General features: G+C 35.7%; 1 protein-coding gene and 1 pseudogene across 1 annotated transcript; one reads left to right on the top strand and one right to left on the bottom strand.

Annotated features, from left to right (window-relative positions):
• Positions 1-24,264: 24,264 nt before the first annotated feature.
• LOC120148818 lies at positions 24,265-26,013 on the bottom strand (annotated as a pseudogene).
• A 9,490-nt stretch (positions 26,014-35,503) lies between these two features.
• LOC120148830 (heat stress transcription factor A-5-like) lies at positions 35,504-37,840 on the top strand. Its single transcript, XM_039161838.1, has 2 exons — positions 35,504-35,814; positions 36,507-37,840. Exons 1-2 carry the CDS (start codon positions 35,587-35,589, stop codon positions 37,743-37,745), a joined length of 1,467 nt encoding a protein of 488 aa, XP_039017769.1. The 5' UTR covers positions 35,504-35,586; the 3' UTR covers positions 37,746-37,840.
• Positions 37,841-72,089: the final 34,249 nt, after the last annotated feature.

The following is a 72,089-nucleotide window of genomic DNA, read 5'->3' as shown; positions in this document are numbered from 1 at the left end:
TTATAGTGAAAAAAACTAACTATTTTTAGAATCCTATTAACAATAGAATCCTAATGCAACTAGACTCCTTGCTCGGTTGCACGTTTATTGGTGTGGTTGTTGCTTTAAAAGATATGGTGGTGGAAGAGTCCTCCTAGGAGAAGAACTCTTGTTAGCTCTATCTTTTAAGAAAATTGGTGTCTACAGCTGTCCCTCTTTGTCCTTTTTCGTGGAATGAAAAATAGGACAAAGATAAAAAGACACAAATTTTCGTTCAATGGAGTTGAAGAATAATTCCCTATCGAATTGAGTTACGGATGGCTCCTCCGTCGCGAAGTCGAGTCAATCTTGAAATGATTTGAATCAGAATGTGGCTTCTCGTTGTAGTTCACTTTGGTCTTCTTCTCGGTTTAAAGACCTTGGCTAAAAAATCGACTGGAAAGTAATCTTTTGACTCCACAATGTGGTTGATATGCCCTCGAGCTGAATGAAACCGAACTCGAAAAGTCTTCGCTGACAGATAGCTTTTCTCGACTTAAGCTATGCTGACGGAAAAAAGGCTTCTTGCTACTAAGGCACGGCTAACCCAGATCTTCTTCTCGGTTTGAAAACCTCGATTGTCCGGACAATAGTATGATTGAGGTGTTATCGAGCTGAATAGAATCAAACTCGATAATTTTATTGACAGATAGCTCTTCTTGCCTTGAGTTATGCTGTAAATGATGTGCCTTGGAGCTGAGCGTAGTCGAACTCGAAGGTCTTTGTTGACATATAACCCTTCTTTGAGTTGGATATCCTTCGTCATGAAGTTGAAATCCAATCTAGAGATAGATGTTGTTTGTGTGCACGATTCCCTTCGTCGTGAAATTGAAACCGCTAGTGGCACCTTCATCGTGAAGTTGAGCCTGGTAATTGGATATCCTTCATCGTGAAGTTGAAATCCAAGTAGGTAGTATTGTTCCAAGTCCAATATCATCCGTCGTGAACTTGAAATTGGCTCTGGAAATTGTTTGTTGACAGTCAGCCGCCCCTTCGCTGTGAAGTTGAGCTTGTGTTGTCTCGAGTTCAATATCCTTCGCTGTGAAGTTGAAATTGACTCTGAATGAAACTGAAAAGTTGTTTGTTGACATCAGTCGTCCCTTCGTTGTGAAGATGAGCTTGTGTTGTCTTGAGTCCAATATCCCTTGCTGTGAAGTTGAAATTGGCTCTGAAACTGGGAAACCTCTTTGTCGTGAAGTTGAGCCTCAAATGGCATGATATCCTCCTTCGTGGAGTTAAAATTGTGGATGTGCGGGTACGATATCCTCCGTCGTGGAGATGAAATCGCGGATGACCCCTTCGTCATGAAGTTGAGCCTTGACTTGGATATCATTCGTCGTGAAGTTGAAATCCAAGTATTGCATGTTGCGGGTGACCACGATTCCCTTCGCCATGAGGTTGAAACCGTGGATGTCCCTTTTATTGTGAAGTTTGGCTTCGAGCTAGATATCCTCATTTGTGAGGTTGAAATCTACTCTCGAACCAATTGTGTCGCTTCGAGTTCAATATCCTTCGCCGCAAAGTTGATATTACTCTAGCTAAGACCTGTCTGGAATTTTGATTTTGGAATCTTGAAGTTTCGATCCCTGATCTTGAATTCTTCAAATGTTCAAATCTGATGTTTGTTTTTTATCCTTAATCTGGGAAATGCTTCTCGACCATCTCAAGTATATGCATGAGCCTTGATCGGCTTCCGAGTACATGTACTTTTCAATGAATCTTTGTACAGTAATATGCAAATATCTTTTGCATAAGTAAATAAATCATTAAGCTTAAGCTCAATCCAAGATGCTCAAAAGGAATTGGTTTGGAGAAAAAAAAGATTGTCTTTTATTCATGAGGAAAAAAAAAGAACAAATAACACATGGCAAATATTCTGGAAGATGAAGACATGATGAGGTGTAAATGAATGTCTTAGATTTCAATAATGTTGGCACTTTTGAGCTGAAAAGTCGTTAGTTGACCTTGAATACAACCTTTGCCAAATGATATTTGAGAGTACGATAACATTCAGGAGAGTGCAACATTTCTCCGACTCGTTGAGTCTGTGGAAAATTCAGATGCCGGGGAGTTTCAACTGTCTGGATTTCTTGAATTATCCAAATCGCCCTTTCAGGTTTTCAACTTGGACCCATCCTTGGTTGCAAGACTCCCTTTGCAGGTTTTCATCTTGAACCCACCTTATTTTTTGTTCTTTCTCTTTTTTGTTTTTTTTTTCTCTTTTTCAATTTTTTCAATTTAGGGCGCCCTTTCGGTTTTCACCCTAAACGTTTTTCATTTTTGTTTTTTTTTTTACTTAGGACTCCCTTTTGGGTTTTCATCCTAAGCAAAGTATTTCTTGACTGCATCCGAATTGATGGGATATGGCATTTCGGGTTCGTCAATTTCAGCCAGGACAACGGCTCCTCCTGAGAAGGCCTTTTTCATGACATAAGGTCCTTCCCAATTTGGTGTCCATTTTCCTCGGAAATCTTTCTAGACTGGCAAAATTCTCTTTAGCATCATATCTCCTTCACGAAATATTCTCGGGCGTACCTTCTTGTCATGTGCTCGAATCATTCGTTTCTGATAGATTTGACCATGGTGAATGGCTTTTAATCTCTTTTCATCTATCAGATTAAGCTGGTCATATCTGGATTGCACTCATTCTACGTCATCCAATTTAACTTCTGTCAAGACCCGTAATGATAGAATTTCTACTTCAATAGGCAGCACTGCTTCCATTCCATAAGCTAATGAAAATGGTGTTGCCCCAGTCGAGGTTTGTACTGAGGATCGATAAGCGAACAAAGCAAAATGCAACTTCTCATGCCAGTCTTTGTAGGTCTCGGTCGTTTTCTCCACTATCTTTTTGATGTTTTTGTTTGCTGCTTCTACTGTGTCGTTCATCTTTGGTCTGTAGGTAGTAGAATTGTGATGCTTTATGTTGAATTGCTCACAAGCAGCTTTCATCATTTTATTGTTCAAGTTTGTAGCGTTATCGGTAATGATCCTTTCAGGTAAACCATACCAACATATGATCTCTTTTTTCAAAAACTTGCAAATAACGGATTGAGTGATACTGACATAGGAAGCAGCCTCTACCCACTTGGTGAAATAATCGATGGCTACAAGGATGAAACGATGACCATTCGAAGCCTTCGGATGGATTTGCCCAATAACATCCATGCCCCACATAGAGAAAGGCCATGGTAACGTCATGACATGAAGTGGATGAGGTGGAACATTTATTTTATCTCCGTAAACCTGACATTTATGACATCTTCTAGCATAGTTGATGCAATCACTTTCCAGTGTGGACCAAAATATCCGCATCTCATTATTTGTCTCGACATCATATGTCCATTTGCATGTGCTCCACAAACTCCGTCATGTACTTCTTCAATTATCATTTTTGCCTCTTCAATATCGACGCACCTTAACAGAACTTGATTATAGCTTTTCTTGTACAAGACCTCCTCATCAAGGACGTATTCAGCTGACATCCTTCTAATGGTTCTTTTATCAGTTTTAGTGGTTTCCTCTGGATAACTTCGATGCTTGATATACTGCAAAATGTCGTAATACCAAGGCTTAGTGTCTTTTACTTCTTCAATCTGGTAGCAATGAGTCGGGTACTCATACGTCTGCATATCAATTGGCATCATTTCAGACTCCCCGCCAACTTTGAATGCGACTGCCAAGGTAGCCAAAGCGTAAGCCATTTGATTCTCTTCTCTTGGTACATAGTGGAAAGTGACTTCATCGAACTCTTCGAGCAGATCCAGTATTAGCTTTCGGTATTCCATCGGTTTTGTATATTTGGTTTCCTATTCTCCACGGAGCTGATAGATTACTAATGTTGAATCTCCGTATATTCGCAAGATCTTTACATTTTGCCCCAGTGCAGCTCGAATTCCCAAGACACAAGCCTCATATTCTATCATGTTATTGGTATAATCGAAGTTCAGTCTGCTGGTAAATGGTAGTGACTCCCTTCTAGAGAGATCAGTATTGCCTCGATACCATGTCCTAATGCATTTGACGCCCCATCGAAATACATTCTCTAGGAACTATCTGTTAAAGTACTTGTTTCTTCTAAGGATAAAGCCATCAAGTCTTCGTCTGGGAAATCAAAGTCTAACGGCTCATAATTCTCATCGGTTCTGCTTGCCAAGAAATCTGATATGGCACTTCCTTTTATGACCTTCTGGCTCACGTATTAGATACCAAATTCAGACAATAACATTTGTCATCGGGCTAACCTTCCAGATAGAGCAGGCACACCCATCATATATTTTAGTGGATCCAGCTTGGAAATCAGCCAAGTGGTATGATACAACATATATTGCCGGAGTCTTTTTGTAGCTCAAACTAAAGCACAACAAACCTTCTCAATAGGAGGATACCTGACCTCGCAATCACTGAACTTTTTGCTTAAATAGTATATGGCTCTTTCCTTTCTTCCAGATTCGTCATGTTGACCCAGGACATACCCCATTGAGTTCTCGAATATGGATAGATACAAGAACAGAGGTTTGCCTGGGATGGGGGACATTAAGATGAGAGTATGAGACAAGTACTCTTTTACCTTCTCAAATGCAATCTGACAGTTTTCATCCCATGCTCCAGGGATGTTCTTTCGGAGAAGGTGAAAGATTGGATCACACTTATCGGTTAACTGAGATATAAACCGAGCTATGTAATTCAATCTGCCTAGAAAACCTCGGACCTCTTTTTGTGTTTGAGGTTGAGGTAGATTCTGGATAGCCTTAACTTTTCGGATCAACCTTAATGCCTTTTCTGCTAACCACAAAGCCTAACAGTTTTCCGGACGTCACCCCGAAAGTACATTTGCTAGGGTTTAGTCGTAGCTATAACTTCCTCAATCTCTGGAAGAGCTTTCTCAAATGCTCAACATGTTCATTTTCGGTATATGCTTTGACAATCATGTCGTCGACATAAACCTCGATTTTTTTATGTATCATGTCATGGAACAGGGTCACCATGGCTCTCTGGTATGTTACCCCAGCGTTCTTTAATCCAAAAGGCATCACTTTGTAATAGAAAGTTCCTCACATTGTGACGAAAGTGGTCTTCTCCATGTCTTCAGGGTGCATCTTGATCTGATTGTACCCCGAGAATCCATCATGAATGAAAAGTAGTTGTTCCCGGCTGTATTATCCACCAGAGTGTCTATGTGTGGCAGAGGAAAGTTGTCCTTGGGACTTGCCTTGTTAAGGTCCCGGTAATCGACACACATGCGTACTTTCTCGTTCTTCTTTGGTACATGCACTATGTTGGCCACCCACTCCGGATATTTGGCCACTTGAAGAAAACCGGCATCAAATTGTTTCTTGACTTCTTCCTTGATCTTAAGGAGCATTTCTGGTCGCATCCTTCTCAGTTTCTGCTGCACTGGTTTACATTCTGGTTTGATAGGCAATTTGTGACTACCATATCTGTGTCTAATCCCGGCATGTCTTGATATGACCAGGTGAACACCTCTCTGCACTCCTGAAGTAAGACTATTAGGTTGTGTCTTGCTTCTGTCGAAAGAGTTGTACCGATTTTAACCTCCTTTCGGTCTTCCTCAATGCCCAGATTCAAAATTTTGATTGTCTCTTTATGGGGCATGTATTTGTTTATCTTCTCTTTCTACTATTCTCAACAATTCGGAAGGCAAGTTATATTTCTCTTCAGTGTCGCATTCATCAAATTCCCCGAGACAAATAGCTGATTCAAAATCCACCTCCGATCAGGATCATTAGTGCCTATATTATTGTTATCTGGGGATCTGAAATAAGGGAAAATATGCATGTGTGAGAGGAAAATATCCTACACAAAATAATCAAGAATTGAATTCGAGAGAAAGGAAATGAAGTACCGAAATGAAGAAGATAGACAATGAATTCAAAAGGAAATAAAGGAAAATTTGTTTGCCATGGGAAGAGAAAAATGCATCTTTTATTGAACTTAAACCAAATGTTTATTCACCCTTACAAAAGATTACCTATTGCCCCGGGTATAGGTAAATAGGGATAGTTCGAATATTACTGTGAAAGACTCTTGTAAACCAGAGATTGTTCTTCGACCGACCAAATACTAGGCACGAACCCAGGTGGCAGAGGGCATATCCCATATTCATCTTCGATGTCAGCATTTCCAGTGGTCATGACATTGATGCTCAGATCTTCCAAATTTGCTTCTAAGTCTGATAAGGTGGTCTCAAATACATAACCACCTGACTTGAATGTATGGCAATGAGGCGGAAATGTCATGGGTTCCCAATGAAGTTCACTTCCAGTCAACCTGGCTAGTCTTCTCTCTCGGTTCTTCTGAACTTCTTTTCTCTTCTCATGGTAACTGGGCTGAAAGCCGGCTTTGAAATAGGAAGGACTGGATCAATTCTCCCTTGCAGAAACTTCCCAAACCCTTTTTCAATCTTGGCACCTCATTCCAATGTTTCATGATCTCCATCCTGGTACACTTGGAAAGCCGGGGTCCAGGAATCGTTCTTCCTTCTGCCACAAAGGTGGCATTCACAAATTCCAAGGAATGGAATGAACATTCCACCGCTTCTTCATCTACTCCGATGTATGGGGCCTCTGTAGTCACACTTGCCATATCTTCCTCAGCATTGATAATTACTAAGGCCCCGTCAATAACAAATTTAACCTTTTGGTACAGTGTGGATGGTACTGCACCAGCTTGATGAATCCATGGCCTTCCCAAAAGATAGTTGTAAGAAAGCATAATATCCATCACCAGAAACTCAATGTTGTAGGTGGCTGGTCCGATCGTTAGTGGTACCTTAATCTTGCCAATTACCTCTCTCTTGGTCCCGTCAAATGCTCAGACCACGTTCTGGCAGGCTCTCATATGAGAGGTATCATTTGGCAGCCTCTTCAATGTCACCACAGGCATCACGTTCAAGGCTGAGACGTTATCGATCAACACACTCGATAAGGCATGCCCCTTACAATAGGTAGTGATTTGTAATGCCTTAGTTCGGCCTCTTTCTCCGGATGGAATCTCATCATCTAAGAATGAGATGAGATTATCAGCTTGAATATTACTTACCAGTCGATCCATCTTGCTGACTGTTATGTCTTGTGGCATAAACGTTTGATTCAGGACTTTCAACAGTGCCTCCCGATGTGCTTCAGAGTTTAATAAAAATGCCAACATTGAAGTACGTGTTGGCAAGCTGTGGAGCTGTTCTACAATACTGTACTCACTATGCTTTAAGAATTTGAGGAATTCTTTATCTTCCTTCTCCTTTATAGGTTCATTGATAGCCAGCACATCTTCCTTGAAAGGCTCTAGTGGTCTTTGCCCCACCTTGCTGTCACATTCTTTGGAAGCGCTTACTTGACATTCGTACTTCCAAGGCACTTGTTGACTATCCTTGTATTGAAAAGGTCGAGGTACCGTGATCACCACCTTTGCTTGAGGAGTTGATGTTATCATCTTTGGTTTAGGAGTAATAACCAAAGGACTACCCCTACCGAGTCTTTTGTCTGATGATTCTCCGGTAGCGTAAACATCTGCCTCCAGGGAATCATAAACTTCTTCGTAAAACTCTAACTCTTCCTGGTCCATCATGAGCTGGACCAATGTCCAGAATTCAGAGCATTCTTGCACTTTATGTCCCTCTTCGTTGTGATAACAACAATAGTTACCACCTTCACCCTTTGCTGCATATGATTGTGGTGTAAGAAGCTCTTCCTTTACCATTTGGCTCCATACCCAAGCCAGAGGAGCTTTGACTTCTAAAATACTGGTTTTAATTCTCCTACCATTTTCGATGGTGATTGTATTAATTCCGGTCTCCGGATGATTAGGCAAGGGATTATGGGTAACGTTTGGTGTTTCAGAGTCGAAAGTGATCCAATTCTTGTTCCGCATTCATTGTACAAGCCTCTTGAATGCGAGACAACCTTCGATTGAATGTCCCTGCACACCGCCATGATATTCACAGTGAGCATTTTCATCATACCATCTCAGGTACGGGGGCTTTATCGGATCTATTGGGTAAGACGACACTACATGAGTGTCAAAGAGTTGTTGATATAGCTCTTTATATGTCATGGGAATGGGATCGATCTGTTCCCTTTCCTTTTCTTTCCTTGGTTCTCTCTGAGCTTGGTTTGAAGTACCAGATGGTACAGCTGCATGTTTTATGAGCTTGAGATTGTAACACCCTTGTTGACGTTGTAAGTGTTGGCATTGTTGATCTCTCGGTCTTTGTTCTTCGTGGGAGGCTTTTTACTGGAGTTTCCTCCCTCGATTTTTCCTTGTTTAATGGCCAACTCGATCATTTCACCGGCCATGACTAGGTCTGAAAAGCCTCCCGACGTAATTGCCACCAGGTGCCCGAAGTAAGGTATCTTCAGGGTTTGTACAAACAACTTTCTAGTCTCCTTTTCATCCAAGGGTGGATGAACCTGCACAGACAAATCCCTCCAACGCTGAGCGTATTGTCGGAAACTCTCGTTGTGCTTCTTTTCCAGGCCTTGTAGCATAACTCGATCTGGTCTCATATCATTAATATATTTGTATTGCTCTAGGAAAGACTTGCCTAGGTCTTTCCATGTCTTGATATGAGTTCGGTTGAGTTGGTTGTACCACCGGATAGTTGAACCGGACAAGCTCTTCTGAAAGTAGTGGATCAAGAGTTGGTCATTCTCTCCATATCATGTCATCTTCCGATAGAACATAGTGATATGGGCTTATGGGCAGCTGTTCCCATCGAACTTCTCAAACTCAGGAACTTTAAACTTTAGCGGAAGCACCAAATCTGGAACTAGGCTCAGCTCTCTTGCGTCCACTCCATAATAATCATGGTCCCCTTGGACCATCTTCATTCGATCTTCTAACATCTTGATCTTCTCTTCCATCTTTCTTGCTTTGTCATCTTCATTGAAATTCGGGATATTGTAATCATCCAGATAATTATCAGGATTAGTTGTGGAAGTTTGCACCTTTACAGCAGATGATGCTTTTCCTTTGATAGCAGAGGAGTTTTCTTGTGGTTTGGGTAAGATACCGGGTGAAATAACCACTTGTGGGGTTGGTGATATAATTACCCCCTCGGAGGGACTTCTCCCTACTGCACTAGCTTTTTGTAGTCCCGATAACTTGGCTACAATTTGGTCGACCAAGGACTCCTGGTTTTTCTTGATGGACTCCAGGGTGTTCTGATTGTTTTGAGTTATCTTATCTTCTAGTTCTTTTTACAGTCTTGCCATGTTCTCCTCGAGTTTTTCCATTCTGGCCTCCATTTGTCTCTTCTTTGCTCGAGTATTATGTGGATGATGCGTATTTAATGCTTGCGGTGGTAAATTTAGTGTTTGCTCTTTCCCTTTCTGGGACATGTTATGTTAGTTAATATGAATGTAAAAACATGGAAAATATAAAAATAAACATGAAATATAAAATACAAAGTATGCAATGCACAATGTATGCAATTTAGAGGCATTGATCCAGAAAAGTGTCTATTATTATTGTAGACACTCATTTTCTTAAAAGATAGAACTAGCAAGAGTTCCTCTCCTAGGAGGACTCTTCCACCACCATATCTTTTAAAGCAACAACCACGCCAACAAACGTGCAACAACCGAGCAAGGAGTCTAGTTGTATTAGAATTCTATTGTTAATAGGATTCTAAAAATAGTTAATTTTTTCACTATAAATACATGTAATCCTCTCCATTTGTAATAGATGATTTGCATACAAAATACAGAGGAAAGCACGGAAAATACAAAGGCAAAGCTATTGTAAACGATTCAAAAAAGAAATAAAAGGTAGCATTTTTTTTACTTTTGATTCGGTCCCTTAGATTTACGTTTTAATTATTTTTATTTTTATTTAACTTTATTTATACACACATTTCCCTTGTTACTTATTTTATTTAATTGTTTTGTTATTTTTCTTTTTTTTCATGTAATATTTTTTTTACATTTTATGTATTTTCTTTTTTACTTTAGTATATATATTTTTTTAGATTACACATATATATATGTTAATTTTCATTATCTGTTTTATTAATTTATATATATATTTACTATTTTTTATGTTTTTATTTATTTTATATATATCATATTATCATTTCGTTTATCTTATATCTATTTTATTTATTTAATTTAATTTTATATTTTTCCCTCTTGCATTTATTTATTTATTTACTATTTATTTATTATTTTCACCATTATTTTCTAGTATTTTATTTATTTCATTTACTTTTATGGACTTTATTTTTTATGTCTTTTATTTTATTTTCGTTTCTTTATTTTTATTTAATTTACTTGTTATCGTTAATTTATTATTATTCTTTTCTTTGTCTTTCTTTTATTCGTTTTATTGTATCTTCTCCATTTCATCAGTTTTCTATTTTGTTAGTTTTTATTACCTTTTTTCTAACACGTTTGTTGACTTTTCTAAGAGTACGTTTTCAAATCAATCAATTGTAAGTAATTTGAATCGGGTCTGTTAAATTTTAATTTAAATTTCAAATTTTCGCAACTAAGACAACCGACAAATTAATTGGTACCGAAATGGCGGTTCAAGGGTGCTAATCCTTCCTTGATCGTAACCGACTCCCGAACCCGACACATTTCTAGTAAAAACACATATCATGTAAGATGGTGTCCGACCCACCTAAATTCATTTTAAAATGGTCGGTGGCGACTCCCAACCCAATTATTTCAAGTTGAATCCCAATTCCGGGGCCCAACCGAAAGACGGTTACGACAGCTTGGCGACTCCGCTGGGGACAGGTAAGTGAGTCAGGCCGAAATTAATTTTCGGTTGTCTTTTTGAGCAAAAATTATAAGTTTAAATTTTAATTTATTTATTCGATTCTTATTATTTATCTTTGATTATTTTTCAAATAAAAAGTTGTACTGACATTTTTTTTCAATGATTTCAGATCTTTAACTTTTTTCATCTAAGGCTCTATACCCGAGCTCCGAACCCGTTCTAAGTGGGGGTGAAAGCGACGCATTCGTGTGAATTTATTCACCGCATATGCCTAGCAAGTAGCCTTCAGGATTCATATACCTTATGTCTTCGTGTGAATTTATTCTCCGTATAAACATAAGGGAATGTGTCCTCTCGAGTTTAACTTAGTTCACACAAGCATGTGATGGGTTTAGGACTAAGGGTCTGGTAAGCCCAAGGGGGCATCGACAAGGAGAACTCGGGTACTATTTTTTAGAACCTAACCCGGGAGACTATGGAGAAATAGAGCCTACCCCGAAACTCTATTTCAAACCCTAGGACTTTTTCCACCCTAACCATGTTGTTTGTTTGTCTTTCTACTTTTCTTTCTTTCTTTCATTATTTATATTTTTATTTTACTAACTTTTTGCCTTTGTGTTTGATTTTTAGCACTTGCATCATAAATGAGGTCATTGATCCACTAAAACGTGTTTGTTAAAACTTAAATAATCTGCATTAATGGACAAAGGGGTTGTAATACAAGAAATAAAAATACAGTGGATAGTCTGCAGGATGACTATGTGTTGTATTCAATCCAGAAGACGTGGTGCCCACAATTGAAGAGTATATCACTCTACGGCATTATAAAGGTCTCAGAATGAACCGGGTCTACATCAAGCACAATGAAAGTCTATCTTTGAAGAATTGACTGGCTGAGGTTACAGGGGAAAGACGAAGGTTACTGATCTTGGGAGTCCCTTCGAAGACAACAATGGCAAAACGATAGCTGAAATTGAAAACCATTGCTGATGAACTCAAGAAACAGACTAATGAACTTCACATAGTTCATCCCAATTAAGGGCTCCAGTGATGTATTCATTGGGAACAGACTCCAAGGATAGATGCCGGAGATGCAGTCATTCGAGACTTCTTGGGCCAGTACCAAAAAACAACTTAACATTTTCACGGTTCATCCAGAGAAGCCGGAGCGGTTCGACAGGTTATTCAACCGGTGAAAGACGAAGGCAGAAGACTAGTCAACATGTCAGAAACTGTCAGGATATTTTTGTCTCTTAAAAGATAAAACACTTTTTGTCCCCAATAAGGATTATTCATAATAACAGACATATTTTTTTTGGATTAATGCCTCGAGGATTTCATGCATCATGCATTTAGACATATTTTGCATTTTGTTATTTTCTTTGCATTCGCATTATCTAACAGAAGTATGTCTCATCATAAAAGAAACACATACTGGATACACCACCTCAAGCATAGGACGCACCTCATCCGCATAACACCCGCCTAAAAAAGAAGATGGAAGCAAGAATCGAGAAAATCGAGGAGAACATGGCAAAATTGCAAAAAAAAAACTTGAAGATAAGATAAACCAGAGTAGTCTGAGTACTCTGAATACAATCATGAAGAACCAAGAATCTTTGGTTGATCAGATCGTTGCCAAGTTAGTTGGCCTACAACAGACCAGTGCACCTGGGGCAGGTTCACCAGAAGGGGTAACTATACCACCTACCCCACAAGTGGTTGTCTCACCTGAAATCATACCGGAACTTCGAAAGGACTCATCTGCTGCAAAAGCGAAGCCCTCATCCTCTGTATTTAACCTTGAGAACAATTCGGGTTATTATCATATACCGGATTCAGACGAAGAGGACAAATCAAAGAAGTTGAAGGAGAAAATCAAACAATTGGATGACCAGATGAAGGTAGTTAAAGGAGATCATGACTACCCTGAAGTCGATGCCGCGGAGCTCAGTCTAGTCTCGGATTTGGTTCTTCCTCCAAAATTCAATCCCCCGGAATTCGAGAAATTTAACGGGAACAGCGACCCATCCGCACACATCACCATGTTCTGTCGAAAGATGACGGGATATGGAAGAAATGACCAACTCCTGATTCACTGCTTCCAAGAGAGTTTGTCGGGCTCAGCCATCCGGTGGTACAACCAGCTCATTCGAACCCATATCAAGACTTGGAAAGACTTAGCCAAGTCATTTCTGGAACAATATAAGCATATTAACGAAATGAGACCAGACCGGGTTATGCTACAAGGCCTGGAGAAGAAGCACAACGAGAGTTTCTGACAATACGCACAGTGTTGGAGGGATTTTTCTGTGTAAGTTCATCCACCCTTGGATGAAAAGGAAACTAAAAAGCTATTTTTATAGACCCTGAAGGCACCTTACTTTGGGCACCTGGTGGCAATTACATCGGGAACTTTTTTTGATCTAGTCATGGCTGGTGAGATGATCGAGCTAGCTATAAAACAAGGAAAATTGAGGGAGAGATCAACAATGTCAGCACCTACAACGCCAACAAAGGTGTTAGGATTTCAAGTATAAAAACTGTTGCAGTTGTACCGTCTGGTACTTCTAAACAAACTCAGAGAGAACCAAGGAAAGAAAAGATTCGCATCAGTCCAATCCCAATGACATATGAGGAGCTACTCCCAATGCTAGTTGAGAAGAATCTTGTGACTCCGGTTCAATCCAAACCTAGAGAGGCCTTATATCCTAAAGGCCATTATATTAACGCTGTATGAAACTATCATATTGGGAGCTCAGGGCACACCACTGAGAATTGTGGGGCATTGAAACGTAAGGTCCAAGATCTGATCGACTCAGGGGCATTCACTTTCAATATGTAATGGGGCATTCTGATCGAGAGTCGGATGGGGCATCCGTCAGGAATTTTGTTACATTATCAAGCATATCATCTTGTTTGAACTTGTTTTTCTTTCGTACTTCTTATGCGTGAACATTTTTAAGTCACTTGACGTTTAAACATTTTAAATAAAATGATTCATTCTTAGGAAATGAGCAAATTTTAATCTTGAATTCCTTGAATATCACCTTAATTAAAAACTGTTTAATAATTGAGGTTGTAAATCTTTGACAAATGACAATATTGAACCCTGTAAAACAAAGACCCCCTTGGTCCTAATTTAAAAGATACATCAGACTACATGTTTTTGTCTTACCAACCTAAGTTTTCTCTTCTCATGATGAGTCCATCCAAGGTTTGGCATCCAGACACGTATTAAGAGTGAACAGAATGGGACAACTAGCACATGAGATTGCAAAACTAATTGGTTTATACTTTTGTTTATGATGTCCAGTGATGAGACGAACCCTTCAGTTAAACTTGGTAAAAGTGATTATAATACTAAGTTGTCCCTCTAAAATAATTGGTTGAACACCTCGACTTTATGGATTCAGCTGGCCAGAAAATGGCAAATTAAATCTAAATAAGGAGCTTCGGTGAAAATGGACTAAGGGAGTTAAGGAACACTTGTTATAGTCAAATACACACGAGCACTCAAGAATTTCATTTTTAGACCAATATTTCTGCACTACCTTTATTAGAGGAGCTTACAAAACTTGAACAAACGAAAGATTTCAGAGAACTGAAACAGAAGTGTTCTGAAAGGTCTAGCCATTGATTATGCTAGTTGTGTCATTTTGGTCGCATCTGATTAAAATATCAAACCAAGAAAGAGGGGCGAGCCCTGACCAAATCGATGAAACAAACCCACCTCTAAATCAACTTTTTGATTTTGATATTTGTCAAAGATTTGCAGCTATCAAAGCTTAAAAGAGAATTTGATTATTGTAATATCCAATAAACTCATATTTTATGATTTGCTTCAATTGTGAAACCTAGAAGGGGACAGTATTTTTCAAAATTCCTTTTGATATTTTTCAAAATTTTGAAAATTCGAAAGAAGAAAAGCATTTTCAAACAAGATAAGTTCTCTGGAAGCATATCTTGGAATTCAACAAATATCGCTCCGAAGCTCAAGATCGAAACTGAGGCAAAGGAAGCCATTTTTGGGCAAAATTTGATAGGGGAATGAAAAATTGTCTTAGGTTGAGGTCTGCAAGAGTACACCCTAATGAAAATGAAGACAAACTGAGTCAGAGATAGAATGAAGACTGCACACGCAACCATTCCCCTCACATATCAACATATACATCAACACATACATACATGACGCATGAAATTTGCATCTTTGCATTCATCATTATGAGCAATATTAACCTTGATTTTTCCTTTCTTAAGGACAAATTCAACATCAAATAAATTTCATTTTGGCATACATCAAACATCCATCATCATGATAGTTACATCTAAATGCATTTTATAGATCTTTCAGGAGAAGATGAGATTAAAAGCCAACTCGACAGATTGAAAGATCGACATTCATCTTCAGATTCAACATTTCCAATATAAATTTTGTCTCGCTTGAGACAGTCTCATTTAATGTAGATGATTATCTCACTTGAGATTGTTTTTCTTAAAACATACTTTGTCTCACTTGAGACCGTTTTCACTCAAAAGAAGGCATTTCATTTCACTCAAGACTGTTTTTCTAAAGAAATCTTGTCTCTCTTGAAACAAATTTCGTCTCCCTTGAGACATTTTCTTTTAGAACTAGGTTTCGTCTCTCTTGAGACAGTTTCTCTTGAAACATAAACATTGAAAAAATTTCCCTTAAAATGAATTTTGTCTCTCTTGAGATAGGTTCCCTTGAAACAAAATTTTGTCTCCCTTGAGACAGTTTCTCTTGAAACATAAACATTGAAACATTTCTCTTGAAATGAATTTTGTCTCTCTTGAGATAGTTTCTCTTGAAACAAAATCTTTGAATCTGTTTCCCTTGAAACAAATTTCGTCTCCCTTGAGACATTTTCTTTTGGAACTAAGTTTTGTCTCTCTTGAGATAGTTTCTCTTGAAACATAAACATTGAAAACATTTCCCTTGAGATGAATTTTGTCTCTCTTGAGATAAGTTCCCTTGAAACAAAATTTTGTCTCCCTTGAGACAGTTTCTCTTGAAATATAAACATTGAAAACATTTTCCTTGAAATGAATTTTGTCACTCATGAGATAGTTTCCCTTGAAACAAATTTTGTCTCCCTTGATACAGTTTCTCTTGAAGCATAAACTTTGAAAACAGTTTCCTATGAAACAAAATCTTTGAATATGTTTTACGTTAAACAAATCTCGTCTCCCTTGAGACAGTTTCTTTTGGAAGTTTTTGTCTCTCTTGAGATAGTTTCTCTTGAAACAAATTTTGTCTCTCTTGAGACAGTTTTCATTGAAACTTCAATCTTTGAAAATTGTCTCTCTTGAAACACAAAAAAAAACCTTTGAAAATGTTTCTCTTGAAACACCAAACCCTCGAGTTCGATTACAGTCACCTTCGAGGGCACATCATTTACAGTATAACTCAAGGCTAGAAGGGTTATCCGTCACCAAAAGACCTTCGAGTTCGACTATGCTCAGCTCTAAGACACATCATTTACAACATAGCTCAAGACAAGAAGGGTTATCTATTAATAAAATTATCGAGTTTGATTCCATTCAGCTCGATGACACCTCAATCACACTATTGTCCGCCTGTAATCGAGTTTTTTCAAGCCGAAAAGAAGGTCTGGGTTAGCCGTGCCTTAGTAGCAAGAAGCCTTTTTCCGTCAGCATAACTTAAGTCGAAAAAGCTATCTGTTAGCGAAGACTTTTCGAGTTTGGTTTCATTCAGGTCAAGGACATATCAACCACATTGTGGAGTCAATATATTACTTTCCAGTCGAATTTTTAGCCAAAGTCTTTAAACCGAGAAGAAGACCAAAGTGAACTACAAATAGAAGCCACATTCTGGTTCAAATCATTTCAAGATAGACTCGACTTCGCGACGGAGGAGCCATCCGTAATTCGACAAGAGTTATTCTTCAACTCCACTGAACGAAAATTTGTGTCTTTTTATCTTTGTCCTATTTTTTGTTCCACGAAAAAGAACAAAGAGGGGTAGCTGTAAACACTCATTTTCTTAAAAGATAGAACTAGCAAGAGTTCCTCTCCTAGGAGGACTCTTCCACCACCATATCTTTTAAAGCAACAACCACACCAACAAACGTGCAACAACCGAGCAATGAGTCTAGTTGCATTAGAATTCTATTGCTAATAGGATTCTAAAAATAGTTAATTTTTTTCACTATAAATGCATGTAATCATCCCCATTTGTAACAGAGGATTTACATACAAAATACAGAGGAAAGCACGGAAAATACAAAGGCAAAGCTATTGCAAACGATTCAAAAAGGAAATAAAATGTAGTATTTTTTTACTTTTGATTCGGTCCCTTACATTTACGTTTTAATTATTATTATTTTTATTTAACTTTATTTATACACACATTTCCCTTGTTACTTATTTTATTTCATTGTTTTGTTATTTTTCTTTTTTCATGTAATATTTTTTTTACATTTTATGTATTTTCTTTTTTACTTTAGTATATATATATTTTAGATTACACATATATATATTTTAATTTTCATTATCTGTTTTATTAATTTATATATATATATATATATATATATATATATATATATATATATATTTACTATTTTTTATGTTTTTATTTATTATATATATATCATATTATCATTTCGTTTATCTTATATCTATTTTATTTATTTAATTTTATTTTATATTTTTCCCCTCTTGCATTTATTTATTTATTTACTATGTATATATTATTTTCACCATTATTTTCTAGTATTTTATTTATTTCATTTGCTTTATGGACTTTATTTTTTTATGTCTTTTATTTTATTTATTTATTTCGTTTCTTTATTTTTATTTAATTTACTTGTTATCGTTAATTTATTATTATTCTTTTCTTTGTCTTTCTTTTATTCGTTTTATTGTATCTTCTCCATTTCATCAGTTTTCTATTTTGTTAGTTTTTATTACCTTTTTTCTAACACGTTTGTTGACTTTTCTAAGAGTACGTTTTCAAATCAATCAATTGTAAGTAATTTGAATCGGGTCTGTTAAATTTTAATTTAAATTTCGAATTTTCGCAACTAAGACATCCGACAAATTAATTGGTACCGAAATGGCGGTTCAAGGGTGCTAATCCTTCCTTGATCGTAACCGACTCCCGAACCCGACACATTTATAGTAAAAACACAGATCAGGTAAGATGGTGTCCGACCCACCTAAATTCGTTTTAAAGTGGTCGGTGGCGACTCCCAACCCAATTATTTCAAGTCGAAGCCCAATTCTGGGGCCCAAACGAAAGATGGTTACGACAACTATAAATAATCCTTATTTAGACAGAAATATTTTATCTTGTAAGAGATATAAAAAACAATCAAAGGTACGTTCGGACTAAATCCTCTAGACCCCGAACAACTTCTAGTAGGTTGACAAATCTTCTGCCTTCATCTGTCATTGGTTGAATGCCTTGTCGAACCATTCCAGCTTCCCTTGCCAGGCCGTGAAGATGACGGACTGCTTTTTTCACTTGATCCAGGAAATCTCGGATGACTACGTCTCTAGCTTTCACCCTTTGTTGTGCTTGCTCCCAACGGAAACGCCACTGCATACCTCCGTCGAAGGGTACTATCTGAAGCTCGGTTGTTTGCTTCTTAAATCCATCCACAATAACTTCTAACTCGGATATTGTTTTTCCATGTTGTTTTTCTAGGTCAGCCATCTGGATTCTCAAGCATTGATTTTGATGATGACTGTCTACTAAGCGCCTCTGAGTAGTTTTCAACTGTTCTTTCCAAGCTCTTTCATCAGACCCCTCGAACTTTCTTTTTAAGCTATGAAATTCGTCTTTCCAGTATTCAGAGGTTACTTTCAACTTGGAATTATCCTTGACTTTATCTTTATACCCTTTTCTCAAATCCTCGAGCTCAAAACGGGCTCTTTTATGTTCTCTTTCCAGCTTGTCTGCTCTATCTTTCTGAGATTCGGTATCTAGCTTCTATTGATAATAACGTCCAGCTTCCAGTTCTTTAACCTTCTGTTTCAGCTCGTTATTCACAGCTTCAAACTCCGCCTTAGCTATCTCAAGTTCAGAAGGGACATGCCTGAGATGTTCCTCCATGGTCCGGGTGTCTTCACATTCTGGCACCGGGATGTTATCATTCTTTCTCAGTCTTCGCCACTCCACATAATCTTGAGTAAGAATGTCTCTGGCAGCCACAACATCCATCCGGTATACTTTCTTCCACGAATCAGCTGCTTCCTTGATACTCTTCTTATAACTGTCACCATTATACACAAACTCTGATCTAGCTAGCCCACATGTTACCGGGACAAACTGATGTTTCTCATACTATCTAAGTGCTAACAACGGAGCATACCCAACTGTACCCCAAAGTCCGAGTAAGGTCATAGTATCAGAATCCCCATACCAGAAAAAAAACGTCACCGAGGAACAACCAGGGGGCTCTCCAGGTAATATCCCGATCCTGAAGATGTGTAAAAACTTTCATCCACTTTTCCTTTGAAGCACCTTCATGCCATTTCCTAGTGATGAATTCTCCCAAAGGTGAATAGGTAGTACTGAATCGGCGATAGGGTACCCCATTAGTCTTCCAAAAGTGGTTGTGAATCCAGACTTGAAGGAGCTGAATATACCCAACGAACCTTCCTCCGCCAGTTCTTCTGCAATGGTTGAGAGATCGAAAGGTTTCGGCTAAGATGGCCGGTGCTGGGTTGACTCGCCTCGGAAGTTGTTCGAATAGCTCTACCACGGCTGTGTCTATGCAGCCCAAAGTCTTCATAAAGATAACCAGACCGTACAGACCTAGTGCAAAAAGGTCTATAGTCTTCCATTCATCAGGATGGTTCTTCATTAGTTGCCTTATGTGAATCCACTCGATTCCTTCCCCGTTACCTTTGTGTCGAAGTCGATCAATCACTTATTTTTCATCAACCCCTGCAATCTTAGCTAGTCCGTTCTTGAAAGGCTGACTCTTGATGTGTTTGATATATGCCCTATCTAGTATGATGTTTTCGCAATACAGTAGGGTAATATACTCTTCAATTGTGGGCACCATGTCCTCCTGGTTAAAGGTGAAACAACTATATCCCGGGTTCTAGAATTGAATTAATGCTCGGAGCAGGGGTTCATCAGTCTTAACATGGAGTAAGAGGGCAATATCACCATATCGTTGGCTGAACTTCTGCTTTCTGTCATTCCCCCAACTTTCCCAAATATTTCGCAGTTCTTGGACATCGTTTTGTTTCAGGCTGACAGATGCGTAACTAACAAGCTCTGACACATAATTTCCCTGAAGACTGTATCCCTTCTCTTTCTGAGTCTTCTCGGACCATAGTCGTGCCTCAGCGTTTTTAATCTCTTGTATTACAACACCTTTGTCCATTAATTCGGATTTATTTTGTGTTTAACAAACGCTTTTTAAGGATCAATAGCCTCTTGTTATGATGCAAATGCTAGAAAACAAACACAAAGGCAAAAGGATTAGTAAAATAAAAATAAATAAAAAATAAAAAATGACGAAAGAAAAAACACAAAAAATAAAATGGTTAGGGTAAAAATATCCTAGGTTTTGGAATGTGGTTTCAGGGTAGGCTTTAATTCTTCATGGTTTCCCGGTTTAGGTTCTAAAAACGGTACCCGAGTTCTCCTTGCTGGTGCCCCCTTGGGCTTGCCAGACCCTTAGTCCTAAACCCATCACAGGCTTGTGTGGACTAAGTTAAACTCGAGAGGACACATTCCCTTATGCCCGCACGGTGAATAAATTCACACGAAGACATAAGGTATATGAATCCCGAAGGCTACTTGCTAGGCCCGCACGGTGAATAAATTCACACGAAGGCGTCGCTTTTACCCCCACTTAAGACAGGGTTTGGAGCTCGAGTATAGAGCCTTAAATGAAAAAGATTTGAAGGCTGAAATCACGAGAAAACGATTAATACAACTATTTACCCGAAAATATAATCAAAAGTAAGTAAAAAAGGATCGAAATGTTACCTTAAAATTTAAACTTACCCTTTTCGTTAAAAAGACAACTGGAAATTACCTTAGCCTGACTCACTTACCTGTTCCCAGTGGAGTCGCCAAGCTGTCGTAATCGTTTTTTGGTTGGGCCCCAAATTAGGCTTCGACTTGAAATATGTGGATTGGAGTCGCCACCGACCATTTTAAAACGAATTTAGATGGGTCGGACATCATCTTACATAATCTGCATTTTTACTAGAAATGTGTCGGGTTCGGGAGTCGGTTACGGTCAAGGAAGGATTAGCACCCTTGAACCGCCCTTTCGATACCAATTAATTTGTCGGTTGTCTTAGTTGCGAAAATTCAAAATTTAAATTAAAATTTAACAGATCCGATTCAAATTACTTATAATTGATTGATTTGAATACCCTTAAAAGATAAAAATGTTAGATTCGTAGCGGAGTATAATATCGAATTAGGATAGCAAGTGTGCAAACGTGAGAATAATAAATAAAACAAGAAAAAATGGAAAATAACAAAACACGTAAAAAATAATAATAAAAACAATAAAAATAAACAAAATGAATAAAATGTTGAAAAACAAAGACACAAATAAAGGGAAAAATTAATGGAGTAAAAAATTAAAAATAAAAAGATAAAAGAAATTAAAAAGGAATAAAAATAATGTGTACATATAAAGTAGTATTTACTAAAACAAATAAAAATAATAAATATATAATACTAAGTAAAACAAATAAAAAATAAAGATATACATGATATTAAGAAAAAAAATAATAGAAAAAATAAAATAAAGTAAAAATATAATATATATAAATAAATAAAAACAGAAATAGAATATTAAGAAAATATATATAAAAATGTATAAGAAAATATATACATAGTAAATGGAGAAAAATTAATACGTCTATATATATATATATATAATGATATAAGATATATATAATAAAAATAATATAATATATAAAAAAGGAATATAGTAAATAAATAAAAAATATAATTAAAAATATATATATAGGGGACGAAATTAATATAAAAGTAAAATTAAAGGGTAAATTTCAAGGTAAATTAAATATTAAGATTGACTTAGGGGGAATATTAAATACTTTAAAAAAATGAACATGCCTCGGGAGTAGATCTAGGTTCGAAAAATCGAAACTCCACCCCTTTTTGGTCATCGGCGCAACCCACGTTTTGGGTTATTCAAACAAAATATCAAGAAAAATAACATGCACATGCGAGAAATGAACGAATCAATGTAAAAAAATATGTTACCTTTTATTTTCTTTTCGAATCGTTTACAATAGCTTTGCCTTTGTATTTTTTCGTGCTTTCCTTTGTATCTTGTATGTAAATCGTGTGTTGCAAATGAGGAGGATTACATGTATTTATAGTGAAAAAAACTAACTATTTTTAGAATCCTATTAACAATAGAATCCTAATGCAATTAGACTCCTTGCTCGGTTGTTGCACGTTTGTTGGTGTGGTTGTTGCTTTAAAAAATATGGTGATGGAAGAGTCCTCCTAAGAGAGGAACTCTTACTAGCTCTATCTTTTAAGAAAATTGATGTCTACAGGATCCATCTGATTCACATGCAAACTCAAAAAAGTGATTAGAGAACTTACTAATTCTTTAATTTTCGGTTCCATGGCTCTCACTGACGATGCCATCAATGAAGAAGTCATCGATACCGAGTTGTCATTTTTTGTTTCCATGACACAACCTTTCCTCAACGATTGGAGGTTTTTCGATTACTCCTATCGATGTGCGAACGAGCAAGGCAAGGGAAGGTTTTCAGCTTGCCATCGGTGGCTTGAATACCATCGGAAAACATGGTAGAACAGTTGAGTCCAGGAACCAAAAAGGGTAGGGGATTGGGGGTTGGGTAGAGATTTAGGTATTTTAGTTTTTTTTTTTTTATTTTAAATTATATTTAGAATTAAATAGTAATAAAATAGTCCACATCATCCGAAAATGACCAAAATAGGAGTATTTCAAACGTTTAATGGTTAAATTGAAAAGTTATAAAGTTTAGTGAGCAAAATAGAATTGAGAAGATAATTCAATGATGAATGTTGTAGTTTACCCATGAAATTAATAAGTAAAAGAAAAAAGACTTAATAGTATTTGAAGCCCTCAAATTTTATAGAAAAATCGATGTGGCCCTTGAACCTACTTTGTATCTAATATGACCTTTAAATTGAGGGAAAAATAATCAGTATTGCCCTTTAACCAATGAAATTGAACTTAATTGTTTTGATGTTGATGTGATAATCTTACTGACACGATAATTCAATGTGAATAATTGATTTACCTTATACGCTCCTATCCCCTAATTATTGAGGTTAGATCTAAATGTCACATTCATTGCATTCACATGCAACAAACCATGACATTACAAGTCCCTTTCAAGTGTCGGCAGCAACCTCCAAACTTCACCTTAACATCTATCTTCTCAATCCCATTTTCCCCTTTTTGGTCAAAAGTTGAGCGCTGAAAAAGGCTTAATTTACCATATAAAACAATCATTATGAACATTAAAACCATTCTATTCGCTTGACCCAATAACAATTCCAACCTTAAATTAAGGAGAAATTGGGAGATTTGATTTCAGCATTTGAGATCCTTTAAACTACCCTACCCAATTAAAAGGCATAATATTAAAAATAACCTCCGATATTTATCAAAATGGTCATTTTCACCTTTATTTTTTTCTTGAAACATTTTAATTTCAGTTTCACTTTGGGGCAAAAATCTCTCTATGTCAAAAAATAGGAGCATATTGTAACGTAAAATGAAACGTTAAGGGTTAAAATAACCTAAAAAAATAAAGGACAAAATGATTATTCTGTCAAATATTAAGAGTATTTTTATCTTAAAATGAAATATTGAAAGCTAAAATGATCTAAAAATAGAATAAAGGGTAAAATAACCATTTTGATAAACATCGAAGGCTAATTTCGACGTTATGCCCAATTAAAACTCAAAAGAGAGTACAAACCTCATTAGCTCCTAGTCCCTAGCTGGACTCACAAATTTTTTCTAAAATGTGTCCCGTGCGTTCATGCAACACTAAATATAAAAATGAAGCATCTATAGTTTTCTTTCCTTCAATTTTGTTAATACAGAAAATTATTGAGAGACCTCAATAGTTAAAAGAAGTATTATTCTCCTTTAAGATTTTAGGTTCAAACATCTACATCTGCAGGATGTGTGTACGTTGTCAAGAGATTAAAAAAATTTTAAACATATACTACCCTGTAATCATCGCTATTAAAAGAAGAAATTATGTTAATACAGAAAACTAAAACACCAAAAGCAAAAAATCAAGACCAAATTTCAACATCAAGGAGAAGCTCAATGTTTCCCCATCATTACTAATTCATATTATTATCTAACAGGTACATTCATTGAGATAGAGCCGCAGCAGAGATGAAATGGTATACCCATACCCATGTATATTATATATTTATATCATCTTGCTTCAGCTGAAAGAAAAAACAACATTACCAATGATTTGATCCCGGCATTTGCAACTTTTTTCCTATTCTCGAACTATGATCTTTGTTGTCGAAAAAAACCAACATCGTCAATGATTTTCAACTGTAATAAATTCAAATGCCATCACCATAAGGAGGAAATGTATACTTATAGTCATCCCCATCTGCAAATCCGATACTAGAATCCTTCCCTTCTCTAATCATACCCCTAACACTCTTTATTCTTTCGAGAATTCCCTTAACTGCTAAATCGAATGAATCCTCAAGAGTCTCCGATCGAGATCTTGAACCTGCATAAACCACTCTTGGAATCAGCTTTATAACTTCCTCTCTCAAGGCCGATATTCTGTCTTCTGGAATCCGAAGCAATGTTTCATTGAGGTTGATTTTCCATTCACCTAAATCCTTTACTGGTATATACACTGAATATTGAGTATGATTCTTTGGTAAATGCCATATCTATTGAGCATATGCAGTACCTGGATGGAAAAACACGGGAATGCACCCCGCTAAAATCTAGTCGAAAATTGATCTCCTCGTGTATGAATCCCCAGGGGGCTGCAAGCAAAAGACCGAGCTCTTAAATACCCTCATTACATTAACCGGGTTATCACAATTTGTTGCACCATAATTACAATCCAGCAACTTGCACTGATTCTTTGAAGCTAAGCATTGATCGATAATCTTGCCTCGGATTGAATTCTGATATTCAGGCCTAGGGGCACCAGCAAAAGAGAAGAGATACCTTCGTTTTTGCCTTCTCATTCGGTCCTGCCACTGGAAGATCTCGCTGTCCTTTGAAGGATGGAAACATGTTGGATACGGAATTGCATAATCATTGTTCCAGGAGCTTGATTCTATTGACAACATCGACATGTTCTTGGATTCAGGCAAGAATCTAAGCTTGCTGCCCCAGTCGGATTCGTTATCACTTTGTCTCCGGAAATCCCAAGCAATCCTTCCAGCAACCAAGAAATGATCCCTACCCCACATTCTTTTCCATTCAGGCTTCTCCGATAACCACTTAACAAGAGCAAGAGATGCAGAATCTCTCTCAGTAATGTTGAAACCCCATAGATACAAGCTCATATCAAGACCGACGTAAAATGGCACGAAAACCGCTGATGCAATAGAAGAATCATTGGTTAAACATTCATACCTTTTCATCCTGTTGTGAAAAATGACTTCCAACAAGAACTGATTCGTTAAAAACCAGCTATTGTTCATCAAAACATCTTCAGGGTTTTCAATTTCAGGACCGAAACTCAAATTGTCCAAATACGGACACATGTTTTTATCAGTTCCCCTAGTAAGCAGCCGACACTTCTTAACCAAATCTTCATTAACTCTACTAGGAAGATCATGAACAAATACATATCTACCCAAACAAGAATCAACCTCAGTTACCACTTTCAGTTCCTACTCTCTGTCGGTCATTCTTACAGATTCATTAGTTTTGGGCAATTGAGAGATGCTATCATTGGAAGTTTCAGTAAAATCATGGGGTAAATAACTTTGGGTATCGACTAGACTTTCATGAGAATCGTCCAAAACAGAGACAACCCCAGATTTTTTAGCAGTGAAACCAGAGTAATCAAAGCAAAGCAACTCGAGACAGAAAATAAAAAAGACGAGTAAGACAAACCAGGGCTGATTGGTGCAGCATTTTGCAGTGATGGGGTTTTCCATCTTCTCCTAGATGGCTTTTATTTCCTCTGAAAGTGGTTGAAAACTACAGGAGGGGAATGGATTGGAGAGTGTTTTAGAAGTGCAGTAAAAGAGAAAGAAAAGGTTACGGACTTTGATTTGTGGTGAAACAGGTATCCAGTGCCATTATATGTTTGCATTGGTAGTTGGAGAAAGGGAGCTTTGATGTGTCTGGATTCGTGCCCAGAAGCGTAGACTGAGGGAAGCGACCGGCCGTTCCGTTACTTTGTCGGCTGGGGTCGCTACTACTTTGTTTTCTCTCGCCGTATCTAAAAAGGTGTTGCAGCACTGAACCAAAGGACGTCGGGATGAAAGAATTGTTATTCGAGTTAAAGATGTCATGACTACATGTAAAATGATTGAAAATTTATCTTTTAATATATATTATGTTATATTTATCTTTTAGATGAATAAAAAAACATTATAAAATTTATAAAATTTATAATAAATTTATTATATTTGAAATTTCAATTAGAAAAATTAAGAATTTATTCAAATATTAATAATTATTTGTGTAATTTACCTTAAAATTAGTTTCACGATCATAGTTAAAATATATATATATATATACATACTACCAAAATTAGTCCCTAATATTAATTAGAAAGATGATTCGACATTTATTTTAAACTTTTAGCATTTTGACCCACCATCTCATTTTAAGGTAAAAAGACCACTAAATAACCATTTTGACCCTTATTCTTTTATTTTGGACTATTTTGGCCACTCAACATTTCATTTTAGGATAAAAATCCTTATTTTTAAGCGTTAATCGTTTGTTAACTAATTATTTTTATATATGGAGAGGTCAGGGACGGAGCCAGGATATATGGGTAGAGGTCGAAATATTAAACTTTAAAGAAAAATAAAACGACTTATTAAGTATTTAAACTCAAAATTCAGAAGATGATGTCTAATTTTATAATATTTAAACTTATAATGACCTAAATTGTTATTAGACCAAAAAGTTGAGAACAGAAGATTATATTTCTTCATTCGGCCCTACTTGATTAGATATTTAATAAACTATTGTAATTTTTTAAAATTTGAATACTTATTTTTACATGAACCAAAATACTCTTAGAGCAAAATCTATCGAAAATATAAAAAAATTTACAAGAGGCGGGCACCTTTTAGCCCCAACAAAGCTCTGTATCTGGTTGAGGCCTTTTTGTCTCAAAATAAAACGTTCAGAGCCAAAATGACTATTTTGATCAACATTGGAGATTAATTTTGATATTATGCCAAGAAAATAAAGGTAAAGTATTCTTTTACTAACCATATTATTATTGTATTTTTATTTTGATCAAAGAATATATTTTTGTCAAAATTATTATTATTATTATTTTTTTAATTTTAGTATGTGGTCATAAGTTTTCATTAAAATTTAATAGATATGATGATGTGTTTTGATATAATAATATTTGTAGTCTTTAAAATTGTATTATATCGATGGATCTTAATTCAAAATAATTCAATTTAGTTTTAAAATTATGTTTGATGATCTAAAATACAAGTTCTCTAATTTTTCTTTAAAAGAAAGATGAGCTTTGTTAAAAAATCCCTTGTAACTCGATTGAACCAAAATTCAACTGAGACAACGAAAATCCATGAAAAACTAGTTTTCTTCTGAAATATGGAATTTATAGTGAAGCATTGATCCATGCAAATGTTTCTTATGAATAGCCATTGTTCAACAGTAAAAATCTTTGAAATCGACAGAAAAATTAAGAAACATGAAGTCTCCATCATCCTATTTTTCGATAGCCCTTCCTGTTTTTAAATCTCTTTCGTCATTTTTCTAATTCTTTCATGTCAAATAGGTCTGTAAATGAATCGAATGAGAGTATGTTCATGTTCATTCATTTAATTTTAGTCGAATATTGGATGGATTGCAACGTAAGCATGCACAAACATGCAACATGCACCAGCTTAGCAAATTTTGTTAGGTTGCAGTTATGAGTGTAACAACCTTCTGTTATAGTTGTTACTTACTTACCTTTACTTGTATATAAAGGAAGGTGGTGTTGCTTGCAAAATCGATGAATGAATAATATTCAGTTTTCACATTGTCATATTAAGTTTTAATGAGGTTCTCTATTATGGTTTCATTTGCTCAGTTGGTTCTGGGATAAGTTTCGTTTTCTTTCTTCTGTTGTGTGTTGCTTCTTGGCAGGATTCCTGAAGCAATCTTGCAAGAGCTGGTGTCATGGCATTTGGCGGTTCTGGAAACATTATTGGACTTTTAGATTCATTGAGGTCTGGCAAGATGTTTACTAATTAACGCATAAGCATCATGCTCGATGAGATGAATTTCATTTGATAGAAGCAACATATCCTTTTAACCGTTCGGAGTCACCGACTTGAAAGATTACTCACTGGTGATCTTAGTTCTCCACCTGAGAAAATTCTTGATACTGATGGCAATCTTGGAATCAATAACGAGTATGACGTGTTTGTGGCATAAGACAGTGCTCTGGCTTCTTGGCTACTGTCCACCATCGGTGATCACCTTCTTTCACAGTTTGTTGGTGTTGAAACTACTGTTGAGGTATGGGCCACAATTCTCAAATTCTTTTCCAATCATTCTACTACTAGTATAATGAGCTTACACTACAAGTTACGATCGATCCAGAAAGGAGATGAGAGCATGTGTTCCTATCTCACTTCGGTTAAAGAAGTCTGCGAATGCATTAACAGCTTGTGGCAGTGTTATATCTGACATTGATCAGATTGCCATAATCTTGAATGGACTTCTATTTGAGTTCCAACACTTTGTTGCTGTTATTACAGCAAGCAAATATGCCTTTATATTGGATGGAGTACAGTCTGTACTATGATGCAGAAGCCCAGCTTAAAAGTTTCCAAGTTTAATCTCAACCACTTCTCGGTGCCAATGTTGTACATGTTCAGAATAACAACCAAAGAAAGTATTATGATCGATCTACTGATCAACAATACACTGGAAATGAAAAGAACTCCACAGCAGTACTCTCGTGGCAGAACTGGTACTCGAGGACGTGGAAGAGCAAATGTGCAATGACATTTGTGTGGAAAAATTGGTCACTCTGTGGATCGGTGTTGCCATCAATTTAACCAATCATTTTCTGGAGTGTTGGCAGATAAACATGAGTCTTTCAATACTCAAGTAACAGGCTTTGAAAATGAATGTTATACCTGTACAAATAATGGTTGTGCTCCATACGGAGTTCTTCTTCCTCACCTTTCAGCTCGGATAAATGGGTTATTGACTTAGGAGCGACTCACCATGTCACTCCAGGTGGTTCCAAGCTTAACAGTGGATCTGATTATTCAGGACCAGGTAAATTAATTGTGGGTAATGGAAAAAGTCTTGATATATATAAGTCTGGTTCATATCTCCTTCAAACCAGGTCTCGAGCTATTTTCATTAATAATCCGCTGCATGTTCCTGATGTTACCAAAAATCTTTTATCTATCTCTAAGTTTGCTAGAGAGAACGAGGTATTTTTTTTAGTTTCATACTAGTCATTGCTTGGTGAAAGATAAGAAGACTAGAGAGGTGTTGTTTCAAGGATGTGAGACTGTTGGGCTGTATCAGTTTGTTGCTGATCAAACACACTGTAATAAGGATTCAAGTTCTATAGTAGTAAATGTAGCCACTGGCATAAACATGTATGACTTGTGGCATCAAAGGCTTGGGCATCCTGCTCATGTTCCATTGATGCAAATATATAACCAAATTGGAGTTAATATTGCCTCCTCGTGTAATAAAGAAAGTGCAAATGTTTGTGTAGCTTGTCGAATGGGGAAAAGCCACAAAATACCATTTCATGAGTCCACCACAGTATATGATAAACCCTTTTAGTTCGTGTTCTCTGATTTATGGGGACCTTCACATATAATCTCAAATGGATTCAGGTATTATGTCTCATTTTTGGATACCTGTACAATGCACTGTTGGGTGTATTTGCTTAAGAATAAAGACCAAACATTGCAGGCGTTTCAATTATTCCATGCACTTGTTAAAACTCACTTTGAGGCTGAAATCAAGGAACTTTAAACTGACTGGGGTAGCGAATGCAAACCATTATCAGGGTTTCTGGCTAATATGGGAGTTCATCATCGGTTGACATGCCCTCATACCTTAGAAAAAAACGATGTTGTTGAGCGTAAGCACCGACACATTATTGAGTCAACATTAGTTTTAATGGCACAACCATCAGTACCATTGAGATTCTGGTCCTATGTTGTAAGTACAACTATGTATCTTATAAATCGAGTACCCACTAAGGTCCTGCATAGCAAATCGCCTTTTGAAGCTCTTTACAACAAGCAACCTAATTACAGTCTTATGTGAGTTTTTGGGTGCATATGTTTTCCACGTCTTTGAGTTTTCCAGCAATATAAGTTGGACTTTAGGTCTCAACCATGCACTTTTCTTGGTTATAGTGCCCATCATAAGGGTTATCAATGCTTGGCGCCAAGTGGAAAAATATATATCTCAAGGCATGTGGTCTTTGATGAAAGTTGTTTTCCTTTTGCAGGAGGCAGTGAAAAACGAATGACATAGGTCATATGTTTTCTCGAAAGTTGGCAGTCATCAATGGTGCTCATAGAGTATGTGCTCGGGCTGATGATTTCATGAATACATGTCAAAGTTCACATATTAATGTTCAACCACCTGTAGAAAGTCTAGTTCAAGATTCTGACTCTAGGTTGATGAACCAGATTGCTAAAGAGGAAGATGATGGTTTTGCTCACCATGACATAACTGAGAATGATGTTGAAGGAGCTGGTTCTGATCAACATGTAACAACTGAATATGATATTGTGGTTGAGCAGCAAGAAATGACACAGGTCAATCAGCCAAACTTAGATGCTGCTTCAAGCTCCAAGGTTGTATCTAGTCATAACGTGATAACTCGAAGCAAGAGAGGAATTTTCAAAACAAATGTGTATTTTAGCACACAAAATTATGAGGAAGAATAACCACATTCAATTTATGTTGCACTTAAATCTATTAGGTGGATGACAGCTGTTCAAGAAGAATATGATGCTTTGGTAAGAAACAATATATGGACACTAGTTAAACTTCCTGAGGGCAGATCTCCAGTTGGATGCAAATGGTTGTTTAGGATAAAAAGAAATGCTGATGGTTCATTACAAAGGTTCAAAGCCAGATTAGTGGCTAAGGGTTTTTCCCAAATTCCTGGGCAAGATTTTCAAGACACCTTTAGTCCAGTAGCAAAGTACTCTACAATTAATGTGATTCTTGTTATAGCTATACAAAAGGGGTGGTGCTTGAGACAGGTGGACATAAACAATGCATTCTTAAATGGTGATTTGTAGGAAGATGTTTATATACAACAGCCTCAAGGATTTGAAGAAGTTGATTCAGATGAAACTCTTTTAGTGTGCAAGCTAAATCGAGCCTTGTATGACCTAAGGCAAGCTCCTCACAACTGGTATGTCAAATTGAAGGAACACTTGCTCCACATTGGTTTTGAAGCATCACTTGTAGATTGTTCATTATTTGTAATAAGAAGGGAAGAATATGTAGTATATATTCTAGTATATGTGGATGACATAATTGTTACTGGTAGTATAGTTTGCAAAGTGGAAGAAGTGGTTATCCTGCTTGGTGAGAAATTTTCCCTTAAAGACTTGGGGCAACTCAGTTTCTTTCTTGGAATTGACGTCAAATATGTGGGTGATAGCATATTTCTAAGTCAAATGAAGTACATTATGGAGTTGTTGGATAAAGTATAGATTAGCAATCCCTTACCTATGCCCACACCAATGGTCTTGTCCCTCAAGTTGACCAGAGAAGCTGGCAGTGCTCTCACTGATCCAAGAGAATATATGAGTCTTGTAGGATCATTACTGTATGCATGTCACACAAGACCAGACATTGCATATAGTGTCAATAAATTGGCACAGTTCATGCATACTCCATATGAGAAACATTTATTTGTTGTGAAACGTGTTCTCAGATACTTGAATGGAACTCTGGATTATGAACTTTTTCTGTCTCGAAATGACATGCCTTTTCAGCTTGTTGCGTTTACAGATACTGACTAGGCGAGTAGTATAGATGATCGACGGTCAATCTCAGACAATTGTATGTATCTTGCTGGTAACCTAGTCATGTGGAGTTCCAAGAAACAGAAACTATCTCCAGGTCCACAACAAAAGCCGAGTATATAAGCTTGGCTGATGCATCTTCTGATGCTACATGGGTAGGTGCATTACTTGATAGTATGTGAGTTAAGCTACAAGATGCACCTGTCATTTGGAGTGATAATTCCAGTGCCATATCTATGAGTGCCAATCCGATTTACCATTCTAAAACTAAACATGTGGAGTTGGATATGCATTTCGTTAGAGAAAAGGTGGCAGCAAACAAATTGAAGGTTAACTATGTACGTTCTTCGCATCAGGTAGTTGATGGCTTCAATAAGATGTTGTCAAAAGATTATTTTCATATGTTTAGACAAATATTAGGCGTTGTATCATTGAAAGAAGTTGAAAGTGGAAGAAACATGTAGCATATTGGATAGATTGCAACGTAAGCATGCACGAGCATGCAACATGCACCAGCTTAGCAAATTCTGTTAGGTTGCAGTTATGAGTGTAACAACCTTCTGTTATAGTTGTTACTTACTTACCTTTACTTGTATATAAAGGAATGTGGTGTTGCTTGTAAAATCGATGAATGAATAATATTCAGTTTTCACATTGTCATATTGATTTTTAATGAGGTTCTCTATTACCGAATAAACTAACGAAACTAATGAACGAAATTTATTGTTAGTGTTCGTTCGTTAGGAAATATAACTTGTTTGTGTTCGTTCGTTAAAATGATACATCTTTCCTACATGTGCTTATTCTTATTGGGGCCTAAGGTTGTTACAACTTTGGAACATAACTCTACTCATAGATTTAAAATACTTGCTCATTAAAGGTTGAGAATATACTTTCCACCCTTTTGGATAGTGTAACTAGCATAAGTAAAATCAACGAGGCAGATCCGTCCATTGATAAGTATAAATTACAACACGTCACAAGATTTTAAAATTAGGGTCCATACACTTTAAAAAAATTGTTAACCTAGAAAAAAACTATTTTCTCATGATAAGATTTAATAAAAAAAAAACTTATAATTTTCTGTCTTGTTATTTCAAGAATTCAAATGTAATCAGTTCTTCTTAAAAATTCGCTAAATTTATGGTGTTTAAAGGATAAAAAAAATTCTTATTTATATTCATCATAGTTTCAATCTTCTTAAATTATGATATTTAATAATTTTATTTTATTATAAAATATTTTAAAGACTTCATTTTTTTAATAAAAAATAAAAAAAACACAACCGACATATTTTTTGAAACAGGCCTGCAGTGAATATGACCCTGAAAATTTCTTGAAATACAGGTGTGAGTCTCATCACCTCTTACAACACATTCCATGCGAAAGATGTAACTAGTCCAAACGAAGAACAAGCAACAAGTTACATACCCAGTTGATCAATAACCACGTGTGTTGGGTCAACATGGACGGTCAATTTATTTATTTTATTAATCTGGTGTAATATATATTTAAAGATAACTCTCAATCATTTAATATTAAACGCTCACACCCCTAGCATTCTTAGTGCTCAAACCTGAGCCTTCAATAAATAACAACCATTTCTTTAATACCGAGATCATTTCGTTCGAGTTAGAGGATCAATTTAAGCTCACAAATACGGAGGGACAATTTTTGCCTATCCTTGGATTCCATTAGACTTTCAGGGACTTGTTTGTACCCCTCTCTGGTTTCATTATGTTCAACGATAGTTCACCGATACTCTCTAGGCTATTGCCTGTCAAGCTATTGTTTGATTTAGGGTTTAAAAAAATTAAAGATTTATTTGTGTTTTGATGGAGTTAAATGATCGGTTAAAATATTGGTCAAAGTGGTTAAATAGTGACACGTGCCAAATTAATTTTCCATGACAAGGATAACGACGCTTAACAACACAATGACCGTTTTGTTACTTTCAATAATGTCGGTGATAATTTCGTTACTTTGAAACTTCAATGACAAAAGAGAAATTTACTCATACTTCAATGGCCATTTGTATAAGAGTAAACTACATGTTCAGTGCTTAAACTATTACTTTTGTTTCATTTTAATATCCAAATTTTATTTGTTTTCAAAATCATACCAACAATTAGTTTAGATTTCAATTTGATATCTGCTGTTAAAAATTAACAGAACTACTAACAAAGTTTTTTTTTTATATTTTTTTCAGTTATGACATTATACTATCTTATGGTGATACGTCAATATCACTGTTAAGTTTTTAACGGCGGATGCCAAATTGAAACCTAAACTAAACGTTAGATATTATTTTGAAAAAAAATTTAAGTACCAAAATAGAACAAGATAATAATTTAGGTTCTAAATATGTAACTTATCATTTATATAATTTACCCAAAAAAACAACTATGGATGAATTTTCAAAATCTGAGCTATTTCGTAGTTGAATATAGGGGAGAGCGTTCTATCGAGTCAAGTCGAGTTATTCGAGTTGACAAGTCCCATTTTATAACTCGAATTTAACTTGAAATTTTTTCGAGTCGAGTCGCGTCAAATTTTCGAGTTTATGTTTAAATTTAATTATAAGTATTTATAATATTATGATATTATTTGATTCTAATTTAAATGGTTTTTTATAACCATATACAATACATATATATTTTTCATATGTAATATATATATATATATATATATATATATATATATATATATATATATATATCATATAGAGTCAAGAGACTTGACTCAAACTTAAAAATTAATCCACCTATTATAAAAAATTCGACTTAATCAAGTTACTATTCAAGTTATTCGAGTTGTATTGTACAACTCAATTTGAACTCAATTTTTTTAATCAATCGAGATTATGAAATTATAACTTGAAATCAGTTTGAGTCAAGTTTTTTTTTGAATCAAATTAAATCGAAAAATAGTTAATTTTTCGAATTTTTAAAACAGTTGAGGAGAACGACTGTTACATAGGGATGGCAATGGGTCAGGTCGGGTCGGGTTTTTGGGCCACCCGACCCGACCCGAGAAGAAAGGGTTCTCCACCCGTGACCCGACCCGACCCGACAAAATTAATGTTTCACCCGACCCGACCCGACCCGAAATAATAATAAAAAAAAATTTAATTCAATGAAAACAGTGACTTAATTGAAAAAAATTATATATGGAGGGATATTATTGTAATTATCCCTAAATATATTAGATAAAATTATATATATTTTTCGGGTCGGGTCGGATTTTTTTACCCTAAACCCGACCCGACCCGACCCGAACAGTGCATTTAAAAAAAACTCGACCCGATCCGAACCTAAATTTTTTTTAAAAAAATCTGACCCGATTAGATCGAATCGGGTCAGAACCCGTCGGATTCGGGTTGAGTTGTCATCCCTACTGTTACATAATGTTTTGATCAATTTTCAAAAAAATGCCTAAAAAAACTTTGATACTTTTCCACGTTACTTTTTTGAATTCACTCGACGCTTTCTCCCGATTCACCTGCTCCTCTCTCTTTCCATAAGCGATAAACTCCTTCTACCAACCCAGAAAAGTAAGCGCCTCTCAAAATGGACCAGACCGCACCCTCGGCATCCGGCGGCGGCGGAGGGCCAGCACCTTTCCTTCTAAAGACATACGACATGGTGGACGACTCATCCACCGACGAGATCGTGTCATGGAGCTCCAAGAAAACCAGCTTTGTAGTTTGGAACCCTCCTGAATTTGCCCGCCTTTTGCTTCCCACTTATTTCAAGCACAACAACTTCTCCAGTTTCATCAGGCAGCTTAATACTTATGTGGGGTTTCCTTTTCTTTTCTCATTTTTTTTCCATTTCTTTCTTTGTTTATTTATTATCTTTGGGTTTTCGTTGTTTACAAGTATGGGGACTTATTGGTTTTATATTTGCATTTCTTTTGCGATTGACAATTTTGTTAATCGATAAATATATGGGACTGAATTTTGTTCAAATTTATTTCTTAAGCATGTGATTTCGCCCTTTCTGTTATTCTTTCCTGAAAATTGGTTAAACACGTTGGATTTCAAATGGATTACGAATATCAGCATGGCCAATTAGATTGTTTATTGCTTCTTGATCTATATAATCGAATCAATCTTGCAAAAACATGGGCAAAGGAATTTAAATGGCGGGCCGTTGCACGAGTGTTGTACCTGCATCTTGTACCTGCATCGACTGCAATAGCATCAGTTATGTTCGCAATCGCGAGAAACCCAAACTAAAACGCGGCCGCAACCGCAATTTAAAAATGGCCATCCAAAGTCTCTGCTACTCACGCATGTTTCTTTTGGATTTTCTATTTCCTTAGCTTTGCATTTCAAGTAAAGCAGCATAACTCTGTTGGATCTGTAATAGGTGGTTGAAAGAATAATGTAATGACCTATTTGAGGTCTAGGTTACTTGGTGTAATGCATAAGCACTGCAGTGTTTGGACATAGTCTGAGTATATTTGCATTAAATTTTGATGACAGGGGTTTCACAAGATTGATCCCGAAAGGTGGGAATTTGCTAACGAATATTTTGTGAAAGAACAGAAGCATCTTCTTAAGAATATCCACCGTAGAAAGCCTCTTCACAGTCACGGTAATACTCAGGGTTCTTTGGTAGATCCAGAAATAGTTGGATATGAAGAAGAAATAGAAAAGCATTCACGTGAGAAAGCTGCACTGGAGGCTACCGTTCTGAGGTTTAGACAAGAACGGGTGGCTGCAAAGTGTGAATTGGAAGAATTGACACTGCAAGCTGATCAAATGGAGCAGAGACAAGATACTTTGTTTAACTTTTTACAAAAGGCTGTTCGTGACCCTACTTTCGTTGACTATCTTCTTCATAAGATCGAATCTATGGATGCTATGGCTTATAATAAGAAGAGACGATTGCCTCAAATTGATCATCAAGCTAAGCCAGTTGGAGAAAATACTCTTTTGGGTAACAATTGTAGTTCTGGACATGAGTTTGGGAATGTTTTCCACCAAGATTTCTCGAACAAGCTAAGACTAGAATTAGCACCAGCTGTATCTGATATCAATTTGGTTTCTCGTAGAAGGCAAAGTTCTAATGAAGATGACGCAAATCTACGGGGAAGGGTATCAGAAGGAGAACCAGAAAATGCTCAGACCAGACAAGAGGGTCTTCTATTTGCAACCGAAATATTAGACCTTTCAGATACGGACACATCTTTTACATTCAAAAGGGATTCATCTTTCACTCAAAGAGTACCAATGAATGAAAGCCGCATGATGCATTCCCTGCACCAGAGATTAAATTCCAATGAAGAAATCAATAGTCATATTTCCTGCCAGTTAAATCTCACTCTGGCATCTTCTTCACTGCAAGTCAACAGAAGTCCTAGCTTAACTATGATGCTGCAACAAGATGTGGAAAATGGAAAAGTCCCAGAGTCGAGGTTTAATGTCAACACTAAAGATTTAGAAACTAGAGCTTTTGAGAACAGCCAAAGCATGATTGATGGGGAAGCAAAATTATCTTCATCAAAAGAATGCCCTGATGAAAATCAAGAGCCTGCAGCTCCTCCAGTTAGAGTGAATGATGTATTTTGGGAACAGTTCCTCACTGAAAGACCCGGTTGCACTGACAATGAAGAGGCTATTTCCAATTATCGAGCAAACCCATACGAAGAGCAAGAAGATAAAAGGTTTGGCCATGTACTAGATACAGATGCTAAGAACATGGCACGGCTTAGCCTTTGAGTAGCAAAGTTGCCAACTTCACCTCAATCCCATAACAATTCTGTACAGGTCTGTCATACTCCTTCTATAGCTTTGTGATGTTTATAATTAATATACATGTCTGATATAATTTTATATGTAGCAACCTAAAGTTGGTTTGATATGCATTTGTTCAGTTTGAAGTTAATTTTATATGTAGAGGTTTCAGTTACTAAAAAACAGACTCTTGACTTGAGAAACCGAAGTAATCTGCTTGTTTTATTTTCAGCCTACTCAAAGTGTTGTATTCCACTTCCATGGTTTTCTCAAAATTTCAGTTATTAAAACTTTAATTTTTGACAAATTGACATGGAATCTTAAGACGTTCATTTGACAATTCATTATTGTCCATTCTTACCAATTATTTTATGGATTATAGATTATTCATTAATTGATGCAGCGAATGTTATGCATGCTATAATATCTTAAATCTTTTGAGAAAATAGGTTCATCCTTAGTTTTAGAAAGCGCGCTTAAGACGAAAGGAGCTAGAGACATAGGCACAGTGACACTCGAAACGACCACTTAGACTTGTGCTTTTGGAACTTTTTGGGGAGACACGAAAATTGTTCATTTGTTTATGGAATTGTGCAAGAGTATAAAAGATGTTGCAAACAGTGATCGTCGATCTATGTAAATTTCTTTGATTTGCGATTATCTTCATCATGCTCACAAGAGAAATGTGACTATATATATAGTCATTCATGAACATGCACTTCTTTCTTGCATTTTTGACTCTTGTATTTTTTCAATATCCTTCGATATAAGATCAATATAATGTGTCGCACGTGAAGTTCAATAAAGATGTGACGTCTAACAATATTACTACAAGTTAACAAATTAAATTTAAAACATTTTAATAACCAAGTAATTTGAATAATAAAAGAAAAGAACTCGTATTTCTTATCGACTTTGTTAGATACATTGGCCAAATAATGGAGGTGAGATTTTTTTATTTAAAAAATAGGGGAGTTTAAAAATCATTTTGGGATCTAGGTTATTTGCTATAGTATATAAGAAACTTGCCACGAGGGGGTGACGAGTTCCATAAAATATAATAAATAATTGAAATTCGTCACTAAGACACTACGAATTCCATACAATTTTCTAAAAGTTCATATGATAAGTTTGATTTTTGTAATATATTTTATGGAATTTGTCATTCCTCCTATGACAAGTTTATCGTGTAATGTAGCAAATAACCTAAATCTTAAAATAATTCTCAAGTACCCCCATTTTTCAAACAAAAAAATATGCCAATAATATTCCCAAAATTTTAAATGATACATTGTTTCACCATTTGGACCACATTTTTCTCTCATACTTTATCATATCATCAAACACTTGAAACAACAAGTTGACATTTTTGACAATTTCTAAAATATCCATAGATTTAATGAACATGAAACTCTTGAAGAGTTGACAATAAAATTTATAATATTCCTTTGAACGACCAAATCTCATCATTCATTCGATAAAATTGAACAATCCTTTTGTGTCCAATCTTTTTTTCTTCTTCTTTTGATCATTCATTACCTTTTGTGGATGTCCTCTACTTCCTTTTAAATCGAGACCATATTCTTCACACATTTCCTTGAAACTAAGGTAAGTTGTCACATTGAGTGCAATTTGACATCATAGGAAATCTTAATAACTGACCTGTAAGTTCTCTTAATTGCTTATCACAAGTTGAATGCACACCATTTTTTCAGATTAATTTTAAGAGGAGTGAAAAACAAGTCTATTAGACCCTTGACTCTAGGTTTTTTGGGTAAAGATTTCATCTCTTGTGACTTGAGTTGCCCAATATGAGTTCAATATCTTAAGATTTCATCTCTTGTGTCTTGAGTTGCCCCATATGAGATCAATATCTTAAGATTTCATCTCTTGTGACTTGAGTTGCCCAATATGAGTTCAATATCTTAAGATTTCATCTCTTGTGTCTTGAGTTGCCCCATATGAGATCAATATCTTAAGATTTCATCTCTTGTGACTTGAGTTGCCCAATATGAGTTCAATATCTTAAGATTTCATCTCGTGTGTCTTGAGTTGCCCCATATGAGATCAATATCTTAAGATTTCATCTCTTGTGACTTGAGTTGCCCCATATGAGTTCAATATCTTAATTTTTTTTATCATTTTGTTAAAAATGTGCTTAGAGAGTGAATATAGGTTTTGATCCGTTTTAGTACCTAAATTTTCATTTATTCCAAAATCATACATAATGTTTACTTTTGTTTCATTTAATACTAAAATGAAACAAAAACTAAATGTTATGTTGATTTTGAAAAAAAATAAAAGTTCAATTCTAAAATAGACCAAAACCGATAGTTTATGTCTAAATGCGTAGTTTACCCAAATTATTTAACTTAAACCGATAAGGAAAAATGAATCTGAATTGAAAATGACTTTCACTCGGAAACCAAAAACTGATTTGATCAAGAAAATGTCAACTATAGAGTAGTAGAAATGCTTTGAATTCAAACATTATGAAACAATTTTAATTTATAGTAAATTATACGTTTAATATCTAAACTATTACTTTTGTTCTGTTTTGGTATTTAAACTTTATTCTTTTTCAAAATCATACCTAACATTAGTTTTAGGTTTTATTTTGATATCTTGCCGTTAAAAGATTAACGGAACTGTTGTATGTGATATTTTTAATAGGCAAATTATGTCATTCATCGTTCAACCATCTTCTCACTTTTATTTTGGTCACTGCAGTTTATTTTTTTAATTTAATCACTTAATATCAAATTACTCTTATTTTAATCACTCTAACTTATTTTATTAATATATGAGGGGTTTGTGATATAATTTTTGGGTTTGAGTGTAATTTTAAATTTATTTTTTATTTTAATTATGTAGTAATAAAATAATAATAAAAATTTCATGTAAAAAAACATTAGTAAATAAATTAGACTGATTAAAATATGAATAATTTGAAAGTTGAGTAATTAAATTGATTTTGTTAGCTTTAGTGATCAAAAAATGAGTGAGAAGATAGTTGAGTGATGAATCATACAATTTAGCTATAAAAATGTCACATACAATAGTTATAATAAGTTTTTAATGGAAGGATACCAAAATAAAACCTAAACTAAATGTTAGATATGATTTAAAAAAATAAAGTTTAAATACCAAAACGAAACAAAAATAATAATTTAAATAAAAAATACATAGTTTACCTTTAAATTTAACTCAATTGACTTAACAACAATTCTAGCTACCCAGCTCAGAAGTGATACTAAAATGATCTAGATTTGGTGAACAAAATCAAAATGATAAGTATGCTTGTAATATAAATATATTTAGTTTTTTTTAAAGAAATTTTATTGTATATATAAAGAATTATATTTATATTCAAACACATGATCTCGTGTTAAATATAAGTACTTTAAAGAATGATAAAAGGAATATGAATCATAATCAAGGAGGAGTCACAAGATTTTTTAAGTAAAGAGTTTGAATCTTCTGACATTTGCGAATGAAACAAACTAAGTTGGAATGATCGTTTTCGTCTCTGTAATATTCGATCTGGATTAGTCGATCAATAGATCAAGTACCTATAATTATATATAAAAAAAGAATAGGAATCATATGGTTAGTGTGAATTCACCTGCCTTAAAAGTTACAGATGAGGATTTACATATGAGAGAGGTACAAGATGAGAGAGTATTATTACATCAACCACAAAAAAAGAACATTTTTTTTGTGTCTGCTTCCCACCTGATTTGTTTGGTCAAAAATTCACAGCTGGAAATGCTAAATGGGTTTGCAATCATAACAATCCCACTGCCTACTATATGTTAACGGGTTTTCTCCCTTTACTAGAGAGAAGGTGTGGTTGAATCTATTGAGCGAATCCAGTTAATGGGAATGTTATTCTTTTTTGACGTCTTAGTTTCGAACGTTTGTACTAATGATTATAAAAGATTACGAACATATACTACTTTGTAATAATTTCATACTATTTAAGAAAAGAAACTATGGTTGAATATATTAAGTTGACTTGAGTTAATGAGAGTGTTATTTTCCCTTGAGGTATTGAGTTTGAACAGCTGTGTCTGTAGGGTGTTGTTGGGAAATAAAACGAGTACGAGTAATATCCCTATAACCAGATTAGTGAGAATGCGAAATAAAAGCGGAAAAATAATATCCGAAATTGATAACAGGGTTCAACCAATTTTACCTACGTCTCCGGACTATTGCATATCTTTTACTAAGAGAGAAAATTTACAGGTGTTTACAAAACACTCACTACTCACAAGAAAGCTCTCTAGTATTTGGGAGAAAGAAATGATTTTGGGATGATTTTGAAGCTAAATGGGCTAGGGTATTTATAGTTGAAGCTTAGGGACTAATCTTGTAAATACCCTAAAAATGCGATGACTAAAGTTGCAATTACCCAAAAAAATTCAACAAAACATTTATGGCACCGAATTCAGCCGCATACATATTAACTTTTACAATCTCCCACTTGAAGACTGATTTTAATCTGTCTTCACACCTCGATCAATGCAGTAACATTTCTGGTCTTGTTACTCTAGCATGCCAACTGAAGCTGAACACAACTTCAGTTTGTCCGTAGTCACCATCTTTGTTAACATCTGTTGGATTTTGAGCTCCACTATTCTTTTCAAGTTTCAAAATCCCATCTTCCAGAAGAGATCGGATAAAATGATATCGCAATTGTATATGCTTCGTCTTGGAATGAAAAGACGGATTATTCGCTAGATGGATAGCACTTTGACTATCGCAATACAAGATATTGTTTTCTTGTTTCTTGCCTAACTCTTCCAAGAAACTTTGGAGCCAAACCATCTCCTTGCTGGCTTCCGTAACAGCGACATATTCTGCTTCAGTTATGGAGAGAGCAACTATCTTCTATAGTTGAGAAACCCAACTTACTGTAGTACATCCTAGAGTATAGACATACCCTGTAGTGCTCCTTCTGATGTCAACATTTCCGGCTAAGTCAACATCTACATAGCCTGTCAGTATCGTATATCCACCTTTGAAACAAAGTGCTTTGTTTGTGGTACCCCACAGATATCTGAGGATCCATTTGACTACTTCCCAGTGTACCTTGCCTGGATTATTCATGTACCTGCTAACAGCTCCCACTGCATGAGCAATATCTGGTCTAGTAAAAATCATGGCATACATCAGACTTCCAATTGCTAAGGCATACGACACCTTCACCATGTGTGCACATTCTTCCTCCATCTTTGGTGACTGTTCTTTGGAGAGTATAAAATGAACACCTAAAGGTGTACTTACTGGTTTAGCATTTTCCATGTTGAACCTGGAGAGTACTTTGTTGATGTACTCAGCCTGTGATAACATCAAAGTCCCTGACTTTGTGTCTTTCTCAATCCTCATCCCAAGAATCTACTTTGCAGTGCCCATATCCGTCATAGCAAACTGCTTCGACAATTCTTGCTTCAATTGTATAATCTCTTACATGTCTGAGCCTGCAACGAGCATGTCATCAACGTACAATAATAAAATAATGAAGTTGTTATCAAACCTCTTGATGTAGCAACAATGATCTGCTTGGCATCTGGTAAAACCACTGCTACTCATGAAGCTATCGAATTTCTTGTACCACTGTCTAGGAGCTTGTTTTAAACCATACAAGCTATTCTTCAGCCTGCATACCAGGTTTTTCTTGTCTGCCTCTATGAAGCCTTCTGGCTACCTCATATAGATTTCTTTCTCCAAATCACCATGAAGGAAAGCTGTCTTCACATCTAACTGCTCAAGATGTAAATTCTTTGCAGCTATAATTTTCAACACCAGTCTGATTGTAGACAGTTTTACGATTGGAGAGAAAATTTTATTGTAGTTAATACATTCTTTTTGCTGGAAACCTTTGACAACCAATCTTGCTTTGTAGCGTTTTCTTCCATCGTGCTCTTCTTTGATCCTGTAAATCCACTTGTTATGGAGCGCTTTCTTGCCTGATGGTAATTCAATTAATTCCCATGTTTGATTTGACATAAGCGAGTCCATCTCGTCTTTCATGGAAGACTCTCACTTGACTGAATCCTCCACCTGCATTGCTTCATCATAGCACTCTGGTTCACCATTGTCAGTCAGTAACAAGTAGTGCAAAGAAGGCGAATAACGCTGGGTTGGTTTAGGAATTCTGGATGAGCGTCTTAGTTATGGTGTGCCTGGTTCTTCTTGAACTGCTTCAGGATCGATCTGAATATCATTTCCAGAAATCTCCTCAAACTCAGTAAATTCCTTTATTTCAGCTTCAGTATTGGAGCTACTTGATTCTATGGTTGATTTGTCTTTGTACATCACATTCTCATTGAAAATGACATCTCTGCTTCTGATGATCTTTCGATTTTCGTAGTCCCAAAACTGGTAACCAAACTCATCACCACCATAACCAACAAAGACACATTTGTTGGACTTGACATCAAGTTTACTTCTTTCAGCAGAGTTTATGTGTACATAAGAAATACAACCAAACACTCTTAAGTGTGAAAGGTTTATTTCTTTCTTGCTCCAAGCTTCCTCTGGTATTCCACCATCCAAGGGAACTGAGGGCCCACAGTTGATCAGGTAAGCTGCAGTATTGATAGCTTCAACCCATAAAAATTTGGGCAATTCGACATGTATCCTCATACTTATTGCACGTTCATTCAGAGTTCTGTTCATGTGCTCTGCTACGTCATTCTGTTGCGGTGCCATGAGAACTGTTGTCTCCATCTTGATCCTATTATTTGCGCAGAAATCTCTGAATGTACTATTTCTATACTCTCCTCCATTGTTAGACTTCAACTGCTTGACTTTCAAACTAGTCTCATTTTCCACCATGGCCTTCCATTTTCTAAAGGTATCAAAGACTTCTGATTTCTTCTTCAGAAAATAAACCCACACCTTCCTTGTAGAATCATCGATAAAGGTGACATAATATAGTGAGCCTGCAAGAGATGGAACTGGAGATGGTCCCCATACATCAGTATGGACCAACTCTAACTTTTCAGCCTTGGGTGTCTTGCCAATCTTTGCTAAACTGACTTTCTTTTGTTTGCCAAAGATGAAATCCTCGTATAGTCCAACATCTACATTCTTTAGATCTGGCAACTTCCCTTTTGACAAAAGTGTCTTCATCCCTTTCTCGCTCATATGTCCAAGCCTTTGGTGCCATATGTTTGATTTTCCATCAACATATGCTACTACAATGATATTCTCTAAATTTGAGGTTACATAGAGAGTACCACTCTGCTTACCACGAGCAATGACGAGTACTCCTTTGGTAATCTTCCATTCATAGCCTGAAAAGGTTGTACTATAACCTTCTCAATCAAGTTGTCCTAAGGAAATCAAATTTCTTTTGAGGCCAGGAATATGTCTCACTCATGTCAGTGTCCATGTGGTCTGGTTTGGCAATTTTAATCGGACGTCTCCTTTTTCGACGATCTTCAAGGTTTCATTATCAGCTAGATGGACCCTCTCAAAATCACCACTGACATAGTTCTCCATGATTTCTTGGCATGGGGTGGAGTGGAAAGATGCCCCTGAATCTAAGATCCATGATTCAATCAGACTGTTGACGCTTAGAATCATGGCATCACCTGTCTTCTTTGTCATGTTGGCAGATTCCTGTGCGCCGGTAACTTTCTTCAGTTCTCGACAATCTCTTTTAAAGTGACTCTTCTTACCACAATTATAACAGGTAAAATATTTCTTTCCCGTTCTTGATTTTCCCCTTCTGGATTTCAATCTGCCACGATTTAAATTTGTTTCTAAAGTTCTCCCTTTAGACTCCGTATGCAAGGCTGAGGAGCTTGATGCTTCACCCGATTCTCTCCGTCGAATTTTTCACTCAATACCAGATCCCGAACATCGTCGATTTTTTTTTAATTTGCTGTTTCCCGACGAGCTCTGCTGTAACAGTAGCATTCCAACTGTCAGGTAGAGATGATAAGATAATTAAAGCTCGAACTTCATCATCGAATTCAATTTCCATGGAACTCAACTGGGTTGTGATTGTGTTGAGTTCATTTAGGTGTTGAGCCACTGATGCCTCTTCCGCTATCCGTAAATTGAATAATCGTGTCATCAAGTGAACTTTATTTGAGGCTAATGGCTTCTCATACATACTGGAGAGAGTCATCATAAGACCTGCCGTGGTATTTTCCTTTTCTATGTTGAAAGCAACATTTCAGAACAACGTCAGTTGGATAACTCCGAGGGCTTGTTTATCGAGAAGAGCCCAGTCTTCATTCTTCATGTCCTCTGGTTACTTTCTTGAGAGAGGTTGATATAGATTTTTCTGGTACAAAAAATATTTAATCTGCATCTTCCAAAAGTCAAAGTACGCACCATCAAACTTTTTAATTTTCACTTTCCCTTCGTCTGCAACCATCTCTCCCACTCGAATCTGGCTTCGTTTGGATCTTTTCTGACAATTTATGTGAATCGCCGTGTATTAGAACACCTCCGCAGAAAAAATCTATCGCCGCCAAAAGTTTTACTATTCACGAAATTCACAATTCACGTGAATAGTAATGAATAGTAATAAATAGTAATAAATAGTAACCTCACAAAAAATTGACAAAATTCATAACCAAAAGCTCTGATTACCAGTTGTTGGGAAATAAAACGAGTACGAGTAATTTCTCTATAACCAGATTAGTGAGAATGCGAAATAAAAGCAGAAAAATAATACCCAAAATTGATATCAGAGTTAAACCAATTTTGCCTACGTCTCCGGACTGCTGCAAATCTTTTACTAAGAGAGAAAATTTATAGGTGTTTACAAAATACTTACTACTCACAAGAAAGCTCTCTAGTATTTGGAAGAAATAAATGATTTTGGGATGATTTTGAAGCTAAATGGGCTAGGGTATTTATAGTTGAAGCTTAGGGACTAATCTTGTAAATACCCTAAAAATGCAATGACTAAAGTTGCAATTACCCAAAAAAATTCAACAAAACATTTATGGCACCGAATTCGGTGCCCCCCTTAATAGACGTACACACATATTGACTTTACAGGTGTGTGTTATCAATGATTATAAAAGATTATGAATATATACTACATTATAATCATATCATACTATTCAAAAAAAAGAGAAGTTATGGTTGAATCTATTGAGTGGACTGAGTTAATGAGAGTGTTACTTTCCCTTGAGGTATTGGGTTCAAACAGCTGCATTGCAGGATGTGTGTCGTCAATGATTATAAAAGATTATGAACAAATACTACCTTATAATCATCTTATACTATTAAAAAGAAAATGAAAAGAAAAGAGAAGAGAAGCTATAGTTGAATCTATTGAGTGGACTGAGTTAACGAGAGTGTTATTCTTTTGAAGTCATAGATTCGAACAGTTGTGTCTGCATGATGTGTAATGTTTGTGATTATAAAAGATTATGAACGAATACAACCTTGTAATCATCTTATATTATTAGAGAGAGAGAGATAAACTATGGTTTTGATTTCTAAACTCAAAAAGCATGTTAGTTATGTGCAAAACAGATGTATCACATCATCCTTTTCTCATATGTGTATATCAAGAGAAAAAGCTCACAATAAATTTAAGGGTGAATTACACATTTAATATTTAAATTATTAGTTTTGATCCGTTTTAGTATTTAAATTTTTGATTTTTTTTAAAAATATACCTAAAGTTTAGTTTTTGTTTCATTTTAGTAATTCACTATTAAGTTTTGAAAAAAATGAAAGTCTAGGTACCAAAATACGTTTAGTACCTAAATCATACTTAAGTTTTAAAAAGAATTGAAAATTTAGGTACTAAAACAGATCAAAACTGATAGTTTAGGTTGTAAACGCGTTAAGTTTTTAACAACGAGGTATTAAAATGAAATAAAAAGTAAACTTTAGGTATAATTTTGAAAAAATTAAAAGTTTAGATACTAAAACGGACAAAAACTGATAGTTTAAGAACTAAATTCATAATTTACCCTAAATTTGATTCTTAATACTTTCAATTATTTTAAATAGAAAATACTTATATAAAATTAAATAAGTTATGTTATCTATATTTTATAAAAAAATATTATTAAAAATATTAAAAAAAATTAATCAATAATAGGTAACACTAATATAATTTTGAAAAAAAATAATTAGATAACTAAAATAAATATTAAATAATAGATAGATGATCAGATCAAATAAATAATTTGCTCTTGATTTATTTTATTCAATGTTCAATAATTATATTTGATTCAATTAAATTTTGAATCAAACTTAAATAAAGATAACTCTGTCCAATTTGTTTTCATTCATTTATGAGATTAAAATAAAAAGTATCAAGTATTCGAGATTTTTATGATAAAATCCAATAAATATGAATAGCCAAATAGGTATCAAAAGTATATAGACGAATTTATAATTTTTATTATGTTCAAAATCATAACTTTATTATAATGAGGCTTCCTTGTTCATGTAGAGCTGTGGAAAATTTCCCCCCTATAAGACTCTCATTATACTATTTTTTGATTTAGTATTATTATTACAGTGTCAAGAAGAGGATACTAAGGACATCATGTGACTTTAATCGATTTTTTCGATGAAAGACTTCATGCGTCTTCAACTTTGGAGTCTTTTGCTTTTCCAAAATTGAAGACGCATAATAATCTTGGAGTCTTCAACTGGAGACTCCATACATTCCTGGAGTATTCTAAAGGTACTTGTCGCGACCGTCTTTCGGGTGGGTCTGGAATTGAGCTTCGACTTGGAAAATGTGTGCTAGAGTCGTCACCGATCATTTTAAAAATTTATTTAGGCTTATCAGACACCATCTTACCTGATCTATGTTTTACCAGAAATATGTCGGGTTCAGGAGTTAGTTACAGTCATGGAACGATTAACACCCTTGTACTGTCTTTTCGGTACCAATTAATTTATCGGTTGTCTTAATTGCGAAAAAAAGAAATTTAAATTTAAATTTAAAAAACTATATTCAAATTACTTACATTTGATAAGTTCAAATGGTCCCTTAAAAAAATTAAAGATGTTAGATAAAAAAATAAATACTAAATAAATTAAAGAAGAAAAAATTAAGAGAAAAAAATGTTAACAAATGAGTAAAATATGGAACACTTGAAATGGCAGGCTCCATGCCTTCATCATTCATATAAACTTCAAGAGTAATTTGAACTTTACAGGGAACCACCAAATTAAACAATCTTGATATCAAATCATGTCTGCTCTTTAACTCCATCGTTGTCAGCAATCCCTGGCAGTACCTTCGCCCACTCGCGTAGAATTTGAACACGGTTTGCCCTTCTTTCAAAAACAGAGGTGAATCATCCCCTTCTCCAACACCCGAAAGACTAAATTTTTTCTCAAAAATCGAACCTTTCGTGGCGAACTTCGCTGCCCACGCCAAAGCAAGATTCTCGTTTTCACATTTACTGGTGAAGTAATCGATTGCAAAAACAATCAAGAAAGACCCACAGATAATCTCTAACGTAAACGACTTCTTTGAAACAATCGCGCCTTGGGATTTCGAGGTCGCTTTCGGATCTGGGTCATTAGGAGTGGCGTTTTCAGTATCCCTCACAGGTTCGGGTGGCGGTTGTTCAGCAGGTAAACCCTCGAATTCGTCCTCATCCCAGTACTCAAAAGATATAGTGGATGGCTTTTGAAGATCCGATTGGGGCAGACTATCCAAAACAGGAACAGCGTCGGAAATCTAAAAAGGCTGAGTAAGCGTGATTAGGAAGTCTATCCAGAACAAATCGCCACAGGAAACTAACCGGACTCGTGGCCACAAAACACAAGAGGAACCGGAGCACGGCCACCGATACACCGATTGAAGCCGCCATAGTTTCCATATCAAGCTCCATTTTTTTGGTTCCCTATAAATTCTCAAGTTAAGCAATGAATCTAACATGGCAGCTTACGCCATCGCCAAACATCTCTGTCTCGCTGCCATGGTGAAATAATGTCGACGAGGAGTGGAGAAGGTGATCCACGGTAGTGGGCTTGAGCAAAGAAATTAAGGGAAAAGAAATTCCCCCCCAAGTGCATGAATCCATCCCCTTTTTATTGGCACCGTGATGAAGCAAGTGTATCACCTAGATTAGTTGAGTGTGGAGTTGTGGTTATGGACGTTGTGGGAGTAGTGGATGGAAGGGGAAAGCAATAGAGGTTCCCTCATTTTTTTATAGTGGGTAGTTTGTTAGAAATAAGGGGCCTGCAAAAATAATTATAATATATAAATTAATAAATAATAATAATAACAATAATAATAGTAATAATATAATATACTGTTTTCATAGACGCAGATAAAAATGGGTGTCTACATTTGTCCCTCTTTGCATATTTTTGTGTTAACAAGAATAGGGCAAATATGAAAAAGACAACAAGTTTTTGTCCGGTTCTAATTTATTTGAGACTTGATAGTGTTTTGTGTGACATTAAGTCGATCCATTAAGCACGATATCCTTCTTCGTGAAGTTGAAATTGTGGGTGACTCATTCGTTGTGAAGTTGAAATTGTGGGTGGCTCATTCGTTGTGAAGTTGAGTTTGAATTGGATATCCTTCGTTGTGAAGTTGAAATCCAATCTAGAGATGGATGCTGCTTGTGGGCACGATATCCTTCGTCGTGAAGTTGAAATCGTGGATGGCTCATTCGTTGTGAAGTTGAGCTTTGAATTGGATATCCTTCATCGTGAAGTTGAAATCCAAGGGTTGTATTGTTGTTTGTGGGCACGATATTCTTCGTCGTGAAGTTAAAATCGTGGATGGCTCATTCGTTGTGAATTTGAGTTTTGAATTGGATATCCTTCGTTGTGAAGTTGAAATCCAAGGGTTGCATTGCTGCTTGTGGGCACGATATCCTTCGTCGTGAAGTTGAAATTGTGGATGGCTCCTTCATTGTGAAGTTGAGCTTTGAAGTGGATATTTTTCGTTGTGAAGTTGAAATCCAAGGGTTGCATTACTGCTTGTGGGCACGATATCCTTCGTCGTGAAGATGAAATCGTGTAACACCCCTAACCCGTACCCGACCCGAGTACGAGTCTGAGATGTGACATTACCTTTTCAAAATAATTTTCCTTATAAAATAACAAAACATTTGAACTTCTTTTAGGAAAATAAGATAACATATTATTAAAATATATTCAGTATAAAATTTTTAGGTAAAAAAAATGTATTTGCGAACAATAAATATGTATAAACAATGCACTTAAAATTCGTAAACAAATTCAACCATTCATTACTATACACTTATATAATTACATTCAAAACATTATAAAAGTCGATCAGAGCGTTCGTAACTAACAACTTATTACATGCCAACATACTTTATACAACAAAAATACATACTTTGTGGTTCACTTCTGATTTGATCCCCTAATGATGGTATGCTGCGTTGCTGCTCTTAAGATCGATCTTCTTACTTTTCTGTACCTACGTGTAAATCACTTACACGCTAAGTCATAGACTTAGTGAGGCATATGAATATGATGATGATGTATTCCTTATAAATATGAACATGTAATCTATCCATTCAATGATATAACATTTAGTAATAATAATGCAATTACATTTGATAATTTTCTATAAGCCCATGTACATTACTGAGAACTCAAGGTATTCGAGTAAATTGAGGTTGTGCACTATTGCTGTCACCACAGCTCGTATAAGTCCCACTGAGTGGCATATGAAATTTGTCCCGAAGGACCTGTGAATTTGTCCCGAAGGACCTATGAGTGGTCCCGAAGGACCTATGAAACCCTCGACTCTTGGCATGCCAACTATACCTATAGTTCTCATATCGTATACTATGGGCATCATTCTTATTTCATATGTTCCTGTGCTCATGTCACTTATCATATCACATATCATTTATCAAATCATATGAGCATATATACCTTATGCATGTATCATAATAATTATCATGAATGCATGTTCATAACTATTGTTCTATAAAAATCAACATAGGATTAGACTTATCACAAGTCTTATTCCATTGTACCACCCTTAAAATAGGCACTCACCTTGGCCTCGCTTTCGTTGTTTCAATCCTAACTCTTCGATTGTTCCTGAACTCGTTTAGGCTCGATATCTACATAGTAATTCAATGATACTTATCAGTATACTAATTAATATATTCTAACCTATCATTCCTTAGACTCAGAGAAAATCCAATTTCATCATTTAATGAAGGTATGCATCGATGCACTACTGATGCATCGGTGCATAAAATACATTCGATGTTGTATTATTACTGGGATGCATCGATGCATGACTTATGCATCGAGGCACTAATTGCATTCGATGTTTCTATTTTAAAAGAGTGCATCGATGCATTACAAATGCATCGATACACCTTCAAATAATTTCTGGGTTTTAAACTTGATGCATCGATGCACTATGAATGTGCATCGATGCACTCTGCCCAGAATCCTCTTTTATGCCCGAAAATCCACTCTTTTCAGCTTAATACCTCATATATCATCCCCTTTCTTATTTCCTAACTTGCATACTCTTACTTAAACTAATTATTATCCATTAAATACTTCTAAAACTTAGAAATCTAATTCTCCATGTAGAATTTAAGAATCTAACCCAAATTCCAACATGTTCTAATTTGAATTCTAACACCTCATACTTCTTAGTTAGCTTGATGACAAGTCAAAAATCTTATTCAACCTTCAAAAACTCATCCATATCAAAATTTCATCTAAAAACTCATTTTCCAAATCTATCTCTAAAACACTTATCTTGTTGTCTTAATGTCATATAAGCTTTCCTTTAGCTTATATAACATCCAAACTTCAATTTCCAAGTTAAAAATCAAAGAAACTACCAAGGTTCAGATTCTTACCTTAAACTTGGGTCTTCACGTTTGGAAGAAGAGAAGAGTAAAGATAAGAAAGAAGGAAGAAGAGATGAGAGGATTATGGAAACATTTGTTTCCTACTAATGCCCCACGTGGGTTATAATACAACACCTTAAAATTTTTAATTATTATTTTCCTTGCAAATGACCATTTTGTCCTTAAATTCATTTCATATTTACTAACAATTATTTTTAAACTATATAATTATTCTACTTTAATCACCAAATTTTGAATGTTTACAATTTAGTCACTAACCTGTCATTTAGGATGTTACAAATCTCTCCCCCTTAAGAAAATTCGTCCTCGAATTTTCATTGCACGAACAAATGGGGGTATTGATGTCGCATATCTTCTTCACGTTCCCATGTTGCTTCTTCTACTTTGTGATTTCTCTATAACACTTTGACCAAAGGAATAATTTTATTCCTTAGTTGCTTCACCTCGTAAGCTAATATATGAACAGGTTCTTCCTCATAAGTCAAGTCAGGTCGAACCTCAATCTCTTCTGGTGTCACAATATGAGAGGGATCAGATCTATATCTTCGAAGCATTGAAACGTGAAAGACATCATGTATCTTTTCCATCTCAGGTGGTAAAGCTAGCTGATATGCTACAGGTCCTACTCTCTTTACAATCTCATATGGTCCAATAAACTGAGGACTCAATTTTCCTTTTCGACCAAACCTCAACACCTTCTTCCATGGAGACACTTTTAAAAACACTTTATCTCCAACTTTAAACTCAATTTCTTTCCTTTTTAGATCTGCATATGATTTCTGTCTGTCTGCTGCAGCTTTGAGATTACTCTGAATTATTTGGACCTTTTCTTCTACTTCCTGAATCAACTCAGGACCAAGCACTTCTTTATCTTTGAGCTCGTACCAGTTCAAAGGAGTACGACATTTCCTTCCATAAAGAGCTTCATAGGGAGCCATTTTAATACTCGACTGATAGCTATTGTTGTAGGCAAACTCGGCAAGTGGCAAATATTTTTCCCACGATTCTTTAAATTCAATTACACAAGCTCTCAACATATCTTCTAAGATTTGGATCATTCGCTCAGATTGTCCATCAGTCTGAGGATGAAATGCTGTGCTAAAATTCAATCGAGTTCCCAATGCTCCATGCAAAGACTTCCAAAATCTCGAAGTAAATCTAGGATCTCGATCAGAAATTATAGAAACATGTATACCATGCAACCGTATAATCTCTCTGATATACAACTCGGCATATTTGTCCATAGAGAAATCAGTTCGTACCGGAATAAAATGGGCTGACTTAGTCAATCTGTCTACAATCACCCATATTGAATCTCTTTTATTTGGAGTTAAAGGTAACCCCGCTACAAAATCCATCGTTATGTTTTCCCATTTCCACTGAGGAATAGTCATTGGTTGCAATAATCCTGAAGGAACCTGATGCTCAGCTTTGACTTGTTAACAAGTCAAACATTTGGACACAAATTCTGTAATGTCTTTCTTCATTCCTGGCCACCAATATCGACTCTTGAGGTCCATATACATTTTGTTTCCTCCTGGGTGCATCGTTAATGGACTACAGTGAGCTTCCGTTAATACATCATTCTTTAACTCATCATCATCTGGAATCACTAGCCTCCCATGATAATATAGGTTCCCATCAGCTTTCATCTTATAATCTGTACACTCTCAATTCCTTGTTTGTTGTAGCTTCTTTGAACACTTTTCATCCCTAGCTTGCAATTCTTTAATTCGATCTAGCCATGATGGCTTGAGAGTCAATTCAGAACAAATAGCACCATCTTCACTCAATGATAGTCTAGCATCCATAGCTCGTAAGGCTGCAAACGTCTTTCGGCTTAAGGCATCTGCTACCACATTTGCTTTTCCCGGATGGAAATCAATCACAACATCATAGTCCTTGAGAAATTCTACCCATCTTCTCTGTCTCAAATTCAACTCTTTCTGAGTCATCAAGTACTTTAAACTCTTGTGATCTGTATATAAATAGCATCTTTCACCATACAAGTAGTGACGCCAAATCTTAAGAGCAAATACTACTGCAGCCATCTCCAAATCATGCGTTGGATAGTTTTTCTCATGTGACTTCAATTGTCTTGACGCATATGCCACCACTTTGCCCTCTTGCATCAACACACATCCCAAGCCATTATGGGACGCATCACTATAAACCACAAAATTCTTGTCAGGCTCAGGTTGAACCAACACGGGAGCTTCTGTCAAAATCTTCTTTAAATTTTCAAAACTTTCCTGACATTCTAGAGTCCAAGCAAATTTTACCTCTTTCCTCAATAACTTGGTTAGGGGTAATGCTATTATCGAAAAGTTTTTAACGAATATTCGGTAATAACCAGCTAACCCCAGAAAACTCCGGACTTCTGTCACATTCTTTGGAATCTCCCATTCTAAAATAGCTTTAATCTTTTGGGGATCCACTCGAATTCCTTCTGCAGAAATCACATGCCCAAGGAAAGTCACTTCCTTCAACCATAATTCACATTTGGAGAGTTTGGCATAAAGCCTCTTTTCTCTCAAAATCTGTAACACCCTCTTCAAGTGTGAACTATGTTCTTCTTTGGACTTTGAATACACGAGAATATCGTCAATAAATACCACCAAAAATTGATCCAAATAGGGTTAGAATATTCTGTTCATGAGATCCATGAAAGCAGCTGGTGCATTAGTAACTCCAAACGGCATCACAATAAACTCATAGTGACCATATCTCATTCTAAATGCCATCTTTGGGATATCTTTGTCTTGAATCTTTAATTGATGATAACCAGAACGTAAATCAATTTTTCGAGAACACTGAAGCTCCTTTTAATTGATCAAACAGATCCTCAATTCGGGGAAGTGGATATTTGTTCTTGATGGTCACCTTATTAAGCTGTCTATAATCAATGCAAAGACGCATTGATCCATCCTTCTTTTTGACGAACAACACCGGAGCTCCCCACGGTGAGACACTTGGTCTTATAAATCCTTTATCTAACAACTCCTTTAATTGTATCTTTAACTCTTGCAATTCTTTTGGAGCCATTTTGTATGGAGCCATAGTAATAGGCGTAGTTCCAGGCATTATTTCAATCTGGAATTCTACCTCTCTGCTTGGAGGCAACCCTGGTAATTCAGCAGGAAATACATCGGGAAACTCTGTGACTATGGAAATTTCTTCAATTCTTTTCTCCTTGGTTCTAATATCCAACACATTAGCAATGAACCCTTGACATCCCTGTAGTAGTAACTTCTTTGTCGTTATCGCGGAGATTACATTTGCCAATTGATTCCACCCTTCACTAAACACCACGACTTCTACCCCTTCCGGACTTTTCACCGTAACTCTTTTCAATCTACAATCCACGTTCCCATAATAACGAAATAACCAATCCATTCCCAGTATCACTTCAAATTCATCGAAGGGTAATTCCATCAAAATTAGCAGGGAATTCATTTTCCTGAATCCGTAGAGGACATCCTCGACATACCAAATTCACACGAGCACTATGCCCTAATGGATTTGTCACTATTACTTCATTATTGGAGGCTTCTAGCGGAATGTTCAGTTCTCTAACTAACTTGCTACTAATGTATGAGTATGTAGACCCCGGATCAATCAATACCATAACATGTTTATCCAATAGTAAAAAGTTACCTGTAATTATCTCTGGATCATCCCGGTCTTCATTGGTTTTGAGATTATACACCCGAGCAGTAGAGCGAACTTCCTGCTGAGTTGAGGATTCATGTTGAGTTCTACCTCTTCCTCTACCCCGTCCCCTCTGGGACATTGAAGCTGACCTCTCCTGTGGAACAGACTCTTCTACCCTCAAAGGACAGTCTCTCATAAAATGTCCTGTTTCCCCGCATCGAAAACAAGCTCCTGTTTTAACTCTGCATATTCCACTATGGTTTCTTCCACAGATCTGACACTGCCCAACTTGACTCTGTTGTGCTCGCCCATCACCAGTCCCCACAGATTGAGTTCGTCTAGCTCTTTCCTGATTCGATCCTCTAGCAGAGGATGCCACCGATTCAGATCTTGTTTGATGTCGAAAACCAAAATCTCTGTCTCTCTTTGGTAGTGTAGAGCTGGATAAAGCTCCAGTTCTTTTGGATCGTGGAGCTCTCTGCTCCCCAAACCGTTCATTCTGTGCTCTCTCTAGAGCTTTAGCACGATTTACTACTTCTTGGAATAAGGACAGATTCAATACAATCAACATTTCTTTTAGCCTTGGACGTAAGCCCTCAACAAACCACTCACAGGAATCTTTCTCTGTAGGCACCAACTCTGCTGCAAAGCGATTTAACTTATTAAATTCACACTCATACTCATATACAGTGCGATTCATTTGTTTCAAATTTAAAAATTCTTGCTTCATTTGTTTGATGAATTGGTCTCCTATATACTTATGGCGAAACTCTTCCAGGAATAGAGACCATGTCACTTGATCACTGGTCATCCTCAAAGTGACATTTGTCCACCAAATTCTCGCTTGCCCATGCAGCAAAGAGACCATCCCGTCCAATTTCTCCACATCAGAACAATGAAGTCCTTCTAACATAATTTTCACATCATTAAGCCAAAGGTCCGCAGCAACAGGACCTTCATCGGCTTCACCTTTAAACTCTAGAGCTCCTAAACCCTTCAACTCCTTTGCAACATTCATTTTTGGAGTTGAAGTAACAAGAGGTTGGAAACGCATCAATACTGCATCTAACGTTCTAAAGAACATATCTTGATCAGCTACAGGCACTCTAGAAGGTGTATGTTCTTCACCTTGCCTGGCCAGGGCAGGTGAATTACTACTTTCAGCGGGTTGATCATCTCCCGCTTGACTTCGAGAACTATCATGTCCGGACATCTATTAAAAATAAACATATCATTCTATTAGCAAAACAACATACTCATTACCATACCAAATCAGAAGTTTTCGCTATTTTGTTGGCATGTATACTTTATAAAACACTATAGACTCCGGTTTATATCGAGAATCGACTAAACCGTAGCTCTGATACCATTAAATGTAACACCCCTAACCCGTACCCGACCCGAGTCCGAGTCCGAGATGTGACATTACCTTTTCAAAATAATTTTCCTTATAAAATAACAAAACATTTGAACTTCTTTTAGGAAAATAAGATAACATATTATTAAAATATATTCAGTATAAAATTTTTAGGTAAAAAAAATGTATTTGCGAACAATAAATATGTATAAACAATGCACTTAAAATTCGTAAACAAATTCAACCATTCATTACTATACACTTATATAATTACATTCAAAACATTATAAAAGTCGATCAGAACGTTCGTAACTAACAAATTATTACATGCCAACATACTTTATACAACAAAAATACATACTTTGTGGTTCACTTCTGATTTGATCCCCTAATGATGGTATGCTGCGTTGCTGCTCTTAAGATCGATCTTCTTACTTTTCTGTACCTACGTGTAAATCACTTACACGCTAAGTCATAGACTTAGTGAGGCATATGAATATGATGATGATGTATTCCTTATAAATATGAACATGTAATCTATCCATTCAATGATATAACATTTAGCAATAATAATGCAATTACATTTGATAATTTTCTATAAGCCCATGTACATTACTGAGAACTCAAGGTATTCGAGTAAATTGAGGTTGTGCACTATTGCTGTCACCACAGCTCGTATAAGTCCCACTGAGTGGCATATGAAATTTGTCCCGAAGGACCTGTGAATTTGTCCCGAAGGACCTATGAGTGGTCCCGAAGGACCTATGAAACCCTCGACTCTTGGCATGCCAACTATATCTATAGTTCTCATATCGTATACTATGGGCATCATTCTTATATTCCATATGTTCCTGTGCTCATGTCACTTATCATATCACATATATCATTTATCAAATCATATGAGCATATATACCTTATGCATGTATCATAATAATTATCATGTATGCATGTTCATAACTATTGTTCTATAAAAATCAACATAGGATTAGACTTATCACAAGTCTTATTCCATTGTACCACCCTTAAAATAGGCACTCACCTTGGCCTCGCTTTCGTTATTTCAATCCTAACTCTTCGATTGTTCCTGAACTCGTTTAGGCTCGATATCTACATAGTAATTCAATGATACTTATCAGTATACTAATTAATATATTCTAACCTATCATTCCTTAGACTCAGAGAAAATCCAATTTTATCCTTTAATGAAAGTATGCATCGATGCACTACTGATGCATCGGTGCATAAAATGCATTCGATGTTGTATTATTACTGGGATGCATCGATGCATGACTTATGCATCGATGCACTAATTGCATTCGATGTTTCTATTTTAAAAGAGTGCATCGATGCATTACAAATGCATCGATACACCTTCAAATAATTTCTGGGTTTTAAACTTGATGCATCGATGCACTATGAATGTGCATCGATGCACTCTGCCCAGAATCCTCTTTTATGCCCGAAAATCCACTCTTTTCAGCTTAATACCTCATATATCATCCCCTTTCTTATTTCCTAACTTGCATACTCTTACTTAAACTAATTATTATCCATTAAATACTTCTAAAACTTAGAAATCTAATTCTCCATGTAGAATTTAAGAATCTAACCCAAATTCCAACATGTTCTAATTTGAATTCTAACACCTCATACTTCTTAGTTAGCTTGATGACAAGTCAAAAATCTTATTCAACCTTCAAAAACTCATCCATATCAAAATTTCATCTAAAAAATCATTTTCCAAATCTATCTCTAAAACACTTATCTTGTTGTCTTAATGTCATATAAGCTTTCCTTTAGCTTATATAACATCTAAACTTCAATTTCCAAGTTAAAAATCAAAGAAACTACCAAGGTTCAGATTCTTACCTTAAACTTGGGTCTTCACGTTTGGAAGAAGAGAAGAGTAAAGATAAGAAAGAAGGAAGAAGAGATGAGAGAATTCTGGAAACATTTGTTTCCTACTAATGCCCCACGTGGTTTATAATACAACCCCTTAAAATTTTTAATTATTATTTTTCCTTGCAAATGACCATTTTGTCCTTAAATTCATTTCATATTTACTAACAATTATTTTTAAACTATATAATTATTCTACTTTAATCACCAAATTCTGAATGTTTACAATTTAGTCACTAACCTGTCATTTAGGATGTTACAAATCGTGGATGGCTCATTCGTTGTGAAGTTGAGCTTTGAATTAGATATCCTTTGTCGTGAAGTTGAAATCCAAGGGTTGCATTGCTGTTTGTGGGCACGATATCCTTCATCATGAAGTTGAAATCGTGGATGACTCATTCGTTGTGAAGTTGAGCTTTGAATTGGATATCTTTTTGTCGTGAAGTTGAAATCCAATATCGTGTAAGTTTCATTGTTTTGAGTCTATTATCCTTCAATGTGAAGTTGAAATTGACTCTGATTGAAACTGGAAAGTTGTTTGTTGAGTCCAATATCCTTTGTTGTGAAGTTGAAATGGACTCTAAATGAAACTAGAAAGTTGTTTGTTGAGTCCAGTATCCTTCGTTGTAAAGTTGAAATTGACTCTGAATGAAACTGGAAAGTTATTTGTTGAGTCCAATATCCTTCGCTGTGAAGTTGAAATTGACTCTGAATGAAACTGGAAAGTTGTTTGTTGAGTCCAACATCCTTCGCTGTGAAGTTGAAATTGACCCTAAAAGCTACAAACTTATGCATACAAAAAATGATGAATGTGATGCTCGTAAGTATGTCTAACATGCATGCAATATGAATTAGCTCTTGTTTTATCTCCTGGTGGAGTCTCGTGCTTTGTCTGCTGATCTGGTCCTCGGAATCGATCGTGCCCCATTTTCTTCTCGGGTTTCAGCTTCAAGGACCTTTCATATTTGAGATTGTCCTGTTTGAAAATATTTTTATCTTTTCTCTTATTTTAGGAGGGAAAAGGATATTAGTATATAAAAATTTTGTAAAATATTGCTCCTTAATTCAGGCTCACAATTGAATCAAATCATAAACATGAGTTTAAACAATACCAAAGGAATCAATATCTCTTTCAATACTTTCAGAGTTATAGCTCTTTGAAAAATATTCAAGTTGATGAGTTGGTTTTAAGTTGGCTTCCTATTTTCTAAGGTTTCAACCATCAAGAAATGTCATTTGGTTATTGCAACATGCCTTTTTCTTGGCTTGGCATTTTAATTGGATGCAGACAAAATCATGCAACTAGAATAATCAATTACTAGACCTTGTATTTCGATCCTCTGAAATCTTTCATTTGTTCAAGCTTTTTAAACTCTTCTAACAAAGGCAGTGCAAAAATATCGGTCTAAAAATGAAATTCTTGAGTGCTCGTATGAAATTGACTATAACAGCTGTTCCTTAACTCCATTAGTTCATCATTATCGAAAATTTATTGTTTAGATAAATTTGATTTAATTTGCCATTGTTTGGCTAGCCAAATCCATAAAGCCGGGGCGTTTAACCAATTGCTTTCGAGGGACAACTTAATATTATAATCAATTTTATCAGGTTAACTGAAGGGTTCATCTCATCACAAAGTCTTTGGCCTGATAATAGCAGTGAAGCAAACACCGAGTTGCCAAGTGTCCGAGCAATGTCATGGTTTGAACGCAATCTATTCATAAAGCCAAGGCTTTCGAGTTTCCTCTATAACCAATTGCCTTAGTGGAATAGCTCAACTTAACGGATTTAATTTCTTAAGATTGCCAAGAAGAATCTATTATAGTCTAGGAGTTTGTTGAAAGTAAAAAATTTCATCTTAAGAGCTCAATTTCCAAGCAACTGACCTAAACTAGGTTCATCTACTCGACTATTCCATATGTAAAGATTATAAACATCATTGAACGTCTTAAACAAAAAGTGTAGTAATGTCATATGCAAAAGATGCCCATGTTGTCCACACCTATGCACATCTAAATACCAAACCTCTTTTTCCTTCCCTTATTAGAAGAGAAAGATATATCAGTTATTTGCGAGATAAGGGTACGGTGTTTAAGCGTATCTTCTTGGGTAAGGTCAAAGCACTTTTAAATCATGTTACTTTGTCAAAGGTCTGTAACTCCGATCATTTACAAACTCAATTCAGTTGAAACTCAAAGAATTTCAAGTTGTAGATTTGATGCAATGCTCAGCATAAAATCATTGAAATATCTTTATAAAATGAAATATGAGAAAGTCCAAAAGCAAGTTACAAAAAGAAATATGAGAAAGTAAAAAAAAAAACAAAGTTCAAACAGGATGCTGTAAAATGGAATGAAGCCTCATTAGGATGCCCCGTTAGTTAGATTAGGGCTTTAATCTGTACTTGCTCCCCATTTCTCAATTGTTTCACTTGTCATGGCTTCTTTTGAAATACCCTCAGACGCACGAATTTCTGTTTCGGGAGTGTCCTTACTTTCATTCTTTTTTTATGAGACATCTCTTGTTAGTTAATTTAATGAAAAAAAAAAGTAAGGCGAAATATGCAAGAATGCATGATGCTTGAAGTTTCAAGGCACTAATCCAGAAACGCGTCTATTATTATAATAAACTTTATTGAGACAAAAGTGTTTTATCTTTTAAGAGACAATAAACATATTTAAAGGTACATCCGGACTAAATTCTCTATACCTCGAAACAAGTTGAGTAGTATTCTGTCTTCATTTGTCACCGGTCGAATGGCATGCCGAACCGCTCCGGCTTCTCTGGCTAAACCGTGAAAGTGACGAGTTGTTTTTTTACTTGTTCCCAGAAGTATCGAATGACTGCATCTCTGGCTTTCATCATTTGCTGAACCTATTCTCTAACGGAAACGCCATTGAAATCCTCCATCAAAGGGATTATCTGAAGTTCATTTGATTATTTCTTGAATTTGTCGACAATGACTTCCAATTCAGCGATCGTTTTGTCATCTTGTTATTGTTGTCTTTGAAGGGACTCTTGAGGTCAGTAACTTTTTCTCGTCTTGCCCCTGCCACCCATTTTTGAAAACTTGACTTTTGATGTACTTGATTGTGGGCACCACGTCTTCTTGATCGAATGTGGCACATAGTTACCTTGCAGATTGTCCTCCTTTTATTTCTGAGTCTTTTCTGACCATAGTCGGACCCCTGCATTTTTCACCTCTTGTATTACAACCCCTTTGTCCATTAATGCAAATTATTTACGTTTAGCGAACAAATTTTTTGTTAGATCAACACCTCTTTTGAATGATGTAAATGATGAAAATAAAATAGAAGAGAACAAAAATGAAAAGAGTTAGTGAGGTAAAGATAATAATCAAAACAATTATGAAAATAAAAGTCTTACCCCACATGATATCTACCCCACATGCTTATTATTCCTACCTGGACATGATCTTTATCCCGCAAGTTGATTTTGAACAATTCCTAACCGCATAAATTTCTAGTTCATATGCTTTGAACAGAAAATAAAGCAATACATTATCTCAAAGAAACCTAGGGTTTGAAATGAGGTTTTGGGTGGGCTCTAATTTCCTTTAGTCTCTCGGTTTAGGTTCTAAAAAGGTGCCCGAGTTCTCCTTGCTGGCTGGTGCCCTCTTGGGCTTGCCAGACCCTTAGTCCTAAGCCAATTACAAGCTTGTATGGACTAAGTTAAACTCGAGAGGATACATTCCCTTATGTCTGTGCAATGAATAAATTCACACAAAGACATAAGGTATATGAATCCCGAAGGCTACTTACTAGGCCTTTGCGAAGAATAAATTCTCACGAAGGTGTCGCTTTCACCCCCACTTAAAAGGGTTTGGAGCTCGGGTATAAAGCCAAAGATGAATTTTTTTCAAAAATCTGAAATCATTGAAAAAAACGTTAGTACAACTATTTATTAAAAAAATATTCAAAGATAAATAATTGCAATCGAATAAATAAATTAAAATTTAAAATTGTAATTTTCGTTGAAAAAGACAACCAGAAATTAATTTCGGTCTGACTCACTTACTTGTCCCCAGCAGAGTCGTCAAGTTGTTGCGGTCGTCTTTCGGGTGGGCCCGGAATTGGGCTTCGACTTGGAAAATGTGTGCTAGAGTCGCCACCAATCATTTTAAAAAATTAGTTAGGCAGATCAGACACCATCTTACCTGATCTACGTTTTACCAAAAATATGTCGAGTTCGGGAGGCGGTTACAGTCAATGAAGGATTAGCACCCTTTTACTACCCTTTCGGTACCAATTAATTTGTCGGTTATCTTAATTGGGAAAAAATGAAATTAAAATTAAAATTTAAAAAACTCGAATAAAATTACTTACATTTGATTAGTTCAAATGGTCCCTAAAAAAGAAAGTAAAAATGTTAGATTAAAAAACTAAATACTAAATAAATTAAAGAGGAAACAATTAAGAGAAAAAAATGTTAAAAAATGAGTAAAATATGGAACACTTGAAACGGCAGGCTCCATGGCTTCATCATTCATATAAACTTCAAAAGTAAGTTCATCTTTACAGAGAACCACCAAATTAAACAATCTCGATATCAAATCATGTATGCTCTTTAACTCTATCGTTGCCAGTAATCCCTGGTAGTACCTTCGCCCACTCGCGTAGAATTTGAACACGGTTTCCCCTTCTTTCAACAACAGAGGTGAATCATCCCCTTCTCCAACACCCAAAAGACTAAAATTTTTCTCAAAGATCGAACTTTCGTGGCGAACTTCTCTACCCACGCCAAAGCAAGATTCTCGTTTTCACATTTACCGGTGAAGTAATCGATTGCAAAAACAATCAAGAAAGACTCACAGACAATCTCCAACGTAAACGACTTCTTTGAAACAATCGCGCCTTGGGATTTCGAGGTCGCTTTCGGATCTGGGTCATTAGGAGTGGCGTTTTTAGAATCCCTCACAGGTTCGGGTTGCGGTTGTTCAGCAGGTAAACCCTCGAATTCGTCCTCATCCTAGTACTCAAAAGATACAGTGGATGGCTTTTGAAGATCCGATTGGGGAGGAGTATCCAAAGCAGGAACAGGGTCAAAACTCTGAAAAGGCTGAGTAAACATGCTTAGGAAGTCTATCCGGAACAAATCTCCACAGGAAACTAACCAGACTCGTGGTCACGAAACACAAGAGGAACCAGAGCAAGGCCACCGATACACTGATTGAAGCCGCCATAGTTTCCATCTCAAGCTCCATTTTTTGGTTCCCTGTAAATTCTCAAGTTGAGCAATGAATCTAACATGGCAGCTTACGCCATCACCATACATCTCTATCTCGCTGCCATGGTGAAATAATGTCGAAGTGGAGTGGAGAAGGTGATTCGCGGCAGTGGGCTTGAGCAAAGAAATTAAGGGAAAAGAAATCCCCCTGAGTGCATGCATCCATCCTCCTTTTTATTGGCACCACGATGAAGCAAGTGTATCACCTAGATTAGTTGAGTGTGGAGTTGTGGTTATGGACGTTGTGGGAGTAGTAGATGGAAGAGGAAAACAATAGAGGTTCCCTCATTTTTGGGTAGTGGGTAGTTTGTTGGAAATAGGGGCCTGCAAAAATAATTATAATATATAAATTAATAAATAATAATAATAACAATAATAACAATAATAACAATATTAATAGTAATAATATAATATAATGTTTTTGTAGACCTGGACAAAAATGAGTGTCTACAGTTGTCCCTCTTTGCACATTTTTATGTTTACAAGAATATGACAAAGATGAAAAAGACAACAAGTTTTTGTCTGGTTCTCTTTGATTTGAGACTTGATAGTGTTTTTTGTGACATTAAGTTGATCCATTGAGCCCGATATCCTTCTTTGTGAAGTTGAAATCGTGGGTGACTTCTTCGTTGTGAAGTTGAGTTTTGAATTGGATATCCTTCGTTGTGAAGTTGAAATCCAATCTAGAGATGTATGTTGCTTGTGGGCACAATATCCATCGTCATGAAGTTGAAATCGTGGGTTGCTCATTCGTTGTGAATTTGAGCTTTGAATTGGATATCCTTCATTGTGAAGTTGAAATCCAAGGGTTGCATTGCTGCTTGTGGGCATGATATCCTTCGTCGTGAAGTTAAAATCATGGATGGCTCATTCGTTGTGAAGTTGAGCTTTGAATTGGATATATTTCACCGTGAAAGTTGAAATCCAAGGGTTGCATTGTTGTTTGTGGGCACGATATCCTTCGTCTTGAAGTTGAAACGTGGATGGCTCATTCGTTGTGAAGTTGAGCTTTGAATTGGATATCTTTCGTCGTGAAGTTGAAATCCAATCTCGTGTAAGTTGCATTGTTTCGAGTCCAATATCCTTCGTTGTGAAGTTGAAATTGACTCTGATTGAAACTGGAAGTTGTTTGTTGAGTCCAATATCCTTCGTTCTGAAGTTGAAATTGACTCTGAATGAAACTGGAAAGTTGTTTGTTGAGTCTAGTATCATTCGTTGTGAAGTCGAAATTGACTCTGAATGAAACTAGAAAGTTATTTGTTGAGTCCAATATCCTTCGTGTGAAGTTGAAATTGACTCTAAATGAAACTGAAAAGTTGTTTGTTGAGTCAAATATCCTTCGCTGTGAAGTTGAAATTGACTCTAAAAGCTGCAAAATTATGTATGCAAAAAATGATGAATGTGATGCTCTTAAGTATGTCTAAGATGCATGCAATATGAATTAGCTCTTGTTTTATCTCCTGGGTGGAGTCTCGTGCTTTGTCTGTCGATCTGGTCCTCAGAATCGATCGTGTCCCATTTTCTTCTCGGGTTTCAGCTTCAGGATATTTCATATTTAAGACTGTCCTATTTGAAAATGTTTTTATCATTTATCTTATTTTAGGAGGGAAAATGATATGAGTATATAAAATTTTTGTAAAATATTGCTCTTTAATTCAGGCTCGCAATCGAATCAAATCATAAACATGAGTTCAAACAATACCAAAGGAATCAATATCTCTTTCAATACTTTCAGAGTTATAGCTCTTTGAAAAATATTCAAGTTGATGAGTTGGTTTTAGGTTGGCTTCCTATTTTCTAAGGTTTCAATCATCAAGAAATGTTATTTGGTTATTGCAACATGCCTTTTTCTTGGATTGGCATTTTAATTTGATGCGGACAAAATGATGCAACTAGAATAATCAATTACTAGACCTTGTATTTCGATCCTCTGAAATCTTTCATTTGTTCAAGCTTTGTAAACTCCTCTAACAAAGGCAGTGCAAAAATATCGGTCTAAAAATGAAATTCTTGAGTGCTCGTATGAAATTGACTATAACAGGTGTTCCTTAACTCCATTAGTCCATCATTATCGAAAATTTCTTGTTTAGATAAATTTGATTTAATTTGCCATTGTCTGGCTAGCCAAATCCATAAAGCTGGGGCGTTTAACCAATTGCTTTCGAGGGACAACTTAATATTATAATCAATTTTATCAGGTTAACTGAAGGGTTCATCTCATCACAAAGTCTTTGGCATTACAATAACAATGAAGCAAACACCGAGTTGCCAAGTGTCCGAGCAATGTCATGGTTTGAACGCAATCTATTCATAAAGCTAGGGCTTTCAAGTTTCCTTTATAACCAATTGCCTTTGTGCAATAGCTCAACTTTACGGATTTAATTTCTTAAGATTGTCAAGAAGAACCTATTATAGTCTAGGTGTTTGTTGAAAGTCAAAAATTTCATCTTTAGAGCTCAATTTCCTAGCAACTGACCTAAACTAGATTCATCTACTAGACTATTCCATCTGTAAAGATTATGAACATCATTGAACGTCTTAAACAAAAAGTGTTGTAATGTCATATGCAAAAGATTCCCTATGTTGTCCACACATATGCACATATAAATACCAAGACTCTTTTTCCTTCCCTTATGAGAAGAGAAAGCTATATCGCTTATTTGTGAGAGAAGGGTACGGTGTTTGAGCTTATCTTCTTGGGTAAGGTTAAATCACTTTTAAATCATGTTACTTTGTCAAAGGTCTGTAACTCCGATCATTTACAAACTCAATTCAGTTGATACTAAAAGAATTTCAAGTTGTATATTTGATGCAATGCTCAACATAAAATCATTGAAATGTCCTTATAAAATGAAATATGAGAAAATTCAAAAGCAAGTTACAAAAAGAAATACGAGAAAGTAAAAAAAAAACAAAGTTCAAATAGGATGTTGCAAAATGGAATGAAGCCTCATTAGGATGCCCCGTTAGTTGGATTAAGGCCTTAATCTGCACTTGCTCCCTATTTCTCAATTGTTTCACTTGTCATGGTTTCTTTTGAAATAACCTCAGACACATGAATTTATGCTTCGAGAGTTTCCTTACTTTCATTCTTTTTTATGAGACATCTCTTGTTAGTTAATATAATGAAAACAAAAATAATGTGAAATATGCAAGAATGCATGATGCATGGAGTTTCGAGTCACTGATCCAGAAACGCGTATGTTATTATAAATAATATTTATTGGGATAAAAATGTTTTATCTTTTAAGAGACAATAAACATATTTAAAGGTACATCCGTACTAAATCCTCTAGACCCCGAAACAAATTGACTAGTCTTATGTCTTCATCTGTCACCGGTCGAATACCCTGCAGAACCGCTCCGGCTTCTTTAGCTAAACCGTGCAAGTGACGAGTTGCTTTTTTTACTTGTTCCCAGAAGTATCAAATGACTGCATCTCTGGTTTTCATCCTTTGCTGAACCTATTCTCTAACGGAAACGCTATTGAAATCCTCCATCAAAGGGATTATCTAAAGTTCATTTGATTATTTCTTGAATTTGTCGACAATGACTTCCAATTCAGCGATCGTTTTGCCATCTTGTTCTTTTTATCTTTGAACGGAATCTCGAGGTCAGTAACTTTTTCTCGTCTTGGCCCTGCCACTCATTTTTGAAAAATTAACTTTTGACGTACTTGATTGTGGGCACCATGTCTTCTTGATCGAATGTGACACATAGTTGCCTTGCAGTTTGTCCTCCTTTTCTTTCTGAGTATTTTCTGACCATAGTCGGACCCTTGCATTTTTCACCTATTGTATTACAACCCTTTGTCCATTAATGCAAATTATTTACGTTTAACGAACACGTTTTTGGTAGATCAACACCTCTTTTGAATGTTTTTAACAATTCCTAAACGCATAAATTTCTAGTTCACATGCTTTGAACATAAAATAAAGCAAGAAATAATCTCAAAGTATCCTAGGGTTTGAAATGAGGTTTTGGGGTGGGCTCTAATTCCCTGTAGTCTCCCGGTTTAAGTTCTAAAAAGGTACCCGAGTTCTCCCTGCTGGCTGGTGTCCCCTTGGGCTTGCCAGACCCTTAGTCTTAAGCCCATTACAAGCTTGTGCGGACTAAGTTAAACTCGAGAGGATACATTCCCTTATGTCTGTGCAGTGAATAAATTCACACGAAGACATAAGGTATATGAATCCTGAAGGCTACTTGCTAGGCCTGTGCGGAGAATAAATTCTCACGAAGGCGTTGCTTTCACCCCCACTTAAAAGGGTTAGGAGCTCAGGTATAGAGCCAAAGATGATTTTTTTTTTTAAATCTGAAATCATTGAAAACAAAAGTCAGTACAACTATTTATTTGAAAAATAATCAAATATAAATAATTGGAATTGAATAAATAAATTAAAATTTAAACTTGAAATTTTTGCTTAAAAAGACAACCATAAATTAATTTCGGCCTGGCTCACTTACCTGTACCCAGTAGAGTCACCAAGCTGTCGCGACCGTCTTTCGGGTGGGCTCGAAATTGGGCTTCGACTTGGAAAATGTGTGCTAGAGTCGCCACTGATCATTTTAAAAAATTATTTAAGCTGATCGGACACCATCTGTAACACCCCCAACCCGTATCCGACCCGGATCCGAGTCCGAAGTGTCACATTGACTTTTCAAAACCTTTACTTATATAAAATAGTGAGTAATTTAAAATTTATTATTACATATAACTTCTTCAAAACCTTTACCGAACTATTCAGAGCTTATACAATATATTCTTTTGAATACATGCCAACTAGAACTTTATATATTAAAATACATATTATTCACCTTTCTTCTGATATGACCTTTGGTAAGGAGAAATGACCTGTCTTGCTCCACATTGCTCTTTACTCTTCTCACTCAGTAACTACGTGTGAAATAATCACACGCTAAGTCTATGACTTAGTGAGGCAATAAACATAAAATATAGACTATAGCTTGTAATCATGCATGAACAATATTACTATCACTCATACCCTTATTCATGTAACAAATCTCTATCACACATATGCAATATCATTACATATAAGAACATATACACACTTATATTCATTACTCATCATTTCCATCATTAGCCTTATTTCATTATCAATATTATTATCGTTTATATCACTTAATACATATCCTCTTATACCTAGCATTTTAACCAACATTTGACTCATTTAATCATACAATCCACATATCATCATATAAATCATATACCACTCATAGCACAAAGCATACAAGTCACATGTATATTTGTTGTATTTATTATTAGCCCATGTACACATGTGAGAACTAGATATGTGAGTCTATAGAGGTTGTGCACTAATGTTGTCACAGTCGTATAAATGCACCGAAGTGTCACATAGAATTGCACCATAGTGCCGCGTAGAAATGCACCGAAGTGCCATATAAGGTTGTCCCTAAGGACCATGTGGAAAATTCCTTAAGAATCATATACATATGCCAAGGATCAAGTATGTGTCTCAAAAGACCTCACACATGTTCCAAAGAATACATATATGTCCCGAAGGACCGTGTAGACCCTCGACTCTTGGCATGCCAACTATACCCTAGATCTCATGACATATAACATGGGCATCATCATTTATGTCATTTCACATTTTCACATAAACACGTAGTTCACTTTCACATAGCACGTAGATTATGTCACATATCACGTTGCTCATATCACTTTTCATACTATTTCACATTTCTTGTCACATTGCTTATATCTTATTTTTATGTCTTATCATATATATATATATATATATATATATATATATATTCCCATGTTCATAGAATCCATCATTTCAGCATCTAAATGTGTATTCATATAATTCATCTTCCTATATATATATATCATTTTCCTATACTTGTATTCACATCATTTATATTCTCCTTCTCATAATCTCATATGTCCTGATTAATAGCTATATCATATATGTATAAATAGCTATATCATATATATAGCTTATACCTCATTCTATGATATTCACCTAGATCATATCACCTCTGTCATACTCATAAACTATATCATTATATTTTTCATTTATATACTAGTCTAATCTATTTACCTAATTCAATTCATATAGTACTATAACTTTCTAATATGACTACGTAGATTCCATCATACAACACATATATCAATTTTATTTAAGCATATGTATCTTTCCTATCTAGCTCATCTTATATGTTCCTATTATCACTTATGTTCAAGTCTCCTATTTGATCTACTATTCTCATATCATCATATAGGTCAATTATCTATCTTGTTTCAATTCTCATTCAATGATATAATTCTATTTTACTATTTCACATAAATGTTCATACCCCTATTCACTTGCCCAACTCACATTCTTATTGTTTATATAACCTTTACATTTGATTACTTCATTCCTATCATTTCTTCTAAACTCGCATTTACCATATTCCCATATTATTACCTAATTTATCCCATATCATGTATTCGCGTAATCTATATTCCATTTCTATATCTCAAAGATCTTATCACATAACTTCTCTTTATGTTCATATAATTTCTTATCATATCATATAGTTTATATCATCATAACATAGCATATATTCACATCAACCATGAAATACATATACAATAACATGTCAACACATACCATAACATATAACTCAGACACTCATAACAAACACATGTTCATGTTTATACTTCATGCACAATACTATAGAAAATAGACTTGTCGCAAGTCTTATTTCCCATTAAACATTATATATAAAATAATGCACACTCACCTTGGCCTCACTATGTTCCAATCCATTTTTATAGTTTTCTCTCTTGCGATCGAATCACAACTTGATAATCGGTCCGGGACTTCTTCGTGCTAGATATCTATATAATCATACATTGATACATATTAGTATCCAATTGATATACACTAATCTATCATTTCTTAGACCAAAAGAAAGGTATAATTCTATTTCACTTGAAGTGCATCGATGCACTACCCATGCATCGATACACAAATCACCTTCGATGTTTTCATTTTAAGGGGGTGCATCGATGCACTCCTTATGCATCGATGCACTAATTGTATTCGATATTTCCATTTTTAATGGGTGCATCGATGCACTTCCTGTGCATCGATACACACTGAATAATTTCTAGAAATTTACCATTGATGCATCGGTGCACATTGAATGTGTATCGATGCACATAGCCCATAATTCATTTTTAAGCCCGAAAATCTACTCAAATCAACTCAAATGCTTCATCTTTCATCCCCTTTCATGTTCTCAACTCATATACACATGCTTAAACCAATTTATATCTATATAAACCAT

Source organism: Hibiscus syriacus, unplaced genomic scaffold (genome assembly GCF_006381635.1).
Source record: "Hibiscus syriacus cultivar Baekdansim isolate YM2019G1 unplaced genomic scaffold, ASM638163v2 tig00110987_pilon, whole genome shotgun sequence".
Classification (NCBI taxonomy): Eukaryota; Viridiplantae; Streptophyta; class Magnoliopsida; order Malvales; family Malvaceae; genus Hibiscus; species Hibiscus syriacus.
The sequence above is the reverse complement of the archived record's forward strand: the minus strand, read 5'-3'. Positions and strand labels throughout refer to the sequence as shown.

What these genes read in the sequence shown, in the direction of transcription:
- LOC120148830 (XM_039161838.1), top strand. Translation starts at nt 35,587, where the DNA reads ATGGACCAGACCGCACCCTCGGCATCCGGCGGCGGCGGAGGGCCAGCA. An exon ending in TCAGGCAGCTTAATACTTAT is followed by an intron (nt 35,815 to 36,506) that starts GTGGGGTTTCCT and finishes TTTTGATGACAG; the next exon opens with GGGTTTCACAAGATTGATCC.